The 72089-nt window shown below is 48.4% G+C and overlaps 1 protein-coding gene across 1 annotated transcript; it reads left to right on the forward strand.

Annotated features, from left to right (window-relative positions):
- The first annotated feature begins 19675 nt into the window (after positions 1–19675).
- On the forward strand, positions 19676–49653 carry LOC137420697 (uncharacterized). The gene is made up of 5 exons (XM_078770116.1): positions 19676–19705; positions 19850–19967; positions 30722–30999; positions 31332–31922; positions 49591–49653. Exons 1-5 carry the CDS (start codon positions 19676–19678, stop codon positions 49651–49653), a joined length of 1080 nt encoding a protein of 359 aa, XP_078626242.1.
- Positions 49654–72089: the final 22436 nt, after the last annotated feature.

Here is a 72089-nt window from a genome sequence, read left to right on the forward strand (position 1 = left end):
CCGTGTCGCGATTTCTACCCCCGTCATTGTCCCCGTGCTTTCCTTCGCTTCGCTCAATCAGCGCTTCTCGACCCGCGTTACCTCCTCGTGCACCCCTGGGACCCTTTCGCCCAACTTGCGGTCTCTGTCCCTCTGCTCCCTTTTCTCTCTATCGGCCCTCATTCCGTTCGTTGTTGCTTCCATTTGGTTTCCCCATTGTTCCATTCTGGGTTCCAGCCTCTCCATAAGGGCCCTCATTTGTATCATCATAAAAAGGTTCGAATCCACCAGCGGCGCTGCGACGGTCGCGGGCGCCGTGGCCATGTGCGAGGCACCATTTTGCGCGCCCGTAACCTCGTGCGCGAGAGCGCCATTTTGTGCGTCTAATACTCCCTCAACCACCTCATTGCTCTCCTCCTCCCTTTCTTCCCCTAAGTCCTGGGTTACCCCTAACCCATCTATCTCCCCCACCGACATCCGATCGCCTTGATTGTCCATGGCGCGATCTCAAAATTCGGGTTTTTATTTTAAAACAAAACAAATTTCACAGTTAATAATTTCGAGCGCGTGAAGCGCGCTTCGGGTCCAATCTCACTTCCTGACACCAAATGTTACGGACACGGCTAAAGATGTTGCTTGACCGAGCGGAATGGCCGCCATGTTCGTACAGTTTACCCGATTACCCCGTACATTGGCCAAATCGCGTCACAGATATTCAATTGGGGAAAACTCTAAAGCGATCGAATGGAAAGAGGAAGAAGAGGACGCAGACATACAGAAGAGGAACAGGTTTTATTATTTATACCACACAAACGAAAAGGAGCAGTCAAGGTTATTTACAGCAGGTGACACAGTGCAAAGATTAGCTTATCTAACTGGCTTACTTAATCCCAGACAGACCACGGACAAACGGACAAGGCTGACTCACACAGGGATTGATGGCAGGTAGACCGATGGCACAAGGTGCACCTTGGCTCGGGGACAGGATACAGCTCAGTCTTTGGGAGGTCTTTCTTAATGGCAGAGGTCTCTCGGCGCTCGGAGGGTGCGTCCTTTCTCCTTCAGCTCTGCGCGCATCTGACGTCACCACTCCCTCTGCTGCGCATGCTCAACGGGGAGTGACACGCCCTCGGCTGGTTGGCTCCGTCCCACTGGGCCCGGTCCGACGCTTCCATTGGGTGCAGGGGTTACCGGACTCCGCCCTTGACGAGGAGCTGACAGGGAGCCCCTATTTGGTAACCCCGTCGAGCACATGTTCGATGGCGGCTCGTTGGGAAGGCCTAGTGCCCTCCCAACACCCCCTACCAACCAAGCCGGAGTGAGGACGCGCACTTCCCGTGCCCGCCGCTGCTGTTGTTGTTGTTGTTGTTGTTACTGAGAACTGTGAGGAAGAGCTGTGGGGAGGTATTGGGAGGTCCTAAACTTCCTAACGGTGCCATACAATCACATTCTGGTGCAACGAAGGGTCAGAATAAATGGAAACGAATCCTTAACTGACATAGACTAAGAATAACTAGCAAGATGTCCTATAGTTGTCTACGTGAGATGCGGTGGACCTGGATGCGACATTTAATGGGGGAAATAGGGGGAGGTCGGGTCTACAGAGTGTTGTTTACAGAAAATGGGACTAGGGAATGGGGGATTGGGGATAGTTGGGAAGTATTGAGGAAATAGGGGAATATTTACAAGCGGATATGGATGGATGTAAATCCCATATCCGCAACAATATATATATATGTATGTATATATATATATATATATATATATATATATATATATATATATATATATATATATTTGTTACGGTTCTTCACCACCCTTCTTCCCCTTAACAAGGGGGGATTAATCCCCTTGTTCTTTCTGGGCTTGGTGGAACCAAGGCTTGCCACGTCCCTTCCTGGCAAACGCAGAGTAGGCTCTCGGGACCAATTCTCGCTCATACCTAATTCCCTGCACCGCCACGGAAGTGAGGAGGCAAGCCTCGCATGAGCCACGTGTGGTTTGAGTATGCCGAGCGGATTGAGTAGCACATGGTCCGTGCAGTCTTAGTTAGTGGAACCTGATTTGAGCGGTTCTATTCGTACCATACTTAGCCAATGAAGAAACCACAGGAACGATCGAATGTAAGAAAGGAAAATGATCGGGGACGCAGAGACACAGAGCAGCCTTAGTCAATCTTATCTTATCCCCTGGACTCGGGCCCGTCACACTCACACAGGGAATTGCAGATGGGTTGATGGTCAGCCAACGCGTCGACATGGTCGTCCAGAGACGGCCCCCGTTCGGCTCTCCACGTTCCCAGCACGTCCCGCGAAGATGGCAGCAGGCGATGGCAGGAACCTCGTAGCCCATCTCCCGAACAAAGGCAGATGATGAGGTGGCACGGCAAATGCGGGACTTTCAGCGTGGCTTGCGATTACACAGCCGTTCTTACTCGCGCAGCTTAATGCACCGTATATGGATCAGCCTCAAACTCAACCAAGCGTCACGTATTAATAGCGCGTCTTTTGGTTCATGCGCCCCTGGCTTCGCCTGCGTATCTTGCACAGTTCTCGGACGCCCACAACTCCTCTCCCTCGGTCCTCTAAGCTGGTTCGTGCCCGCGAGTTCTCCCTGGGCAAGCCCTTCTTTAATGCTGCGTGCGCGCAAGTCCTCCAGCCCTTTCACCAATCCTTTTCATGTGAGTCCTAGTGCAAGTCCTTTGTTCATCAGCTTCCCCGCGCTAGTCCTCCGCTTCATTCCTTTCACCAATCCTTTTCGCGCGAGTCCTTCTCTGTCATCTGCGAGTCCTTTCGAGGGCTTTGTGCAGCGGGTTATATAGCTACGCCCCCGAACCTTCTGGAACCCTCTCAAGCCTTCTCACCACGCCCTGTGATGCCACGCCGCCGCCACCACCACTGAGCCCTGATTGGCGGCCTGTGCTTACCGTCAGCGCTTCTGCCGCTCCGCCTTCGACTCCGCCCCGACCCTCGTAGCCTGCCTCGTGTTAATTCGCCCAAAATGAACCAAAGTTAGCGCAAAGGGGCATGAGGCTTAGGGAAGCTGGAAAGTCGGTAGAGGTAGAGCCTATTCTCCTGACTCTACTCAATGCAGAACTAACAATGTAAAAGAACTATGCTCACAAATACTAAGACATAACTACACTATCGCGAGGCTACATGTTGCTTGTGTGACTAACTATGAGAGGGAAATTTTATCCTTTATTAGACTCAATGTACAAACTCAAAACCGCAACACTGCCCCTCTCCCTCGTCAGACTCGTCCCCGAGTCGAACCTACAAAAACTGGAACGACCGGTTTTAAGAAAGATCTGGGACAACTTTTACATACATGTGACATATAGATGTGGTTCCCCCTATCATTTACTCTAACCCGTGTATGCGACAGTTTTACAACACTAAATATGTCCCACCTACTGCGTTGAGTAGCTAACTAACAGAATCATGCCCACAATTAACCGAATCCGGAATGGTTTTCAAACAAAACATAAAGCCGGTGGGCAGCATTTTTATATACAAGCACAAAACCTAACCTTATTTACAGTTCTATGACCCAGGACCTGTCCTTTTTGGAAAGAAGATTGGAGGGGAAGAAAATGCACAGCAAAGCACAAATACACATTTCAAAAGTCAATTCACATTTTTGCTGCTGGTGTCTTGCATCTTCTATCTTCTGTGTGCACATATCGAACCGGCAAGCCCCCGGACTGACATACAGGCCATTCCTGCTCTTCGAGGTGAGATAAACGTATAAGTCTTCTCGGCCCTAGCACCCAAAAATTAAAAAAATGCACAACAAGTGTGTTCGTTTATTTGCCAGCAGGGCCAACCCTATGTGGTCCAACTGCGTGACATTGATGCCACTCAAAACAAGTGGTCCGAAGATGCAAGGTGAGTTTGCAGCTAAGTGCTGCACAGCAGAAGTGTAAGGCCACAAAACTTGTGGTCCATAAGTGTAATGTGATAATGTGCAGCAAAGTGTTTGTGGCAGCAGGGTGCTGCACATGTGCAGCAAAGTTATAACAAACAAAAAGGATACGGCAGCAAAGTGCCGTGCAGTTCAGCCGCACAGATGTAGCAAAGTGCAGCAGGGGTTCTGCACTGGTGCAGCAATGTGCAGCTGCACCGTTCCACCTCCAAGTTGGTCCTGGGGTGGGGGGAGAGACACAGCACCTCCAGAAACGCGGAAAGGGCACAGAGGTACACAGCAATACAAGGTAATGCAGCATGAGGGGCGCGGAAGAGCAAGCAGAGCAAGCTCGTCCCTAACCGTCAGTACCCCCCAACGTCAGCTTACACTACCCTTGCCCTTCATGGTATATACAAATTCAAATTCGTCTTTACGTCTTGTCTCCCATATCCCCCTCTAATACCAAATTCGTCTCCCAATCCCTCCCAGGAAGGAAGGAATGGAACAAACACAATGTGCCATTACGTCATGATGCGTCTTACTCACTCAACAGTTCACTTGAACTTGGTGTGGAGCTTTGTCATCCTTGGTGAATGGAAGTGGATGGCATGAAGGGAATTTCTCTCATCCTAACTACTCTAATGACATTTACTCATTTACACTACCCGGGGTCGTACCCTGCCAATCGGCCTCTTTAAACTATGTGGTTCTAAAAACCGAATCCCCATTGACCACCTGGTGCCTTCCAAAATTTGGGTCACTCCCACTGAATTTTTCACAATGTGCCCTTGCACAATTTCGGGGCTGGGTCGTGTGGCTCCACTAGCAGGTCCAACTACCTGCGCACTTCCGCCACTGAAGTCGCCACCCAAGCTTACCTGCTCCTGCGACTACCTAAACTGGGGAAGGCCCCTCCTGGCTCTTTACCCCCTGATGCCCTCCTTGGCATTGGGCAACCTGGGTCCTTCCCTTGGATCCTCGGGCCCCTCTCACAACTACTCACAACTACCATAACTGGCTCCCAGAGCCTACCTGCCGCCTCACCTGGCCGACAAACTATCAGAGGCGGAGTGCCCCAATAACCATATGTAGGCCTACCAATTAAGCCACACGCCCAGCCATGTCACTGACTCATGCACGCAACCAAAGCACAACATTTCAACTACCTGCACCACAGGTGTCAATATCCATACAATTTACCTAAGCCCTCTACCTGACTTTACACTACCTCCCCCCCCCCCCCCGGGCTTAGGTGAATGGGTTCCACCTCCACCCATTCACTCCTTCGCACCATGCATTCCACACCATTTATTTGCACACCAATTATTTCACACACCACTTTTCTTGCACACCTTATGTGCTTACACACCTTTTTTCATACACTCCAAGACAACTCCATTTGTTTCAACTCGCAAATCCTCACACACTCAGCATCATCTATCTAGCTGCTTTTCCCCTAACACTCGTGCTTCCCTGTCATCCCATTAAACTATGCACTCCCTCGTCATTAACATCCACCTAATCTCTCTACGTCCCCTCTACAGTACAAATGTCACTACCTAACTCTCGTGTCCTCTGCAGTCAGATAATTCCCTAACAATTATCCTAGCCCTCCCTCGGCTAGCTTCGGTGCCCCATAGAGGTAACCATTCCTGGCCCCTCCATGTGCCTATCACTGTCATCCCCCTAATCTAATGCTCATGAGCCCAGAGTGAGGAATGGTGAAACTACCATTCCCCCATGCAGGGTACCATTCCCCAACACTATTGCTCTTCGTCCACTACACTGGAGCCTCTTCGTGCAGAAATACATCGTCCCAGCTCGGCTTCGAAAAGCCGAGTGATCCATGCGGTTGGTCAGTCTTCTGTAGGTTGTGTCCGTCTGGCATTTTCGATCCAGGGGAGGAGGCATTGATGGGCCGAGGTTCAGAGCACCATCTCTGTGCAGGGCCTCGCGGTCCCATGCACGATGGCCCAACCGCCCACGGTCGGAGCACCGCACCCACCAGGGGGCGCGGCTCCGAACTCTCCTACCTCCCCTTGAACCTTGCCGATCGCCTTTCCTGCCACGGCGCGGCACCAACAATACAGGGTGGGGGCCGGCACGAATCGTGCACAGTGGTCCTTGTGAAACCGCCGCGGCATCGATCCCTGCCGGTCCCTGCCACACACAACTCACCGAGGGCTCACGTCGGCTATCCGTCGCGCTAAATGCTACCCTGGTCTGCGTCGTTGCTTGAGCCGTGTTCTCACACCTCGCGACCCACTCCACACTCGCACGCCGAGGCACCCCCATACACTCAATTACCGCACACTCCTGTGCACACTCTTCTCTTACACACTCAGGTGCACACCACACAGGCGCTCTCCTAACTCTCCTACCTCCCCTTGAACCTTGCCGATCGCCTTTCCCGCCACGGCGCGGCACCAACAATACAGGGTGGGGGCCGGCACGAATCGTGCACAGTGGTCCTTGTGAAACCGCCGCGGCATCGATCCCTGCCGGTCCCTGCCACACACAACTCACCGAGGGCTCATGTCGGCTATCCGTCGCGCTAAACGCTACCCTGGTCTGCGTCGTTGCTTGAGCCGTGTTCTCACACCTCGCGACCCACTCCACACTCGCACGCCGAGGCACCCCCATACACTCAATTACCGCACTCTCCTGTGCACACTCTTCTCTTACACACTCAGGTGCACACCACACAGGCGCAGTCATGCTGTTCGCACACTCCATTGCACACGTTTCCTCCACATACTCCTTTACCGCACACTTTTCTGTTACACACTCCGTAACACAATCGGCCATCGCACACCCTCGCGCACTCCCTGGTGCACACTCTTCCGTTACATACTCCGTAACGTCCACGGGTGTGCACTCCTGGTACACACCCAATAACACGCTCTGGTGTGCACTCCTTTGCAAATTCTCCTGTAACACACTCTCCCGTTACGTACTCCATAACGTCCATGGGTGTGCACTCTCCTGTTGGGTGTGCACCCAATCCTCATAAACTTTTCCTCCATGCACTTTGGTGTGCACTCTTTCGCACACTCTGAAACACACTCTCCTGTTACACACTCATGCTCCAGTGCACATTTCTCTCGCACACGCGCACCAGTCACCCTCATACACCGAACACTGGACCTTCCACGACCGCCCGGGTTTCATCCATGTCCCAAGCACGCCAAAAACCTTTTCCCGCCAAACACACTCCTACTCACCTTGGGGACCTTCTTCTCCAGCAACAGCACCTGCAAACTTTTATTGGGGTTAGCAAGCCCGACATCACGGTGCAAACACAGACTTTGAGTGCAGTCCATTTCCTTCTCCCGTGATTCATTTTCTAACTCTGCCATCTCTTCGGCCCCAATTTCAACTATAATCATTTATTCGATGACCGCCGGCGCCGGCGCGCATAAAAGCTCTTTTACACCCCGAGTCGCGATTTCTATTCCCTCGGTCAATTCAGCCACGCTCTGCTCTACCTCGCTCCCCACACGCTCTTCACATTGCGTTAACTCGTTGCGTCCCAATGCGACCTCTTCGCTCAGCTTGCGCCTTATGTCCTTCCCCATTTCTTTTATTTCTTTCTTCGACGCCACCCTCATTTTTTCCAGTTGATTATTTTGGGCCTCCATTTTGTTTCCAACCCATTTTTCACCTCTTCCAATTCCCGCGTGGATTTGTCCCCCAATTCTTTCATTTGATTACTTTGAGCATCTATTTTGTCTTCCAATTTACCGCCCAATTGCATCCATTTTATGCTCCGTCTTTATCATATAGGCCCTCATTTGTGCCGTAAGTAATTGGAAGTCCCCTGATGTCCTCGGTCCACACTCACAACTCACAACTCCTCGGCTTGGCTTCAGCCACCACATGCGAGGCGCCGCCATTTTCTACCCCTGCTGCCGGCCCTTCTTCTGCTTCCTCCTCTTCTACCAATTCTTCCCGTGGGTCCTGGGTCATTAATTCCTCCTCATCTACCTCATCTTCTACCCCCACCGGCATTCGACCGTCTTGGCTAGCCATGGTTTCGAATTTAATTTGGCTTTTAATACTAAATTTTGGTCGCTCGCAATTTTGGGGCCAATTCGTCCAAAAAAATCTTACAGGGTTCCAAATCCCACTCCCGGACACCAATTGTTACTGCCAATATGTAAAATTGGTGTCCAAAATTTTGTTGAAAAATTTTGTCCCAGGTTCCAAATCCCACTCCTGACTCCAAATGTTACGGTTCTTTGCCGCCCTTCTTCCCCTTACCAAGGGGGGATTAATCCCCTTGTTCTTTCTGGGCTTGGCGGAACCGAGGCTTGACACATCCTTTCCGGACAAATGCAGAGTAGGGTCTCGGGACCAATTCTCGCTCGTACCTAATTCCCTACGCCACCACGGAAGCGAGGAAGCAAGCCTCGAACGAGCCAAGTGTGGTTTGAGTACGCCGAGTGGATTGAGTACCACGTGTTCCGTGCGGTCTTAGTCAGTGGAACCCGATTCGAGCGGTTCTATTCGTACCATGCTTAGCCAATGAAGAAACCACAGGAACGATCAAATGGAAGAAAGGAAGAACACAGGTTTAATTATTCCCACACGTATGTACAATGATCAGGGACGCAGAGACACAGAGCAGCCTTAGTCAATCTTATATTATCCCCTGGATTCGGGCCCGTCACACTCACACAGGGAATTGCAGATGGGTTGATGTTCAGCCAACGCGTCGACGTGGTCATCCAGATACGGCCCCCGTTCGGCTCTCCATGGTCCCAGCACGTCCCGTGAAGACGGCAGCAGGCGATGGCAGGAGCCTCGTAGTGCGTCTCCCGAACAAAGGCAGATGATGAGGTGGCACAGCAAATGCGGGACTTTCAGCGCGGCTGGCGATTACACAGTAGTTCTTACTCGCGCGGCTTAATGCACCGCATATGGATCGGCCACAAACTCAACCGAGCATCACGTATTAATAGCTCGTCTTTTGGCTCATGCGCGTCTGGCTTCGCCCGCGTATCTTGCACAGTTCTCGGACACTCACAACTCCTCTTCCTCGGTCCTCAAAGCTGGTTAGTGCCCACGAGTTCTCCCTGGGCAAGGCCTTCTTCACTGCTGCGTGCGCGCGAGTCCTCCAGTCCTTTCACCAATCCTTTTCACGCGAGTCCTCGTGCAAGTCCTTTGTTCATCAGCTTACCCGCGCTAATCCCTCCGCTTCAGTCCTTTCACCAATCCTTTTCGCGAGCCCTTCTCTCTCATCAGCGATTCCTTTTGAGGGCTTTGTGCAGCGGGTTATATAGCTAAGCCCCCGAACCTTCTGGAACCCTCTCGGACCTTCTCACCCCGCCCTGTGATGCAACAACGCCGCCACCACCTCTGAGCCCTGATTTGCGGCTCGTGATTACCGTCAGCGCTTCTGCTGCTCCGCCTTCGACTCCATCCCGACCCTCCTAGCCTGCCTCGTGTTAATTCGCCCAAAATGAACCAAAGTTAGTGCAAAGAGGCATGAGGCTTAGGGAAGCTGGAAAGTCAGTAGAAGTAGGGCCTATTCTCCTGACTCTACTCAACGCAGAACTAACAATCTAAAAGGACTAAGCTCACAAAAACTAAGACTTAACTACATGATCGTGAGACTAACTATGAGTGGGAAATTTTAACCTATGTTAGACTCACTGTACAAACTCAAAACCGCAACACTATATATATATATACTGTATATAGTTTTTTTTTTAAGAAACAGGAATCAAATTCCTGTGAGGGGCTAAGTATGAAGGAATTCTGACTCAATGCGGGGCTTGAACCACGGACCTCCGTTGAAAGCGCGTCAACAGCCACTGCGCTATTGAGCCAGCCACAATCTCCTCAGAACTTTTCCACACTTAATACTGCGAGCTTTATCATGGCCGATGTCTTACGAGCCTGCTAAGCAGACCCCGAATGTTGGCGTAAGTATATGCATGCGTATGTATGTGTGAATAAGTAGAAATGCACTGAAGAAATGAAATGTGTGAATAAGTAGAATAAGTAGAAATATATATATATAATATACACACTTGCTTCATTACCTGCGCCACCAAAGGTGGATGGAAGTTATGTTTTCGCCCCTGTCTGTCCGTTTGCCTGTCTGTCTGTCTGTCGATGGATGGCCCGCTAGTCGATGGATTTGGACGAAATTTGACAGAGGTATTCTAAAAAGGACGAAATGATTCGATTTTGGTGAAGATCCGGATTTGGATCCGGATAGTATTCGTTTTTTAAAGTAATTCTTCACAATTGGGAGATTGGGCCAAAAACGATGAAAAGCAGGATATCTCAAAAAGTTGTGGATGGATTTGGACGAAACTTGGTGGACCAGTTGTGTGTGTGACAAGGACGAATCAATTAGATTTTGGTGAAGATCTGAATGTGGATTCGGATACGAGTATTATTTACTTTTTAAGTGATTCTTCACCATTGACATAAACTGTTCAGCCTGGTTATATATAGATTTGTCGGGCATCGCTAGCGGGTGAGTGGCTGTAATTTTTGTTTTTCTGGGATTACCCCATGGACCGGTAGCTTTCCTTCCATGGACCGGCAGCAGTCCCCGGCCCAGCGGCTAAAAATCTGTGCTATAGATAGACACTGATGACCCTTTACACCTTTTAGAACTTTAATAACAATAAGACCCTTAATAACGCAAAAGCCCCGAAGGACCCTTTCGACCTTATTGCCCCCCCCTCCGCCCCCCCTAATATCCCAGAACTCGTTACACCTCATGTCTGACGGCCTTCTGCAATAACACTCGAGATTTACCAGTCATAATCAAAAGGCTCCCCATTCGTAAACCACCTCAGTACCAAAGTAAGAGGGTGCAAAATCTTCCTTTTTAAAATTGTATCGCCCTTTTTTCAGATATCTTCATCTTGGTTCGTGGATTAGAAAAAGAAAATCCCACATGAATTAGAAAAAAAAATTCACGTGGTTTAAAAATTATTTTTCACGTGGATTAGAAAAATAAACCCCACATGGATTAGAAAAAGTCCTGCATGGATTAGTAAAATAAATCCCATGTGGATTAGGGAAAAAATCTCACATGGATTGGAAAATAAATCCCACGTTGTTGAGAAAAATAAATCCCATGTGGATTAGAAAAATAAATCCCACGTGAATTAGAAAAAAATCCTACATGGATTAGTAAAATAAATCCCGTGTGGTTTAGAAAAAAGTAACACATGGATTAGAAAAATAAATCCCACGTGGATGAGAAAAAAAACATCCTACGTGAATTACGAAAAACCCACATGGATTAGAAAAATAAATCCCACGTGGATTACAAAAAACACCCCCACGTGAATTAGAAAAAAACCCACGTGAATTGGGAAAAAACCCACGTGGATTAGGAAAAATGTTCCATGTGGATTTGAAAAAAATCCCACGTGGATTAGAAAATAATCCCACGTGGATTACAAAAAACATCCCACGTGAATTAGAAAAAAACCCACGTGGATTAGAAAAAAGTTCCACATGGGTTAGAAAAAAAATCCCACGTGGTTTAAAAAAACTCACATTGATTAGAAATAGTCCTACACGGATTTGTAAAATAAATCCTATGTGCATTAGGAAAAGGTCCCACATGGTTTGAAAAGAAATCCCACGTGGATAAGATAAATAAATTACACGTGAATTAGAAAAAAAATCCCACATGGATTAGTAAAATAAATCCCATGAGGTTTAGGAAAAAAAGTAACACATGGAATCAGAAAAATAAATCCCATGTGGATTAGAAAAAAATCCCACATGGATTAGTAAGATAAATCCCATGTGGTTTCAGAAAAAAGTAACACATGGATTAGAAAAATAAATCCCACGTAGATTATAAAGAAATCCCACATGGATGAGAATAAAAACATTCCACGTGAATTACAAAAAAAACCCACATGGATTCGAAAAAAAATTCCACGTGAATTACAAAAAACATCCCACGTGAATTAGAAAAAAAACCCACGTGGATTAGAAAAGTTCCACGTGGATTAGGAAAAAAATCCCACATGGATTAGAAAAAACCCAATATGGATTAGAAAAAAAATCCCACGTGGATTAAAAAAAACCCACATGGATTAGAAAAAGTCCTACATGGATTAGTAAAATAAATCCCATGTGGATTCGAAAATAAAGTCCCATGTGGATTAGAAAAAAACCCCACGTGGATTAGAAAAAAATGCACGTGGATTAGAGGGAAAAGTCTTCCGTTGAACAGCGGGAAAAGACTCATAATATTATTGAAACGTGCATTTCATACTTTTATTTTTAATCTACTTTCCATCAAAATTCTTCAAGATCTCAAAACATGGAAACCACCTCCCCGAAAAGCACCGACGTAGGTAGGTATATAAATAAGCTTGGCAGGGCATTCCTCCCTCTGATTCCCTGTTTATAAATCTTTCCTTTCCCTCTTCCTCGTAATTCGTGGCCATAAGGAACGAATTTCCCCAAAGTAACAACAAATGAGTTTGGGGAAATTGTTAAATTAGAGAATGGAGTTAAACTGAAAACGACGGCCTGGACAGCATTTGTTCGAGTTCCACGCCAGCATTGTTTATACCAGCAACGATACCCGCTCGACGGGCGGGGATTCAATTGGGAAGCCGAAATGAAAAGGCAAAATATCATAAATTGAAGGCAGAAGTATTTTTTTTAAACGATTCATATAAACATCCGTCAAATCATATCACACGTAAATCATCAAAATCAAAACAGTATCTTTAGAATTTCAATAAAAACCACATCACTGTTCATATCGGTAAATATTATTCCATCGTGTTTCAAATCGTGATATCATCTGTACGCTTTTCTTTTGGGAAAAAATGGAATGATTTTGTACCTCTTCTTCAGCTTAGAACTTCAGGATAGACGTCATTGCTGATAAAAGTTCCTTTTCTCTCTTTGAAGTTCTTGGCAAACATTTTTATATTGTCACTGCTGCCAACGCGACTCATGGCGACATAAAGCTGTCCATGGCTGAAGAAATCTGTCTTTAGGTAGATGCCTACCTTTCCTAATGTCTGACCTTGAGCCTTGTTACTGGTCATTGCAAAGCAGAGTCGGACAGGGAATTGTTTTCGCTGCATCTGGAAGGGGAACAGGTTTTCGGATGGAATGATTGGAATCCTCGGTATGAAGATCTTGTTTCCAGCATGAGGCCCAGGAGCTAGTGTCGCATCGATGAGATTCGGCATCAGGTTGTCCATGCTGTTACGACTCCCATTGCAGTGGCCATTTTTAGGGTCAATGTTTCACAACAGCATGATCGGAGCTCCCTTCTTGAGGCAGAGTTTGTGAGGAGGCATTCCTGATGCGCATATCGAGTTAAGGAATTCTACTGGATATTGGTGTCTGTTCTCTACTTCCATTATCTTGTCGCTGCTCAAGTAGACAGATTCCTTCCCAGGGTATTGCCGCTATACGATCGCATTCACTTCATCAACCGCCTCATTCGTAGGACAGAGGATGGTTCGGCTTCAAAGCCAGTTCCTGTCAGCATGCAAGGTGCTCAGGTTGCTGAATATGATGTCAGTGAGGCTCTTGACGTTTTCTCATTGGGTCAGGTAGTCCTCCTTGACTTGAACTTTAAGCTCGCCGATTTCTGCATCGAAGAGTAGCCTTCCCTCTCCAATTCGCAAAAGTTCATTGGCAAACTCTTCATCTCCACTTCCCGTGTTATGCACCCGCATGTTCTTTGTCAGCCGATGCACCTGGACTTGACTCCAGAGGGAGGCGGACTGCTTCAGGGTTGCAGCAACCGTGTCAGCGTGGCCTCCTCTTCGGATGACAGGCAGGATCTGTCTCCAGTCTCCAGAGAAGATGACGGTGATACCTCCAAAGGACCGATCTGTCTCACGGATATCACGGATTGTCCGGTCCAACGCTTCGATGATACGCCTGTCACACATGGAGACTTCGTCAATGACCAAGAGATGACATTGCTTAATCAATTGCCCTGTACTGTCTCTCTTGGTGATGTTGCACACAGAGTCCTCCTTGATTGATAGTCTTACTTTGCAGTGAGAGTGAAGCGTACGACCATTTGGAAGAAGGGTTGCTGCTATTCCACTCATAGCTGTGGCGAACGCAACTTTCTTCTCAGAGCGAACTTGAGCCAGCAGTATACAGATGAGAAAGGTTATTCCAGAACCTCCAGTAGCATCCAAGCTGAACAACTGACCCTTCTCATTCCTCACCGAGTCGATGACTGCTCCATAGAACAGTTGCTGCTCCTCATTCAGCTTTGGCTGATTCTCAGTGACGTACCCTTCCAGTTCTTGCACATTGTAGTTGGTCTCTTCTTCGATGATTCTCGCCTGCTCAAGTTGCTCCGCAAGGGCCCTGTTCAGTTTAGGAAGCTGGAAGTCTTTCTCCAGATCAAGCCCATGTCGCTGAACAATCATTTAAATCTCCAGTAGGGTGGTATGCACTGCAGCTTCTTTTGGTTCCGGCAGGTTGTGCTTGTGAAGGAGATTTCCAATCAGTATCCCCTTGTGGTGGTTCCAGAAATCTAATGGATTCGCAGGTCGCACGAAGATCAGGATGTGAGCGAAGACCTCACGCAGTGATGGAGGCAGCTTCTTCCATCGCTCGGTCGATTTCGGAGTCATCATCGAGGAGGCCCATCGCAAGGCAGGCAGCTTGGTAGGTGGGACGCTCCACTCCATTGTAGGCTCTCAGGTCTCTGTGGGACTTTGGTCCGGCCACCGTGTGAAGCAACATCCGCATGTAGAAAAGCTCGCTCTGCTTTGCAGTCAGGTTTATGACTGGAATCCTTCCAATCATGTCTGAGCAGGCTTGGTTGGCATCCTCATCACTGCGATTCAGTTTCGTCACATGAGCCCGCTTCTTCCAGGTATTCTGCACCCACCTGAAGTGCTTAAATACATCAGGGTGGGTGATCTTCACTTCAGTATTCTGGTTCAGCTTGAAGATTCTGTGAGCTTTTTTTCGGTGGACCATTGTTGACGATGTCTTGCAGATCTTCTGGTTGGAACAGGATGAGTTGCTCATCTTCCAAGTGGATTGGAAGCTTCTGCACGGGAGGCTTCATCTGCTGGATAGGGAGCTCGTAAAGGCCCCAGTAAGCTGCAGAGGCATTGATGTATCTCGCATCCACAAAGCACTGTATTTCGTCATTGGTGATATATCTTTCTTCTCCATTGGTCAGCTTTATGGTAACACGGTCGCTGCCCTTGGTCACACATTTATATATGTATTTGACACTGGATACTGAGTTCACAACCTCGACGTTTATGTGGGCGTTGTATTTCAAAGACAGCAGCGGGTTGAATGGCACAATCCATTGGTTGTTGATCACGACATCCTGTCCTCGCACCTTCTTCTTGTGTGTCTGACCACCTTGGGCTGGTGAATGGCGCCGATAGATTGGGTACGTAGAGTCCGTCACCATGGTATGCTCTACCAAGCGTTTTGGGAAGTTTTTCTCGCAGTCCCGTTGTGGAGACATGCATGTTGAACTTTGGTTCAGAGCACCGCACGGCCCATGGATGTTGTTGCATGTGATTATATCATGTAGTTTTGGGTTGATATGAGGATCAGGAATCTCGGGTGACACGATGCGATCAATGTCCTTGGGCTCACGTGGCTTGTCTTCATCAGCAAGTATCAGCAGGATGTGGCAGTGTGGGAGTCCACGTTTCTGATCCTCCTTCATGCCGAAGTAGCCCACCACTTCTCCAAGCATTCCGCTCTTCAGATCCGCCATGAGAGATTTAAGCTTGATACTGAAGACGCGTGCAGTTAGGTTAGGCCGGTCGCAGGGCTGCTCTTCTGGGAAAAGTGAATTTCTGATCTCTGGCCACTGTAGGTTGCAGGTAAACGTCACAAACAGATCAGGTTTCCCAAGAGATCGGGCAATGGCCATGGCATCTTGAAAGGCTTCAGTGTACCATCGAGGAGAGCCATAGATGGATGGTGGTCGGTTAGTCTTTGTTCCAGCCTGCATCCCTTCGTGGTGATCTGTAGCATCCATCAGGCCTTGGTACTTGAGTGCACGGATCGTCTTCTGGTTGTTCCTTGCCCACCGAAGTCTTGACGCTTAAGCCTTGGCATACTGATCGCATGCGTACTGCTGAGTAAGTCGTCGACATCTCATGACCTGATTGAAATTTTGATCTCTGATCTGAAGGCGGAACCTTGCGAACTCACTTGGGGATATAGTGCCTCGGCCTTTTGCATGAGGGATGTTGACATGAATCCTTCTTCACCATGCGGGAACATCAGCACATAGTGAAGAGGATCGTAACTCCGGTGCAGCTCCGTGATGGTTTGAAGTCTACCTTCATGCTTATAGAGGATGACGTTCAAATGGTCCACATGCTCGCCGGTTATGAAGATGGATACCTCGCTTGCCTGCGGGAGGTGGTAACGTCGAGCATGCTCACCTGAAGGCCGCTTTCTTGTATCCAGAACCATGGTGATGTTGTTGTCTGCTTCCATCAACTCAAGGGAAGATTTCAGAGACTGGATGTAGGGATTGTTCTGACGCAGCCAGTCTTGGAGAATCTTCAGAATGTCAATATTTCCGTTGAGCTGTTCATTAAATCGCAGTCGGTTTTCCAGTTCGTCACTGTCATGGAACCATATTTGAGTGAACGTTGGATGCGATTGATCACTTTCTGGCTGGAGTGGTCCAATGCGATGGTAGACTTTACCTTGAAGCTTCACCATGGGGCTGAATCCTGGCATGAAGTGCTCCTTGATTCCGATCGATGCCATGGCCAAGGCATTGTTGAACTGGCATATCTTCTCAATAAACTCCTTTCGGTCGAACAGAACTTTGAAATCTTCAGGGTAGGTCTCGAGCAGATTGATTGCAATTTTGCCCTTCTCGCAGCAGAATCCAGGTCGTTCGTCATTCCAGCAGTGGGCCTTGCAGAAGGGGCACTTACGTCCTGTATCATGCAGACTTGGGAGCTTGTGACCTTGCTGCTTTGCTGGATAGTCAGCTTCTTCAACGAGCTGGACATCAAACACTGCTCCAATCCTCCCCTTTTGTGTTAGAGCCACTTTAAGCTGGACTTTCCTAGCGCTCTGGTGTGCAGCTGTGTCACGATCTTGTTCACCAGATCTGTATTCCTCGGACTGGCTCCGAGACTGGTGTGCAGCTGTGTCACGTCCTAGATCACCAGATCTGTATTCCTCGGACTGCCTCCGAGACTGGTGTGCAGCTGTGTTACGTACTTGTTGCTGTCTCCGATGGTCCTCGTCTCGGCGAGCCTTCTTTCTTGCAACAGCTTCCTTGGACGTTTTCGTTGATGAGGCTTTCCGTTTGGTAGGCATTTTACTGGTTTATCTAAAACAGTACCCACCCAGAAACACATACCAGAGAAAACAAATCGTTTTGGCAATGGCCTCTCCAATATTGTACCCGTTTGCGACGTTTGTCACATTGTCTCCAGTACCCGTTTGTGACGACGTTTTCATTGTGACGAAAATATTCGAATTTCACGAATATGTGAATTGTGATTGTGTTTCATTGTGATGTTGGTACAAAATCATTCCATTTTTTTTTCCTAAAGAAAAGTGTACAGTTGATATCACGATTTGAAACACGATGGAATAATATAACAATAAAATAAAATAAAAGGTCTTTAATTAAAAAAATTAATAAAAGGTTTAAAGGAATATTAAAATTTTTAAATTTAAATTTAAATTTAATAAAAGGTTTAAAGGAATAATAAAAGGTCTATGTCCGAGGTAACCGAGTTCGATAGGTGCAGCTGTGCAGCTTTCGGTGCAGCCATTTGTGCAGCACCTGGGAAAACAACATCGTCACAATGAGAACAATGGCATTACAAATGTCAATGTTATGCGGGAGTCCAAACCTGAGAATGCTGGAGACTAAAGCTGAAATTGGGAAAACTAAATAGCCTATTTTACTCCTGGAGATCCCAGGATTACCCACCGAAAATATAATTTCGATCGGTTCAGCAGTTTTTGCAGTACCTTCGAACAGACAGACAGACGGACATTTGGTGAATTATAGTAAGACGTCACAATGAGAACAATGAACGTCATGCAAACGAGAATGTTATGCAGGAGTCAAAACCCGAGAATGCTGGAGACTAAAGCTGAAATTGGGAAAACTAAATAGCCCATTTTACTCCCATGGGTCCCAGGATTACCCACCCAAAATATCTTTGCGATCGGTTCAGCAGTTTTTGCAGTACCTTCAAACGGACAGACAGACAGACATTTGGAGAATTATAGTAAGATGGAGACCGCCATATTGTTAAGCGGTGCCGGCGCTCCGTTCCGTTGGAGTGCTCGCTTGAGCGCTTGGATGAAGCAAGCGGTTTCGTGAGCAATAGCAAGCTGCTTGCTAACGGAACACATCCCGGTGTGTGGTTCCCGTTTTTAAATTTATAAACTGAGAAATCGATCTATTAAAGTAATCCGAGTCGCCCATCGATCGGCGAAATGTCCTCAGGCCATTCATTCGTACGCGGGGAGAGGATCGATATTCTGAGGAAACGCCGAAGCCCGCCATCATGTTTCAACTGCGCTTCCTAACGGGCGCGGTTTCCATGGTGACGAATCTTTCTCCTGGGATTGAGATAAACCCTTTCACGTCATCCAGGAGATTGGAAGGTATTTTGATTATTCTTTTTATTAAACCTGCGTGTAATATGATGAGATAAATACCTACCTGTGTGTAATTTGATTCTACTCTTGTATCCACAGGGAAAAGGCGCGATTTAAAAAATAATCACACACAGTGGCATTGTGATGTCACAGACGGACAACGCCTTATTATCCGAGGGTTCCTCCCGTCAAACTGTCATTTGTTTGAATCCACGATGGAGAACGGACGTTTTTTCGTGACTTCCTTACTCATAATCAATTTCATCCTTTTTTACATCCATTGGTTCTCTCCTCAACACGTGAGTTTTTGTTTGATTTACTTCCCACTTTATTTTACTTCCAAGATACTTCCAACTGATTTACTTTCAATTCCAACAACCAGGAATTGATTGTTTAATAATTACTGTGTCGTCGGAAATTTCGAGTCGGGGAATACGTTTGTAATTTGGACAGGTACCGGCACACAAGGACCTGCCCACTCCGTGTGTTTGAGGAAATGAGAATTCCCGACCTGGTGCTTCCCATGTCGGATCAATCCCGCTCTTGGAAGAGCACGTATGTAACTTGTTCGTGTTCATCATCCTGTTCTGTATCTTTAGAAAAGGGTTCGTCATTGTGTGCCGGTACCTTGGGTCTGCAATTCGCTCCGTGATTGCAGTGACGTCACTATTTCCATGCTAATGCCCTCAGGGCAACTCGGGATATGAAAAGACTGAGACGTCCGAAATGTCCGGAAATGTCTGCGAATCCTCCACCTTGTCTAACGCTGTGTATTTACTGTCTTGGTGTTTATCACACAGAAACAAGGATATGCCGATTACTTTTGGGAAAGCGTATTTAACCTCCTCCCAAACACCTTTCGTCCTCCTCAGGTATGATGACATTCCCCATCAACGTAGTTGCGATGAATCCGAAGATAAGTCGATTAGTTTTGAAACTGCATGGAATTGTCTCCATGGAAACGTGGTTACATTTACTTGGCTTGATCCTGTTCTTTGAGTGGATTCCCTAAATCTTAATCAGATATTAAGAAGAACTAACTCAGGTTATTTAAATCGGATTAATTATTTTAAACTCGAACTTGTCGTTAAAACTTCCACCTTCGGATCCATGATTGAAAACTTTCCACCACGTGACGTGTTTTTTTGTGTTTTGTTTCAGGTCCGTCATGGTTACTGGTTCTCCAGCTTCCACGAAGGTAAGTACCTTGTATTGTTCTTGTTCACCTATGTTGTTCAATCTGCATATTATTAGTATGCAGCTATTTTATCGAGTGAGAACATCCCAGAAATGGGAATCATTCTCCATTGGGATTCCTTGGGTAAATCAATCTTTCTCAAAGATTGAAACAGAGATACATCAGCCTGCTCATCGCATGTTCGTTCGTCATTCATCTCGTAATGGGCCTCCACAACCATCCTCGACCATGTTGTGGAAAAGCGGTCGAGGTCCTTGTGCGAGTGAGATGAAAACGGACTCCACCGAAAGTCCAGGACAACACAAGGTTGAGGATAATGGCCTGGTTGCATGAAGCAACTTTGAGGACAAATTTGAGGGTTTCCTTAACTTTTACCCTGACTTTTCCCTTCAGGAAATCCTAAAGTTGATGGTTGCATATACGAATATCCTTGTGTTCTTCCTTAAAAAAAACACCTCCCCCCCCCCCCTGTCCCTGTCATCGGCTCTTCTCCACCAATTAGAAGCAAGCTTTCAGAAGTCACCTGGGTATTAAATATTGTAAGAGAGGTCATCATGCTCCTTCTTTGGGTTGTCGTTGGTACCATAGAGGTGCCGTGTGTATGGCCCTCCATTGTGAGGTCTTGCTGTGACATTCACCAATCCAATCCCAGGGTACGTGGAGCTCTTTCGCCTTCGTAGGCAGTCCACCTGGGAGGAGGATACTCCCTTAGGTTAAGAAAATGGGTTAAGGAAAGATTTACCTTCAGGTTTCCCTAAGCGAAGCATTTCCTTAAGTTCTGTTGCATAAACATCTTTTAGGAAATCCTAAAGTTAAGGAAATCCTTCGGACCTGCTGAGATGCCAGGCAACCAATCAGATTAGAGATAGGACGCTGTCCGGAAACAAGAACACGTAATGAACATGAGATTTAAAATGACACTTGTTATATGTTGCATGTGGAACACGTGATTTTAAATGACACTTTTTATATGTTGCATTTGGAACACGTGATTTTAATGACTTGTTATATGTTGCATGTGGAACACGTGATTTTAAATGACACTTGTTATATGTTGCATGTGGAAGGAAGATCAGCATAGGCCAAAAGGTCAACATAGGCCAAAGGTCAACAACCATTTCATATTTCTAAAATCCTCAATTTTCATCAGATTGACTTGAAATGTGAATTGGATTTTCATATAACCGAAATGAATTCAACCACCAACTATTTTTGAGATCAGCATAGGCCAAAAGGTCAACATAGGCCAAAGGTCAACCACTTGTTTCCAAATTTCTTAACTCCTCAATTTTCATCCGATTGACTTGAAATTTGAGTGGGATTTTCATATCAGCGAACTGAATTCAACCACCAACTAGTTTGGAGATCAACATAGACCAAAAGGTCAACATAGGCCATAGGTCAACTACTTTTTTTCAAATGCCCAATCTTTTTAGCTCTTTCACGAGCCTCGATCTTGTAGACAAAAAAAAAAAAAAAAAAAAAAGGTCTAAAATCCTCAATTTTCATCAGATTTACTTGAAATTTGAATAGGATTTTCATATCAGCTAATTGGATTCAACCACCAACTATTTTCGAGGTCAACATCGGCCAAATTAGCCAAAATAGCCAAAAGGTCGAATTTCTAAAATTGTCAATTTTCATTCAATTAACTTAAACCTTTAAGACGATTTGCATTTCAGCGAACTGAATTCAACCACTAATTATTTTTGAGGTCAAAAGGATGCTCTACTGAGTGCCATTCTACTTTGTTCTGTTTTGCCAAGTGTCGCTCTATGAGTAATTTTTCATCTGTTTGTCTGTTTGTTTGTTTGTTTGTCTGTGTTTGTTTGTTGGTCCGCACAGAATAAATATGATTTTCTCAGCAACCATTGGTCCGATTGAAAGCAAATTTTCACCATATGTGCTACTCCACCTGTAGAATATTTTTAATGATAATTATGACGTTTTAGGTCACGTGGTACAGGCGCCATCTTGGAAAAACCGAAAAACATTGCATCTCCATATCTCCGAAAGCGTTGCATAGAAAAAATTGAGACATGGCTCATTGTAAAGAACTGTCCATGTGGAATAACATATGTGTCATGGATGCCTCCATTATGACTTCTTAATTCGACAGGTACAAAACTTCATCCGATCAAGATGAAATTTATTGAGCATCATCTAGGGATAAATTGGTGTAGAAAAAAGAATGATGACGTTATCGGTCACGTGCTTCAGGCACCATATTTGTTGTTGTTTTTTACACAAGAACCTTAAAAACCACTGAAAACTCGTCCTGGCGAGGGTCTGCAATCTCTGATTGCTCTTTCTAGTTATATGTTGCATGTGGAACACATGATTTTAAATGACGCTTGCTATTTTCCTGTATGTGGAACACGTGATTTTAAATAACACTTGTTATGTGTTGCATGTGAAACACGAGATTTTGAATGACACGTGTGTTATGTTGCATGAGGATTACATGCTTTCAAATGAATAGAGCCCAAGCTAGTGATTCTTCCCAGTAAATAGTTTCCTGGGAATTCCGACAAAATTGTGGAATTGTTTCGAGATTCCTGCATTTTCCCCATTTTTTTCGGCTTTGGGCTCGGAAAATTTGCCTTTTTCCATCTCTAGTGGCAAGTGTACTTGTGTTTGCCCTCGTGCAAGTGTGCTCTGTGCATCTCCTTTCCCAACCCGAAGGGGAATCTCTTCTACTCCTACTTTATGGCCCTATAAGCCATCCCAATAAGAAATGCATGCAATGGTAAAAGCTCGGTTCATACAAAGTTACATGATGATTGGATGGAAAATGCAACCGTGTATCAAATTTTCTGTCGACTTGGATTGCAGGGTACTTCACGTATCAGGAATAAAATACCTTATTAATCTATCGGTTATCTTGAACCAACCTTCCGAACACATGTTTGTCATCGTCTTTGCCATGTGTGAAACGTGCTGTGATGTTCTCAATAATTTCACCATTGTTTTCATGATATTTGATTCCAAAACAATGCTGTTCGATTGAATAGCAATTTGAAAGAGAAGAGTTCGGTGAAAGTCCATAAATCTTTGGGGTCCCAAACGAATGGCCGTGGAACCACTGGAGTGACCACCGATGATGTGGAGTTGCACTGGGACGGTGTTTGCTTTTTTGGAACGCGTTCATTTCGATCGGAGGGGACGCGTAGTGAACGCAATACTTCCACTTCAGATAGATTTTAACCTTGTGGTCCTTATCTTTACCGCCGTCCAACCGGTGGAGGCCAACTAGTGACGTCTTACTGTCAGTAGGTACTCAGGGCGTGTCGGTGTGGGAAGTTTGCACAAGGAAACAACTGATTGGAAAGGCAGTGCAATGTAATTTTGTTCAGGGTATATTTACACATTGCAGAAGCATTGGGAAGTGTGAATTATTATTATTATTTTTTGTATACAAGATCGAGGCTCGTGAAAGAGCCAACAGTAATCACACAAAAATACAAACGGACACGTAAAACATATAATAAGGGGAGCGGTAGACAAGATGGGGAGAGAGGGGGAAGCACACAAGCACAACATTTGAAAGCAGGGACATCAGGAGATCTGTGGGAGGGAGAGGGCTTGGGGGGAGGAGGCGTGGGAAAGGGGGGGGGAGGGTGGGAGAAGTATAAAACACAAGGACACTGCGAGGACTTCCAGGAAAGAACTCGGTATTTCAAAAACGTGGATCTGGAGTGAATTACCGGGGGTAGAAAAGATCAAGGATTTGGATGGTTGAAATGACAAACAGTGTAAAACAACCTAAACGACTGTTAAAAGGATCATCAAATATCTAAAGCTTGGAGCTGAGAAACGTCATGGGCCTTGTGAAGGTGACTGTGTATACGCCTTAGGTTTTAGGCCTCTGGTGTAAACCTATGGTCCATTGCAATTGTAATTATTTGAGCTACATAACCACGATATACAGTATTATTTATGCAAATAAGCAGTCGGCATGTTTTTAATTCATGCACATAACCAGGATTATAATTATTATTTTTGGAAGTCATAGAGGCAGCAGTCTGTTTCACCACCCAAAATTTTGAGTCTTCAGGGTATTTGTGGTCTTTTGGGTCTTTCAGGGTATTGGGGTTTTTTGGCTGTTCAGGGTCTTTATGGGTCTTTGGGGATTTTTTTGTCTTTTGGGTTTTTTTGGATCTTTAAGGGTCTTGGTGTCTTGGCAGTATTTTGGGTTTTCAGGGACTTGTCGGTCTTTTAAGTCCTCTGGGTCATTTTGGGTCTGTGGGGTCTTCAGGGTTTTGAAGGGTCTTTGGCGTATTTTCGGTTTTCAGGGTTTTTAAGGGTCATTGGGGTATTTTGGGTCTTTGGGGTATTTTGGGTGTTTAACAGTCTTCAGGGGGTTTTTTGCATCTTCGGGGTATTTAAGGTTCTTAGGGGCATTTTTGGCCTTTGGGGTGTTAATGGGTTTTCAGGGCCTTTAGAGTCTTTGTGGTCTTTTAGATCTTTAAGGATCTTGGGGCCTTTTGGAGTATTTTGGTTCTTTGGAGTATTTTGGGTATTTAACAGTCTTCAGTGTCTTTGGGATCTTCAGGGTATTTTGGGTGTTTGGGGCCCATTGGGTCTTCAGAATCTTGTGTCTTTTTTTTTTTTTTAATACAAGATCGAGGCTCGTGAAAGAACTAACATTAATCACACAGAAAGTCAAATCGACACATAAAACATATAATGAACATATGTCACCCACAGGGTGAACCGTATCTTGCCAAAATGTGAACATGAGTGACTTGCTTCAGGTCACAGTGAGGTGAACAGAACTGCTATCCACTAGAAGCGCAAAGTGACCTTGACCTTTGACCTTGACCTTAATAATTTCGTATGGGGAATAGTATGTCTTCATGACCAACGCACATGAAATATTGAAAGATTTTGATGAGAACTGAGGAAATAATTTTTTCATGAAAATTCCGTTTTTTCGTCATGACGTCATCAAATGACGTCATAGCGTCAAACTGTTTACAGATCTGGGAAGCACTCATCAAGGGCATTCATATGAGGTATTACTCGATATGGTACCTACGATTTCAAAATTTGACCTTGGGGTCAATAATTTTCGACCTCCAGCGCTAACCATGAAGGTCAAGGCCGATCGCCACCAAAAAATAATCAGCTGAGCGCCGGACCATATAATAGATTCCCATGAAGTTTGGAGACGATCCGATCAAAGTTACTCAAAAAATAAGGATTTCAACATTTGACCTTGGGGTCAATAATTTTCGACCTCCAGCGCTAACCATGAAGGTCAAGGCCGATCGCCACCAAAAACTAATCAGCTGAGCGCCGGACCATATACTAGATTCCCATGAAGTTTGGAGACGATCCGATCAAAGTTACTCAAAAAATAAGGGTTTCGTCGACCTCCATGATTGACCACAAAGTGACCTTGACCTTTGACCTTGACCTTCAAAATTTTGTGTGCTGAAGGGTATCTCTATAGGACTCTGATATGCGAAGTTACATGCGAAGATATGCGAAGATATGGTACCTACGATTTCAACATTTGACCTTGGGGTCAATAATTTTCGACCTCCAGCGCTAACCATGAAGGTCAAGGCCGATCGCCACCAAAAACTAATCAGCTGAGCGCCGGACCATATACTAGAATCCCTTGAAGTTTGGAGACGATCCGATCAAAGTTACTCAAAAAATAAGGGTTTCAACATTTGACCTTGGGGTCAATAATTTTCGACCTCCAGCGCTAACCATGAAGGTCAAGGCCGATCGCCACCAAAAACTAATCAGCTGAGCGCCGGACCATATACTAGATTCCCATGAAGTTTGGAGACGACCCGATCAAAGTTACTCAAAAAATAAGGGTTTCGTCGACCTCCATGATTGACCACAAAGTGACCTTGACCTTTGACCTTGACCTTCAAAATTTTGTGTGCTGAAGGGTATCTCTATAGGACTTTGATATGCGAAGTTACAGGAGTTTCCAATAATAACTGTGGTCTACAGAGTGATCTAAACGTGAAAAAAAATGATTAACCACAAACAAAAAAACAAAAAAACAAACAAAATAAACATATGTCACCCACAGGGTGAACCGTATCTTGCCAAGTGACCTTGACCTTTGACCTTGACCTTCATAATTTTGTGTGCTAAAGGGTATCTCTAAAAGACTCTGATATGCGAACTTACAAGAGTTTCCAAAGGGAACTGTGCTCTACAGAGTGACCTAAACAATGCGAACTAAAGCAATACAATATACATGAAAAGTGCAGTTTTTTCGTCATAACGCCGTCAAATGACGTCACATTGTCAAACTAGTTATATGTTTGGAAAGCACTCAACAAGGGCTTCAATTTGAGGTACTACTCGATATGGTAACTGAAACTTGAAAATTTTACCTTTTGGTCAAAATTGAATGACCTTCAAAATGACCTTGAAGGTCAAGGCTGATCGACACCAAAAACTGATCAGCTGAGCGCCATACCACACCCTATATACCCACCAAGTTTGGAGATCATAAGATCAAAGTTACTCAAAAAATAAGGGTTTCGTTGACCTCCATGATTGACCCAATTGAATGACCTTCAAAATGACCTTGAAGGTCAAGGCCGATCGACACCAAAAACTAATCAGCTGAGCGCCATACCACACCCTATATACCCACCAAGTTTGGAGATCATAAGATCAAAGTTACTCAAAAAATAAGGGTTTCGTTGACCTCCATGATTGACCGCAAAGTGACCTTGACCTTTGACCTTGACCTTCAAAATGTTGTGTGCTGAAGGGTATCTCTATAGGACTCTGATATGCGAAGTTACAGGAGTTTCCAATAATAACTGTGGTAAATATGGTAACTGAAACTTGAAAATTTTACCTTTTGGTCAAAATTGAATGACCTTCAAAATGACCTTGAAGGTCAAGGCCGATCGACACCAAAAACTAATCAGCTGAGCGCCATACCACACCCTATATACCCACCAAGTTTGGAGATCATAAGATCAAAGTTACTCAAAAAATAAGGGTTTCGTTGACCTCCATGATTGACCCAATTGAATGACCTTCAAAATGACCTTGAAGGTCAAGGCCGATCGCCACCAAAAACTAATCAGCTGAGCGCCGGACCATATACTAGATTCCCATGAAGTTTGGAGACGATCCGATCAAAGTTACTCAAAAAATAAGGGTTTCGTTGACCTCCATGATTGACCGCAAAGTGACCTTGACCTTTGACCTTGACCTTCAAAATTTTGTGTGCTGAAGGGTATCTCTATAGGACTCTGATATGCGAAGTTACAGGAGTTTCCAATAATAACTGTGGTCTACAGAGTGATCTAAACGTGAAAAAAAAATGATTAACCACAAACAAAAAAACAAACAAACAAACAAACATACAAGCTGACTGATACATCTAGCAAAAACTTCGTTTTGGCAAGATAAAAAACAAACAAATAAACATATGTCACCCACAGGGTGAACCGTATCTTGCCATTTGACCTTGACCTTAATAATTTCGTATGGTGAATAGTATGTCTTCATGACCAACGCACATGAAATATTGAAAGATTTTGATGAGAACTGAGGAAATAATTTTTTCATGAAAATTCCGTTTTTTCGTCATGACGTCATCAAATGACGTCATAGCGTCAAACTGTTTACAGATCTGGGAAGCACTCATCAAGGGCTTCAATTTGAGGTACTACTCGATATGGTAACTGAAACTTGAAAATTTTACCTTTTGGTCAAAATTGAATGACCTTCAAAATGACCTTGAAGGTCAAGGCCGATCGACACCAAAAACTAATCAACTGAGCGCCATACCACACCCTATATACCCACCAAGTTTGGAGATCATAAGATCAAAGTTACTCAAAAAATAAGGGTTTCGTAATTTGACCTTGGGGTCAATAATTTTCGACCTCCAGCGCTAACCATGAAGGTCAAGGCCGATCGCCACCAAAAACTAATCAGCTGAGCGCCGGACCATATACTAGATTCCCATGAAGTTTGGAGACGATCCGATCAAAGTTACTCAAAAAATAAGGGTTTCGTTGACCTCCATGATTGACCGCAAAGTGACCTTGACCTTTGACCTTGACCTTCAAAATTTTGTGTGCTGAAGGGTATCTCTATAGGACTCTGATATGCGAAGTTACAGGAGTTTCCAATAATAACTGTGGTCTACAGAGTGATCTAAACGTGAAAAAAAAATGATTAACCACAAACAAAAAAACAAACAAACAAACAAACATACAAGCTGACTGATACATCTAGCAAAAACTTCGTTTTGGCAAGATAAAAACAAACATACAAGCTGACTAATACATCTTGCAAAAACTTCGTTTTGGCAAGATAATAAGGGGTGCGGTAGACAAGATGGGGAGAGAGGAGGAAGGACACAAACACAACATTTGAGAGCAGGGACATCGAGAGATTTGTGGGAGGGAGAGGGCTTTGGGGGAGTTGGGAGAGGTATAAAACATATGGACTCTGCAAGGACTTCCAGGAAAGAAGTTGGAATTTCAAAAAAGGTGGATCTGGGGTGAATTAACGGGGGTAGAAAAGATCAAGGTTTTGGATGGGGGAAGATAAGAGATGATGGTGAACAGCTGTTTGAAAGACCTGGAGGGAGGAGTGGGATTGAAGGGAGTGGGGGAGTTTGTTCCAGAGGCGGGAGAAAAGAGGAATGAAAGAGTGAAGGTGAGCAGAGAGCTTATATTTTGGCAGTTTAACCATAAGAGGGTTGCTGGGAGTTCTTGTGCGACCTGTAGAAATATTTGGGGGACAGAGCACAGAGAGAGCTGGGGGAGCAAGGCCGGAGAGGAGTCTGTAGAAGACAGAAAGGCCACCAACCTGCCTGCGGTGAGTGAGTGAAAGGCCCTCAGATTTAACTTCATCGCAGGAGATTCCAATGATTCTGAAAGCTTTGGTTTCAACATCGTGAAGCCGAGCTAGGTGTGAGGCAGGAGCACCGGCCCAGAGGGGAGAATAGTAATCCATTGAGCTGCGGATGAAAGCCTTGTATGTGGTGAGGAGCTCAGGTGTGCCAAGGAAGGACTTCGCACGACGGAGGATGCCCAGTCGGCGTCTGGCTTTGGAGGCCAGCTTGGAAATGTGGTTTTCCCAGGAAAGATCATGGCAGATAGTGAGACCCAAAACCTTGAGCGACAGAACTTCTTGGAGAAGATTGTTGAGAAAGTAGATGGGAGGGTTGTCCAGTCGGTCTTTTCGGACAGACATAGTAAGAGTGTGAGATTTATCAGGTTTGAAAGACATGTTCTACTTGTTTGACAAGTCTGTAATTTTGTCCAGGTCTGCAGAGAGTGAGGTGGCTGCAGACTGCTGATCTGAGGGATGAGGAATGGAGCGGCAGAGAGTGGAGTCATCAGCAAAGAGATAGAGAGGATTTTCCAGAGAGTCGGAGAGATCATTGATGAAGACCAGAAAAAGCACAGGGCCAAGAACACTGCCTTGGGGAACTCCAGCCTGAACAGGAAGGGGAGATGAGAGAAATCCATTCAGGGCCACACGTTGACTATGACCAGAGAGGAAGTCCGCAAGCCATGCGTGGAGATTTCCATGGATACCATCGGAGGAGTGTTTCGTGATCAGAGCTGGGTGCCAGACTGTATCGAAGGCACGTGATATGTCAAGGGAGACAGCTCTAATTTCCTGTTTGGCATTGAGGACCTCCATCCATTGTTGAGACAGCAGAAGCAGCAAGTCCAGAGTAGAATGACCTGGTCTGAATCCAATTTGATGATCGGAGATCAAGCCATTGGAGAAGAGGAAGGATTTGATCTCCGAAGCAATGTTGGATTCCATGACTTTGCTGATAATTGGGAGCAGGCTTCTTGGTCTGTCGTTGCAAGTATCTGTTTTTGCAAATTGTTTGTGTAAAGCGGTAATGTTTGCTCATTTCCAAGATGCTGGCAGATGACCTTGAGCAAAACAGAGGGTGAAAAGAACAGAGAGAGGGTGAGATAGAGTGGAAGAGCAGGATTTTAGGACCCGTGGGCTGATGCTGTCTGGTCTAGTTGCAGAATCACAGTCGAGGTTTGACAAAAACTTCTCCACCTTGTCAGGAGAGAAGGACACAGAGTCCAGGAGCAGTTGGGTTCGACTGGGAAAGGTGGGAACAGAGAGAGATGGGTTTGGGACACAAGATTTTGAGGCAAACACAGAGGTATTTTGGGGTCTTTTGGGGTATTTTGGGTCTTCAGGGTATTTTGGGTCTTCCAGGTATTTTGTGTTTGGGGTTGATTGGGTCTTCAGGGTCTTTTGGGTCTTTGGGATATTTTAGGACTTTGGGGTCCATTGGGTTTTCAGGGTCTTTTCAGTCTTTGGGGTCCTCATGGTGTTTTGGGTCTTTTGGGTCTTCATTGTCTTTTGGGTCTTTGGGGTATTTTGGTTGTTTGGGGTCCATTGGGTCTTCTGGGTTTTTTCGGTCTTCGGGGTATTTTGGATCTTCAGAGTCCTTGGGGGTCTTCTGAGTCCTTGGTGTCTTTTGGGTCCTCTGTCATTTGGGTTCTTGCGGTTGTTTGGATCTTTTGGATCCTTGGGGTCTTTGGGGTCCATCGGGCTTTTCAGTTTTTTGGGGTCTTTGGGGTATTTTGGATCTTCAGAGTCCTTGGGTTCTTCTGGGTCCTTGGGGTCTTCTGGGTCTTCGTGGTCTTTTGTGTATTTAACAGTCTACACTCTACAGGGTGGTTTGGGTGTTTGGGGTCCATTGGGTCTTTGGGATCTTCTGGGTCCTTGGGGTTTTTTGGGTCCTCAGAGTCTCTAACTCTTTTAACCGGTTGTCACACAGTATGTGTTCAAAGATTGCCCCAGAAACCCTCGCACTCAAATCCCTCCTAATGCACTACTGAAAGCCTTTAAAACCTAGCCTGATGTTGGGGGACAGACGCACACACACACACACACACTCACACACACACACACACACACACACACACACACACACACACACACACACACACACTGTGTTTTATTTTGGTAGATAATCATCACATTGCTTGTTCTCACGTTGTTTTTATCACTCAGACTGCTGTGACTTCGTGCGGGAATTGGAAAACATCAGTGAATATCACATCAAAGAGCAAAGAGTGAAGCCAACCTCCAATGATGGCGGCATTGTGTCGGGAACAAATCCATCACACTTTGGCCTGGTGAGAACGACATCCCATTTGAACGATCGTCGATCTATGGATAGAGATGTGGGTGTTTACAACAACGAATATGGAGCGACGGGAGAAAAGAAGGTTGATCCAGATATCGATCTGCATCACCTGGGACAGTATTGTAGCGCAAACATGATCCAGGTAAATGACATCAAGCTGAGAATGAAGAAGGAAATTATCGTATTTTTTCTCTTCACAATGTTTGCTTTTAATTATTTTATTTTAATGTCTAAAGATCATTCAAAATTCCATCCTCACAACGCCTTCCAGGATATTGAATACCACTTCGTGTGAAAGGTTGAAAAATGTGTAAATTTACTTTCCCAATGAATCATTCATTACAATTTGTTATTTTATTATTTGATGCAAATTTCATCAGCTCAATATTGTTCTTTTATTCTCAAATCCTCATTCATTGTGCAAGTTTTCCAGAGGCATGTGCCATCAAATTAATTCCTTTCTTTTCTCTGCAGGCAAACTACCCTGACTACCGGACTATGAAACACGATGCACACCCCCTGGTTCTTCGGGGCAACCAAACAAAACCAACATCTGAGTTCCAACCACGATCACCTCAAGGACCAGCAACACAATCTCAGAAAGATCAACCTTATGGGTCAAGTCAGTCACAGGGAACAGTGGCATTCATCAAAATGATCATCCAGAAGACCCTCAGACTTGTATTTGGCTTACTGTCGCTAGTACATGAGTCGTACAATAGAATCTGTGCAAAACGGGAGAAATCTTCACTGAAGCTGATCCCACCAGGACAAGGGTTCCTCAAACATTGCCCATCATCTATCCCTTTTGTGGATGGAAAGACTGTGCAGGTGCTGGAGAATAATATTCAAGAGAATATAATTGAACATCAGGGGGGTCTCCCTGGTCTCGTCCAAAGTCCTCTCAATGATATTCAGCTTCCTGCACAAACACTTATCCAGAATTGTTCCCAAACGAAACCTACAAGAAATGTGATCGCCAAGACCAGTCCACTTCTTTTCATTACTGGCGAAACCAGGGAATATTTCGAGTGGCACATCGATGATAAATTTAACAAACTATTGGTTTGAATGTTTCGGCTCGGGTTGGGTTGGGGTTTTAATTTGAGGGTTAGGATGGAGATATGGATTTGGTTTCAATGTGAGTGTTTCGCTTGGGTTTGAATGTGAGGTTCAGGGATGTGGTTATAATTTCCAAAACCTCAACAGATGCCTCCTCTTATATTGCTAGTGGGGTCACCCATGGGAATCCCATGGGCAAGGACGTGTGTGACAATTCGACATATTGAGTTAGATGCTGCACCTGCACATTCAGTTTCACAAAATGGTTACTGCCAATTTATCAGCTGCACAAATGATGTAATCTACACAATGTATTTACTTCTGATAACATGTGAATGCATGTGCGTACACATTCACAACCACACCCACACACACATATACACATACACACATATGTACACACACACACACACACACACACACACACACACACACACACACACACACACACACACATCTTGGGTTTGAGTTTGAATGTGAGGTTCAGGGATGTGGTTATAATTTCCAAAACCTCAACAGCTGCCTCCTATTATATTATCCCGAAATTCGCTCTCGATTTCTCACACCAATATTTGACAAAGTGTGAAGCGGATTTGATGGAAAGCTTCAAACCACCTGCTCACCAGATCACTGAAGACCCGATTTGGTGACGTCTGTTGCTTTATGGGAACAATTTGCAATTGGCTGTTGATTTATTTTTCCTTATTTCTCTTCTATATCCTCTTTCTATTTCACTTTATTTGAGCAATCTCTGCACCAATAAACTGCACCCTTTCCCTTATTCTCTGAATAAAAGCAACAGAAAACAGACTGATTTTAAATCCTCCTCTTTATCTCTGTCTTTGAGAATGGAGTTTGCTGAACTGACTTGGAATGACTTTAAATTCCCTTGGATAAAGTGTTCCTCCCTCCTACCTGTGCTGATCTCCACATTCAAATGTATGTTTTGGAATCGAACATCAAATCTATGGAGGTAAGTTTAAAATATGTACATTTACAGAGCCTGATTTGTGCATATGTTACGTATTACCTCCCCAAACCCCGGTTACGGTGCACCTCAGAGTCTGGAGCGAGAACACGGCAGAAATATTTGTTATTTTGAGTGTTCTAATAAACCATGGTAAACCCACACCAATGCAATTGTAGAACAAAACAAGTAATTGTATTCAGAACTCTCACATACACAATAATAACGCTATTAAAGAAAGTACAATGAAAATATCACTTGCATCAAATGAACAATACCTATGATGGTACCATCATTCCCCAATGCTCTCAAAGCAATAAACTCACGATGCGCCAAACGTAAGTAGAATGTAACATTTCCCAAAGTCCATGCACGAATCTCCACACGGGGTGAAGGTCGAGGTTGTGCAGAATGGCAAAACAACAGGCAGGTATTAGCGCGGCTGTGGATGAGGAGTTTTAAGGTGAGTTTAAGGTGTTTAAGGTGTCCTTTAAGGTGTCCTTCCCCCTCTCTCCCCATCTTGTCTACCGCTCCCCTTGTTTTTTGTGTTTTGTGTGTCGGTTTGTCTTTTTGTGTGATTAATGTTAGCTCTTTCACGAGCCTCGATCTTGTATACAAAAAAAAAAAAAAAAAAAAAAAAAAAAGAGGTCGAAATGGGAATTGAGCCGATAGGTAAACCAACGGCAATCAACACGATGAGGTCGATATGGAAATCCCAACGGCAAAACAAGATGCAACAAGCGGACAGCCTCTTCTTTTTCGAGGACAAAATGGCATATAGGCCCATAATGGCGGCGCTTGATTTCTCCAACGACGACTCACACTTGGTGATAAAACCTGAGACTCAGGTTTAATTGCACTCGCAATATATGGCGATGTCGCACAATCCCTTTCACAGGAAGCCTCAACTCATTCGCGACCAAACAAGTCTGCTCATAAAAACAAGTCCGCTCGCAGCCTCAACGTGACTCAGCTCTCTCCTCCTCTCTCTGCCCATATCAATCTCTCTTCTTCCGGTCTCTTTGCCGCGTTTTCCTTTTTCATTCACAAACATTTACGTTTAGCTTTTACGAAAGTCATCTCCATTTCACACAAAAATCTTAACAACAATATTACCTGAAACTAAAATCCTACAAGTACATAATAACAACAAAGGTGGAAGTGATGGATCTGTAACACATATAATAATCTTGTATTAAATTAATTAAAACTTTATTATTTTCTTTAAAAGGGAAATTGTATGAGAAATACAAGCTGAAACATCCTTTGTACCAAAACGAGGTGAAATCATTGATTTGTTTGATCACCTTTTGAACGACCTATGCCCACAAAACGAGTTCTGCCTTGGAGACTCACAATGTTCAGGAACAGAGTTCTGCCTTGATGGCTCACAATGTGAGACCTACCTTGGAGACTAAGTAAAAGGGTTCTGCCTTAATGGTTCTAAATAGGAAACCTACCTTGGAGACCCACAAAATAAAAAATATGGGGCAATACCCCTGGGAGTTCAACTGGTAGAAAAAAGTAGTATACTACATGACGAAAGGTATTCTAAACAGTATCACGGTATTTTAAACCAATTTCAATAGTTGTTAGAAGACGACAGCATGTAGAACAATACTACCGTCATCATAAGACTTTAAACAAACAAACAAAAATACCTATTTTGGGGGGGGGGGAGTGGGAACAAGCCGCCTTAGACCACAATTTTTTTAATGCCGGGAACAAACGTTGGTAGTTCATGGGTGATGAATGGAATGTTGTGGTCAGGTTTCATTGGAATTGTATGTGTAGTTTCTGAGAAGAAAGCAAATACCTTTTTGGGGGGTCAGCCAACCGCCCGCCCCCCCCCCCCCAGAGTGAGCCCACTCAGGGCACGATTTATTTTAATGTCGTGAACAAACGTTGGTACATCACGGGTGATGAATGGAATGTTGTGGTTTCATTGGAATTGTATGTGTAGTTTCTGAGAAGAAAACAAATACATAATTTTGGGGGAGGGGCAGCCCATACTTCCCCCCTCCCACCCCTGTTACGTGCTCCTTCCCAAACCCCGGTCACGGTGTACCTCCCACTCCTCCCAGCCCCGATGCCCCTCCCAGCCCCTCCCAGCCACTCCTCCCAGCTCCCAGCCCCGATGTTCAGGAGTCACGGCAGAACGATGTGTTATTCTGTGTGTCAAAGATCAATGGCGAAACCACACCAATTGTTACCAACAAACAAGTATTGTAGTAAGGTCACACAAGAATAACAGTACCAAACAAACAAAAATACCTATTTTGGGGGGGGGGGGAGTGGGAACAAGCCGCCTTAGACCACAATACAAGGACCACATACAACACTACAAAGATGCCCTCTCCCGCGCCCGCTCTGCCTACTACTCTCAAATTATCCACTCTGGCTCCGGAAACCCAAAAGCACTCTTCTCGACAATAAACAAACTCCTCCGCCCCCTGAACACCACCACCCAGTCATTCACAGTAGACAACTGCATCTCCTTCCTCTCTTTCTTCCAACGCAAAATTGACAACATCTACAACAGCTTGACCACCGCCGCACCCGCTCCCCCTCCAACCACCTGCCCCCCCTTGTCCTGCCATCCCCTGTCTCGGTTCTCCCCAATCTCTCCTACTGACCTCTCTGAACTCCTCATAGGAATGAAAACTGCCACCTGCACTCTTGACCCCATCCCCTCCAGCTTTGTCAAAGCCTCCCTCCCTGCTCTCTCTCCACTTATCATTGCAACAATAAACTCCTCCCTGTCTACAGGCATCGTCCCACCTTCCCTCAAAATTGCTGCTGTTACCCCCATTCTAAAAAAACCTGCTCTTCCGGGTTCGGTTGCGAGAGGACGCTGGCGTTGCATATTCGCCGCTTCTCCGACTGGATGGATGTACAGGGTCTGCTTCTACTTTTCTGACCTGACATCCCACACCTGTCCTGCCTTTTCACACCCGCACGTGCCGCGTGTTCTCCGGCTGGATAACGGAATCTGCTTTTGATGGTACGGAATACGGAATCGAAAGGCCCGCTCCCGTTGTTTGTGGCCGTGGCCTTGTTTGCCGGTGGCCTTGTGGTCTTGGTGGCCTTGTGGCCTTGTTTGCCGCTGTGGTCTTGATTAGCGGCTGCAGTCGTTTGCCGCTGCGTTTGCCGCTGCGTTTGCCGCTGCGTTTGCCGCTTTGCCTCCTCGACCTTGGCCTCGTACTCGTCCCTTCGCTCCTGCCTGGCATGGCTCTGAAGTACTCCGCCGCAAGGCTTCTTCTGCTCAATACCCGCTCCACCCCATCATGCATCTCTGCCATCAAATCAAATGGACTCCTCCGACGACCCAGGTACATTCACCGTGGCTCCGGTCGCAAGTTTGTTTATTTGCAATCAGGTCACTCCATCCCCGTCCTCTGGTCGGCTCAGCGCACTCTCACTCTTCGTCCCAGCGCACCTGGTCACAGCAACCCACACGATCGCACCTCTTGCCTACGAACCCTGGCTAAATCACCTGAATTCATCCCTGCTGTTCAAAACAACATCAAGCTCACCCTGTTCAACACCCGGTCCCTCAACAATAAATGCCTCATCCTGAACGAATACATCCTGGATAACAAACTGGACTTTCTCTGTCTCACCGAAACCTGGCAACAACCTCTGGACTACTACACACTCAACCTCACCACACCCAATGGATATTCCTACGTCAATAAACCACGCTCGGAGGGCCGAGGTGGTGGAATTGCCGTTATCCACCGTCAAGACATCAAGACCAACCTCATCTCCATCTCATCTGCTCCATCATTTGAACACCTGGCTTTAAAACTCTCTGGTCACACGCAGTCAGTCATGGCTGTCGTCTACCGCCCTCCCAAACCACACCCATCATTCCTGTCTGACTTCTCCTACTTTCTGACCCAGCTATGTTCCCTCTCCCCCTCAATCCTCCTCATTGGTGATTTCAATATCCACATGGACTCCACTGACTCCACAATAACCACTGACTTCACTGATTTACTCACCTGCTTTAACCTCACTCAACATGTCGACTTTCCTACCCATATCCGTGGTCACATTTTGGACCTTGTCTGCTCCACTGGATTAAATTTGCACCATCTCTATGGCTCCGACCTCACCCTCTCTGACCACTTAGCCATCACTCTGACCATCAACATCCCCGCCCCAACACCAAGGCATTATCGCACAATCAACTTCCGTAAGCTAAACGCTCTTTCACCTACCTCATTCTCATCCACCCTCTCTGAAAAAATGTCCACTTCTCCCTTCATTGACCTCCACACCCCTTCCGACCTCACTGACTACTACAACCACACTCTCTCCTCCTGCCTTGACCAGCTTGCGCCTGTAAAAACCAAAACAGTTTCTTTCACCCATTCTGCTCCCTGGTTTACCCCTGAACTCCACCTGATGAAAACTCGTGCTCGCCAACTTGAAAGACTCCGCAATAAAACGGGTCTCACAGTTCACTCCCAAGCCTACAAGGACCACATACAACACTACAAAGATGCCCTCTCCCGCGCCCGCTCTGCCTACTACTCTCAAATTATCCACTCTGGCTCCGGAAACCCAAAAGCACTCTTCTCGACAATAAACAAACTCCTCCGCCCCCTGAACACCACCACCCAGTCATTCACAGTAGACAACTGCATCTCCTTCCTCTCTTTCTTCCAACGCAAAATTGACAACATCTACAACAGCTTGACCACCGCCGCACCCGCTCCCCCTCCAACCACCTGCCCCCCCTTGTCCTGCCATCCCCTGTCTCGGTTCTCCCCAATCTCTCCTACTGACCTCTCTGAACTCCTCATAGGAATGAAAACTGCCACCTGCACTCTTGACCCCATCCCCTCCAGCTTTGTCAAAGCCTCCCTCCCTGCTCTCTCTCCACTTATCATTGCAACAATAAACTCCTCCCTGTCTACAGGCATCGTCCCACCTTCCCTCAAAATTGCTGCTGTTACCCCCATTCTAAAAAAACCTGCTCTTCCGGGTTCGGTTGCGAGAGGACGCTGGCGTTGCATATTCGCCGCTTCTCCGACTGGATGGATGTACAGGGTCTGCTTCTACTTTTCTGACCTGACATCTCACACCTGTCCTGCCTTTTCACACCCGCACGTGCCGCGTGTTCTCCGGCTGGATAACGGAATCTGCTTTTGATGGTACGGAATACGGAATCGAAAGGCCCGCTCCCGTTGTTTGTGGCCGTGGCCTTGTTTGCCGGTGGCCTTGTGGGCTTGGTGGCCTTGTGGCCTTGTTTGCCGCTGTGGTCTTGATTAGCGGCTGCAGTCGTTTGCCGCTGCGTTTGCCGCTGCGTTTGCCGCTGCGTTTGCCGCTTTGCCTCCTCGACCTTGGCCTCGTACTCGTCCCTTCGCTCCTGCCTGGCATGGCTCTGAAGTACTCCGCCGCAAGGCTTCTTCTGCTCAATACCCGCTCCACCCCATCATGCATCTCTGCCATCAAATCAAATGGACTCCTCCGACGACCCAGGTACATTCACCGTGGCTCCGGTCGCAAGTTTGTTTATTTGCAATCAGGTCACTCCATCCCCGTCCTCTGGTCGGCTCAGCGCACTCTCACTCTTCGTCCCAGCGCACCTGGTCACAGCAACCCACACGATCGCACCTCTTGCCTACGAACCCTGGCTAAATCACCTGAATTCATCCCTGCTGTTCAAAACAACATCAAGCTCACCCTGTTCAACACCCGGTCCCTCAACAATAAATGCCTCATCCTGAACGAATACATCCTGGATAACAAACTGGACTTTCTCTGTCTCACCGAAACCTGGCAACAACCTCTGGACTACTACACACTCAACCTCACCACACCCAATGGATATTCCTACGTCAATAAACCACGCTCGGAGGGCCGAGGTGGTGGAATTGCCGTTACCCACCGTCAAGACATCAAGACCAACCTCATCTCCATCTCATCTGCTCCATCATTTGAACACCTGGCTTTAAAACTCTCTGGTCACACGCAGTCAGTCATGGCTGTCGTCTACCGCCCTCCCAAACCACACCCATCATTCCTGTCTGACTTCTCCTACTTTCTGACCCAGCTATGTTCCCTCTCCCCCTCAATCCTCCTCCTTGGTGATTTCAATATCCACATGGACTCCACTGACTCCACAATAACCACTGACTTCACTGATTTACTCACCTGCTTTAACCTCACTCAACATGTCGACTTTCCTACCCATATCCGTGGTCACATTTTGGACCTTGTCTGCTCCACTGGATTAAATTTGCACCATCTCTATGGCTCCGACCTCACCCTCTCTGACCACTTAGCCATCACTCTGACCATCAACATCCCCGCCCCAACACCAAGGCATTATCGCACAATCAACTTCCGTAAGCTAAACGCTCTTTCACCTACCTCATTCTCATCCACCCTCTCTGAAAAAATGTCCACTTCTCCCTTCATTGACCTCCACACCCCTTCCGACCTCACTGACTACTACAACCACACTCTCTCCTCCTGCCTTGACCAGCTTGCGCCTGTAAAAACCAAAACAGTTTCTTTCACCCATTCTGCTCCCTGGTTTACCCCTGAACTCCACCTGATGAAAACTCGTGCTCGCCAACTTGAAAGACTCCGCAATAAAACGGGTCTCACAGTTCACTCCCAAGCCTACAAGGACCACATACAACACTACAAAGATGCCCTCTCCCGCGCCCGCTCTGCCTACTACTCTCAAATTATCCACTCTGGCTCCGGAAACCCAAAAGCACTCTTCTCGACAATAAACAAACTCCTCCGCCCCCTGAACACCACCACCCAGTCATTCACAGTAGACAACTGCATCTCCTTCCTCTCTTTCTTCCAACGCAAAATTGACAACATCTACAACAGCTTGACCACCGCCGCACCCGCTCCCCCTCCAACCACCTGCCCCCCCTTGTCCTGCCATCCCCTGTCTCGGTTCTCCCCAATCTCTCCTACTGACCTCTCTGAACTCCTCATAGGAATGAAAACTGCCACCTGCACTCTTGACCCCATCCCCTCCAGCTTTGTCAAAGCCTCCCTCCCTGCTCTCTCTCCACTTATCATTGCAACAATAAACTCCTCCCTGTCTACAGGCATCGTCCCACCTTCCCTCAAAATTGCTGCTGTTACCCCCATTCTAAAAAAACCTGGTCTAAACCCTGACACCCTAAACAACTTCAGACCCATCTCCAACCTACCCTTTCTGTCAAAAGTTTTGGAACGCGCTGTAGCCACTCAACTCAAACATCATCTCTCTGCCAATAACTTGTATGAAACATTCCAATCCGGATTCCGCTCCAACCACAGTACTGAAACTGCTCTCCTCAAAATCACCAACGACCTTCTCCTCTCCTCTGACGCTGGCAACCTCAACATTCTCGTCCTCCTCGACCTCAGCGCTGCCTTTGACACCATCGATCACACTATCCTCCTCACCCGACTTGAATCCACCTTTAACGTCACCGGCACTGCCCTCTCTTGGATTAAATCATACCTCTCTGACAGATGCCAGTTCATCTCCATCAATAACTGCAAATCCCCCACTGCTCCCCTCCCCCAAGGTGTCCCCCAAGGTTCAGTTCTTGGCCCCCTCCTCTTCATCCTTTACCTGTCCCCGCTCGGTCACTTAATCCGCCGTCATGGTCTCCAATTCCACTGCTTCGCCGATGACATCCAGCTTTTCATCTCCACCAAGTCCGTCTCCACCGACACCCACTCTATCCTGACAAACTGCATCACTGAAATAAAATCCTGGCTTCAAATCAACTTCCTCAAGCTTAACTGTGATAAATCTGAAATAATCATCATTGGCCCAAAAACGCTCACAAAATCCACCCATAACTTTGCCCTCAACATCGACGGTATCCCAGTATCCACCTCCCCTCACATCCGGAATCTTGGCGTCATCTTTGACCAAACCCTTTCCTTCGACAAATACACTAAACAGATCACAAAGTCAGCCTTCTTTCACCTGAAAAACATTGCCCGTCTCCGCTCATCCCTCTCCTCCACGGCTGCAGAAACCCTCATCCACGCCTTCATCACCTCCCGTCTGGACTACTGCAATAGCCTCCTCTATGGTTCACCCTCAAAAATCACCAATAAACTCCAATACATTCAGAATTCCGCTGCCCGTCTACTCACTCATTCCCGGACCCGTGACCACATCACCCCCGTCCTTTACAAGCTTCACTGGCTCCCCATCCCCCAGAGAATCCAGTACAAAATCCTCCTCTTGACATACAAAGCCCTCCATAACCTGGCCCCATCCTACCTGGCTGACCTCCTCTCCAGACACACTCCCACCCGCAACCTCCGCTCTGCTGGTACCAACCTCCTGACCCCCTCCATCCGGACCAAATTCAGATCCTGGGGGGACAGGGCCTTCTCCATCGCTGCTCCCACCCTCTGGAACTCACTACCTCACACCATCAGAGACTCCTCCTCACTCACCACATTCAAAACATCACTAAAGACCCACCTGTTCAACGCTGCATTCAACATTCAACCCACAGCATTTAACCCCTGACTATCTCTTCTCCTTCTCCCTCCTTTTGCTTTAAATATTTCCCTATTGATTCTTGTCTTGTCTTTTTGATTCTTGTCTTATATATATGCCGTATATCGCTGCTGTTTGTTTTCTTGATTCTTGTCTTTTTGCAATTGTTGTTTTCATGTATTGTTATGCATTATGTTTTCCACTCTGTCAAAGCGCCTTTGGGCTTCTGGAAAAGCGCTATACAAAATAAATGAATTATTATTATTATTATTATAACAATATTAATCAATTGTACAACCAATATATCATTCCTATGATGGCACCATCAGTTTTGTACAATATAACTCACTGTGCTCCAAGTGAGCGAAAATAACATTCCCAATGTCTCGATCCCGGCATCAAGCCAAAGTCGATGTTGAAGCGATCGTCAGAACGACGTTGTATCGAGACCAGAATCCCGCTCGGTTGACAGTCACACTGCCAAAGATAGGCAAAAGTGTCCTCAAGAGGCGACTGGGAAAACACACCTTCGGGTATGGACGTTCAACGGCTCCCATTCGATGAACCACAAATTCCCACTCAAAATCCACGTCACACACACACCAGGTTCCGTCTGGATGCGGTGAAATGGTTGAAGCAAGGAGAAAAGCCTGGAGTGATCCGAAATCAGGCACGAGGCAAAATGGCCAACGCTCTGTTCTCGAGACGTAATGGCATTCTAATGATTCTCTTCGGAATCAACCGCAAAACCTGTCACGCAGGTTTAACTGTCACAGCGATAACAACTCTGTCGCAGGAATCCCTTTCCCAGGAAACACCAAAGTTCACTTGTGACCCTCGTTCGCCAGGGTTTGCTCAAAACCTCAACGCAGCTCGGCTTCTTCTCTGACCTCACTCGCTCCGCCTCCTTTTTCCTCTTCCTCTTCTTCCTCTTCGTCGTCCGGTTCCCGATTCGGTTTCCGGTTTCTTTTAAAACAATAACTTTTTTTACCTTTTGAAAACAGTAATCTCTTATTCACTTAAACGATAACAATGATAGTACATGCAACCAAAAATGTTTACAGTGGATGAGAACCACAACAACGGAAGTGACAAATCCGTAACACTCCCCCCCCCCCCCCCCCTCAAGAAAGAAAGTTGGAACCTAGTGAAAAACTTTCTTTGCAAGCAAAAACTCTTATAACAAACAAATTAAAACTCACCCCCAAATGATCAATTCACGTGAGCAACAATAATTATTCCCCAAAATAAAGCAACAAAACTTCCAAACAACCTACAGGAATTTCCAAAGTTAGTTCACTCTGGATAAAGCATCAGCAACGACATTGTCCCTGACCTTTACATGCTCAATTTCCAAGTTGAACTCCTGCAAAGCCAAACTCCATCTCATCAACCTCTGATTTTTATTTTTCATTTTTTGAATGAAGGTCAAGGGGTTGTGATCAGTGAAGACTTTTATAGGAAAGGTAGTAGTTCCTAGATACACCTCATAATGCTGAAGCGCTAGCAGGAGAGCAAGGGTCTCTTTTTCCACGGTGGCATAATTTGCCTGGTGTTTGTTAAACTTTTTGGAATAGTAGCACACCGGGTGATCCACTCCAACCTCATCTTCCTGTAATAGAACTGCCCCAGCCCCCACATCACTTGCATCAATGGCCAACTTGCATGGTTCTTGAAAATCCGGGGCTGCTAGGACAGGAGAGCTCATTAATATCGCTTTGACTTGGGCAAAGGCAGCTTGACATTTGTCATCCCAAACAAACTTTGTCTCTTTCCTCAACAAATTCGTTAAAGGGGCTACCACATCAGAAAAAATCCTGCAGAACCGCCGATACCAACCAGCCATACCCAAGAATCTCATAAGCTCCTTCTTCCCTTTTGGAACTTGGAAGCGATCAATGGCTTCGATCTTGGCTGTCACCGGTTGCACCTGACCCTGACCTACTACATGGCCTAGGAACACCACCTGTGCCTTTACAAACTCACTCTTAGATAAGTTTATGGTCAACCCTGCCTCGGTCAGTTTCTTGAAAAATGCATTAATTTGTTTCATATGATCTTCCATGGTCATAGTGTGTATGATGACATCATCCAGATAAGCCTCCACCCCCTCAAGGTCTGCAATGAGCTTATTCATCAGCCGTTGAAATGTAGCAGGCCCGTTTTTCAATCCAAAGGGAAGAACCTTGTACTGATACAACCCATTTGGTGTGACTAAAGCCGAGATTTCCTTGGCTCTATCAGTAAGAGGAATCTGCCAATACCCTTTCAGCAAGTCAAATTTAGTTACAAATTTAGCTGGGCCTATTCTATCAATACAGTCATCAATCCTCGGGATGGGATATGAGTCGGTCTTGGTCACTGCATTAACCCGTTTTAAATCCGTACAACAGTGAAAACTGCCATCGGGTTTTTGAACCAACACACATGGTGAGCTCCATTCACTGCTGCTTGGTTCGATGATGTCATTTTCCAATATATACTGAACCTCCTTCCGAAGATACTCCATCTTCACAAGGTTCATCCGAGAGGGGTGTTGTTTCACAGGAGTGGCTTCCCCCACCTCAATATCATGATATACCAAGTCAGTACGACCAGGTACATCTGTGAACAAATGTGCAAACTCAAAAATTAGTCTGGATAGTTGTCCTTGTTGTTCCCTCGTCAAATGACCTAATTTCTCATCTAAATGACTCAACACATCCGTGTTCGTCAATTTGGGACAAGCCTGGTCATCAAAGTTATCAAACTTCACACCGGCCTCAACCTCTGGATTCTCTTGCACCCCGACTGCAGGTGAGACAGGTGAGACAGGAACCATTTTTCCCACAGGCTTCCTCTCATAATATTTCTTCAGTCGGTTGACATGACACAGCTGACGCTTTTTCCATCGGTCGGGAGTTGTCACCACGTAATCTGTTTCATTAACCCTCCTTTCGATTGCATAGGGACCAAAATACCTAGCCTGTAGCGGCTGACCTGGAACAGGAAGCAACACTAACACTCGGTCCCCAGGACTGAAATTTCTTATCTGAGATTTATTGTCATGTCTCACTTTCATTTTATCCTGTGTCACTTTCCAGTTTCTTCTCGCAACTTCACAAGCCTTTGCCAATCTGTGCCTAACCGTTGACACATACTCTACCACTGTTGACTGTGACTCCTCCTGTAGCCACTGTTCTTTCACCAATTTCAATGGTCCTCGCACTGCGTGTCCAAACACAAGTTCAAAAGGACTGAATCCCAATGACTCCTGAACGGATTCCCTCGTAGCAAACAACAATAAGGGTATTCCTTCATCCCAATCCTTATCACATTCAAAACAGTACGTTCTGATCATATTCTTCAATGTCTGGTGAAACTTTTCCAAGGCCCCTTGGCTCTCGGGATGGTAAGTACTTGATCTTACTTGCTCCACTCCCAACAGGTATACCACTTGCTGAAAAAGTGTTGACATAAAATTGGAACCCTGATCAGACTGGATGACCTTAGGTAGGCCAGCCAAAGTGAAAAATTTAATCAAGGCCTTCGCAATAACTGCCGCAGTAATTTTTTTCTAAGACGCAATGCCTCTGGGAACCTTGTGGAAGCGCACATGATGGTCAGCAAATACTGATGTCCAGCCTTAGTTTTAGGTAAAGGGCCTACACAGTCAATAATGACTCGGCTGAATGGCTCTTCAAAAGCTGGAATTGGTTTTAAAGGTGCGGATGGGACTTTCTGATTAGGTTTTCCAACCAGCTGGCAAGAATGGCAAGATTTACAGAACTCCGCCACAGCACGTCGCAATCCTGGCCAGAAAAAATGTACCAATATTCTGTCACATGTCTTGTTCACTCCAATGTGTCCGGCCAAAGGTGTCTCATGTGCCAAATTCAATATCTCCTTCCGGTATGGTGGTGGCACCACAATTTGGTAATGATCCTTCAACTCATCGTTTGCTGGCACATCCGGTGGTCTCCATTTTCTCATGAGTATTTCCCCTTTCATGAAGTAACCAACAGGTATCTTCACAGCCTCTTCCTCTGTAATGGCTTTATCAATCAAACTCCGGAGCTCCGAATCTCTGTGTTGTTCTTCAACAAGTCTCTTTCGGACTTTCACCGTTTGTTCAACCTCGTTCCCAGATGTCTCCGATGGACAGTCCATTTCCTCTTTGGTTCCAGATGCCACCTTTTCCTTAAGTTCCTTGATGTCACTACCTTTCCTATTACCTCTTTCAGAATTTTCCTCCAATACCTCTAAGGAACCCAAATCCACATCGCCTTCCTTCTCCTTCTCTTCAGAGCACTTCCTACCCATAGCACGAGTCACTGCACAGGATGGAAAAATACCCGGAATCTTCTGCTCTCACTGTGCGGTGTTATTTTCCATACTGGGCTTTTCAACCAACATCGGATTACCAGAAACTCGACCACCGGCCAAATCATTCCCGATAATAAAAGAGATTCCCTCTACAGGAAGAGTGGCTTGTAAACCTACGGTGACCGGTCTTGACACCAAATCAGACTTCAAATGGATGACATGAAGTGGAGCTTTAACATAGCCACCAACCCCATGTAAAAGAACACGAACACCAGTTGCCGTCTTCTCTGACAATGGCAAAATGCCCTCAAGCATCAAAGATTGATGTGCTCCTGTGTCCCTCAATACCCTAACAGGTCTCTGGTTAGTCAAGTCTCCATCCAGTGACACAAACCCCTCTGAAATAAAAGGTTTGTAACCCTCTTGAATAAGGTCGTTCTGTGAATCCGTAACTTTGACATGGGAACCTTCACAAGGCACTGTCCTCCAAGTACGATTTCTCGCATTGGCCAATGCATTCGGAGTTGTACTAGTCTGACTCCGCTCCTGATTTTTCCTTTTCAGGGCGTAACATTGGGACATCAAATGCCAAGGTTTCTTGCAAAAAGCGCAAGTAGGCCTGGAGGAAAAACTCGTGGTTTGCCTCTGTCCCCCTGGAAGCTAGGTATGTCTTGGAACTGCAGTCTTCTGATCCCTAAAAGTCGCGGTATCAGATTTGTCCCCATTGTCCTCTCGAGGCCGCCTCCATGAAAATCTGTTCTCCGAACCTGATTTACCATAACTCCCCTGGCTAACTCTAGGCGGGAAGTTAGGTTTGTGGAACCCCATCCTGTGTGTCAAGGCATAATCATCTGCCATGGTTGCTGCCTCATACAACTCTGGTACTTTATTTTCATCCAGATGTACTTTAATGTCCACGTGGACACACTGTTTGAATTCCTCCACCAAGATCAATTGTCGTAACAGTTTGAAGTCTTTCCCAAGTCCTTCGAATCACACCACCTATCAAACATGGTTTCCTTCATTCTGGCAAACTCCACATGGGTCTCACTTTCCCTCTTCCTGGCATTCCTGAATTTTTTCCGGTAAGCTTCAGTCACCAATTCATAGGCTTTGAGAATGGCTTTCTTCACTATCTCATAATCTGCACATTGGTCAATCGGTAAAGCCGAAAATATATCTTGAGCTTTACCCACCAGAACACTTTGCACTAACATAGTCTAGGACCCCACAGGCCAATTTAGCATTTGAGCCACCTTCTCAAAATGTAAAAAAAACTTGGCTACCACCTTTTCATTGAAGGGTGGAACCAGCCTCACATGCCTACCAACATCCCAAGAGTTCTCACTCATTGTCGAACTAGCCGGCTTGGATACTACTTCTCTCCGTTCTCCCAGTAATTCCAGCTTCCAGCTCCTTGAGTTTAAGTTCCTTCTGATACTCCATGTCCCGTTCCTTTAACTCCCTTTCGGCTCTCCTTTCCTCTGCTCTTTCCTCTGCTCTTCTTTTTTCCTCAGCTCTCCTTTCCTCTGCTCTTCTCTCCTCGAGTTCTAGTTCCTGTTCTGCTCTTTCCTTTGCTCTTCTTTCCTCGGCTTTCCATTCCAACTCTTTTAACCTTTCCTGGCTCTGCAGTTGCATCTCCATTTTTCGGAGCTCCACATTTCCTTTTTCCTCGGGTAACCAATCCAAGGCCACCTCTTCCCATGTTCCTTGTCCCACTAGAGACTCTACCAGCAATGTCTGCATCTCTGCTTTCTTCATACTAACTCGGACCTCCAAGTTAAAATATTTGGCCAATATCATGAGTTCCGATCTTTTTAACACCTGGAACTGTGCCTCATTAGGGGACGCCGCTAACTTTTCTGCGTCAAACACCATGGTGACTATCAGTTAGCACCTGTTAACCTTCACACAAAAAAAATCCAATTTTTTGAAAAATTTGGGAATGTTAGAAAATTCCAAATTTGGGAATTTTGGGAATGGTAGGGAATTCTATCCCGGACGAGTGTTAGGGAATTTTATCCCAGATGAGCCCCCAATTTCTGTTACATGCTCCTCCCCAAACCCTTGTCATGGTGTACCTCCGAGCCTCGAGAGAAGTCACGGCAGAAAGATGTGTTATTCTGCGTGTCAAAGATCAATGGTGAAACCACACCAATTGTTACCAACAAACAAGTATTGTATTAAGGTCACACAAGAATAACAGTACAATAACAATATTAATCAATTGTACAACCAATATATCATTCCTATGATGGTACCATCAGTTTTGTACAATATAACTCACTGTGCTCCAAGTGAGCTAAAATAACATTCCCAATGTCTCTATCCCGGCATCAAGCCAAAGTCGATGTTGAAGCGATCGTCATAACGATGTTGTATCGAGACCAGAATCCCACTCGGTTGACAGTCACACTGCCAAATATAGGCAAAAGTGTCCTCAAGAGGCGACTGGGAAAACACACCTTCGGGTATGACGTTCAACGGCTCCCAATCGATGAACCGCAAATTCCCACTCAAAATCCACGTTACACACACACACCAGGTTACGTCTGGATGCGGTGAAATGGTTGAAGCGAGGTGAAAAGCCTGGAGCGATCCGAAATCAGGTGCGAGGCAAAATGGCCAACGGTCAATTCTCGAGACGTAACGGCATTCCAATGATTCTCTTCGGAATCAACCGCAAAACCTGTCACACACAACTGTCACAACTGTCACTGTCACAACTGTCACTGTCTTAACTGTCACAGCGATAACAACTCTGTCGCAGGAATCCCTTTCCCAGGAAACCCCAAAGTTCACTTGTGACCCTCGATCGCCAGCGTTTGCTCAAAACCTCAACGCCGCTCAGCTTATTCTCCGACCTCACTCGCTCCGCCTCCTTTTTCCTCTTCCTCTTCTTCCTCTTCGTCGTCGGGTTCCCAATCCGGTTTCCAGTTTCTTTTAAAACACTAACTTTTTTTACCTTTTGAAAACAGTAATCTCTTATTCACTTAAACGATAACAATAATAGTACATGCAACCAAAAATGTTTACATTGGATGAGAACCACAACAACGGAAGTGACGAATCTGTAACACCCCCCACTCCTCCCTCACCCAGAGTAGACCCATCAGGGTCCGATTTCTTTTTAATGTCGTGAACAACTTGAGTTGCAACATACCAAGTTTGGTCACAATCCCATCAGCAGATTCAGAGAAAAAATTTCAAATGTGTATGGACTGACAGAAGACACCACATATCCTCCCGGAACTACGTTCCAGGTGAGCTAAAAAAAGAAACATATTGAACTGTTTTCAAAAAAAGCAACTGTAAAAATGATTTATGGTGTTTGGGATATTAACTTGAATGTGAGTGTTTAGGTTTGGTTTGAGTGCAAAGGTCAGGGATGGGGTTATAATAACCAGTACCTCAACATATGCCTCCAGGTATATGTATTGTCCTGAGCTTCACTTTTGTGTGCTCACAGCGATATAAAACAAAGTGTGAAGCGTCACCCTATTACCTTTAAAGGATACATATCTCGCCAGGGGAACCCAATTCTTTGATTTGAGGAAAAACCACGGGGCAACCCTGGGTCGGTTGGTGATGGTGCTGAAGTGTCCTCCACCAGATGGCAGCTTCCTCAGGTTAACCTGAGGCGGTCCCTTTAGATGGGTGTCTGGAATGTCCTCACTCCAAAAGAGATTGATCACCCATCTTGGTGAGGTCATGGTGGGTGGTTATTTCTACTACTGGTCTAGTCTGATGGTTACCATACCTAGAGAGTTGCTGCAGCTGTATCCAACAAGCTGTCTCCTATGATAATCAAGGTAACACCAGTGAACGATTGTATTATGAGACGGAGGAATCGTTAGTCTCTGGGTGTCATTTCCGTGGTCTCTGTATATGCTCTGACTAAGGTGAGTGATCTCCCTGAGAAGGAGACATTCTATGCCGCACTCGAGTCTGTGGTTGATCGTTGAACCAGAATAGCACTAAGTTCCATGACTTTGCAAGATGTCGTGGTCTTCTGGTGGCTGGTTCATGGTTTCAGTGACCACAGCCACATCACTGGACTTTAGTATTCCATCGCTGTTGATGTGGCAAAGATTGTCCATGTCCTTGTCGATGGTCGCTGGAGGTTGCTCCCGAACTGCAGGGCCGACCAGATTGCTCAGTTCCTCAACAATGACCACAGGCTTGTTGGAGCAACTCTGAAGCTGTGGCTCAAATCCAGGAGAATGGTGCCATCCAAGCCTCGGCTGGATGTTGGAAAGCTCAAGGATTAAAGGGTAGCTTCGGAGTTTGTGACTGGTTGAGTGGGGGTTTCGGGCATCTGGGTGTTTCAGGTGATCCTGAAGAGTTGTAGAGCGATTTCAAGACTATCATCTTTGATGTTGCTGGTGGGTGTCTTGGAACCCACCGTCAAGCGAAGAGGAACTTTGTCTCCAAAGGGGCATTGGATACCATTGACGAGAGTTGCAGGGCCAAGCTTAATGGCAGAACTGAGCTGAGGCTAAAAACTGTACATTCGCTGACGGCGGACAAAGAGGCCTATGTGTGAGGAATCTGTAAGGGCAGAGCATCACCTGTGGTAAAGTGATTCTCGTCCTGCTTAGAGGAATCTGTGCATTCCGTTCCTCCATGCCTGCCTCTATGTGTACTGCAGTTAGAGCAGATGGTGGTTGGCTCTTGACAGAGGAGTTTGAGATGAAGGCTCGCTCGACCGGTTACTTTGGCCGGCTGTACCAGGCTGAGTTGCTGTTGTGCTAACCACTATTTGTTGAGTTGTATGTCAGGAGTTGTATGTCAGTTGTACCCTGATTTCTGACCCTCCAATCAACTTCATTTGTGGAAGCATAAGCTGAGGTGAACAGGTTGAAAGGGGGCAAAGCTCTTGGGATTTATTGTATCCATGCTGAAATTCTCAAGTTTGGTGGGAATGCTGCACTCGTGTTGTTGCATGCAACTTGCAAGTTCTGTGCTCTGTTTGGAGCACAGGCATCAGCCCAACTGACTGGAAGAGGGGCCTTGTTTGTCCCTCTATGTCTATGGAAAGAGAAGGGTGATCGCCAAGAATGCAACAACTACCAAAGGGTAAGCCTGGTGTTGGCTTAACGGTTAAGGTGGCTGCCTTGAGATATTAGGGTCCTGAGTTTGAGCCCCTGGCATGTTCTTTAATTAACACCAGGTGGGTTCACTCAGCTGAGGTTCAATTCACTCAGCCAGGTGGGTTCAATACCCAAAATACTCCAAAGACCCTAAAAAACCCAAAAGGCCAAAAGACCACGAAGACTCTAAAGACCCCGATGACCCTTAAAGACCCCAAAAACCCATAAACACCCCAAAGGCCCACCAGGTGGGTTCTTTCCGGGGTCGGCAAAATGAGTACCAACTTACTGGAAACAGGGAACACTGCATCAGCGGCACAGCTGCTATCAGTGCCGGGCAAGGTCCTTGGTCAGATAATTATTGATAGGGTTTGCCATCAACTGTTTGAGCACCACCACCCAGAGCAGTCTAGATTTACACCAAATAGATCAATAATTTACCATACACTTGCTCTTCGGGTCCTCGCCGAACACAGGTGGGAGTTGCAGCCAATAATGATCTCTGTAAAGTGTTTGATTCATTTAATCGGGATGCCCTCTGGAGGACCCTTAGTCTTTGCGGGGTGCCACCAAAGCTGATCGATCTGTTTTCTGAACTATAGCCTACTGAGAGTGCTGTGAGGTGTGGTGGTTCCATCTCTGACTTATTTGCAGATGTTACTGGAGTTCATCAGGGGTGTGTACTGGCTCCTACACTTTTCAGCACTTGTATGGACTGGATTCTGGGGAGAATGTTGGAGAGATCTAGCGGTGGTGCATCCTTTTGGAATGTCAAGATCTCCGACCTTGATTTCTCAGATGATGCAGTTGTGGCGGACACGAAAGCCCACTGGCGTGGTGACATCATTCCGCGCACCAAGTGGGCGGCGGCCACGCCCGAGGGGTAGGCGTGGCCTGAGGATATACACGGGGCACGCAGCCCGGAGCACGCTAGTGTTACAGTGAGCTCCTGAAATAAAGACGCTTATAAGTTACCGCTTGTCCGCTTCCTCCTTGCTCGCAAGCAGCGCGCGTAACGCCGCGCTTTACTGGTGACCCTCGACGTTGGATCTGCCGGAGCGATCCTTCCACACACGACGCCATTGCCATGGCCAACTTCATCAAACTTCCCGAATTTTGGGAGGCCCAGGCCGAAGTCTGGTTCGTCCAAGCCGAAGCCCAGTTTCAGCTTCGGCGCCTCACCGGCGACGACACACGCTACTGCCACGTCGTCGCCTCCCTCGGGCCCGGCACGGCCGCTCGAGTTGTGTCCGTCCTTCGCCACCCACCGGACGGCCACAAGTACGAGGCACTCAAGCGGCTACTCCTAGCCACGTTCCGCCTCACGGACGACGCACAGGCCGACCGCCTCCTGGATCTCCCCGAGCTCGGTGACACGCGCCCGTCGGTCCGAATGGACCATATGCTGTCACTGTTGGGCGACGAAGCCCCCGGTTCTCTATTCCGGGCGCTTTTCCGTCGCCAACTTCCAGCGCAGGTTCGCCTCGCGTTGGCCGGGACCGTGCTAACGGAACCCCGAGCATTGGCAGCCGAGGCGGACAGGTACTTTGCGGCCGTCACGGACCTCGAGGCTGATGCTGCTGATGATGCTGATCCACAGCATCAGCTTACACAGCATACGCAGCATGCTGATATGCACCTCGTGACCGCCGCCACGCCCCGCCCACCGCCGTGGCGAAAACCGCCACCGCGGGGAAACCCGCCAACTCCACCGGCCTGGCAGAGCCAGCCACGCTCCTCCAGCTCCACCACCTGGTGCTGGTTCCACGCCAAGTTCGGCCACGAGGCTCGGCAGTGTCATCCGCCATGCTCCTTCAACAGGTCGGGAAACGCCCGGGCTGGCGCTCAATAGTGGCGATGAGCGCCGGCCGTTCGAGCAGCCTGCTGTTCATAACGGACACCTTATCCGGGCGCCGTTACCTGTGCGACACGGGAGCGCAGGTGAGAGTCGTTCCCGCCGGTACGTCAGACAAGCACGCCGTGGGCGGGGGCCCCGCACTGCTTGCCGCGAACGGGACGCCCATCCGTACGTACGGAAAACGCTGCCTCTCTCTGCGGTTCGGAGGGCAGGTTTTCCGATGGACGTTCGTCACCGCCGACATGCCCATGGCACTGCTTGGCGCGGACTTCCTGTGCGCTAATGGGCTCCTGGTCGACATAAAGCGCAGACGTCTTGTCCAGGCCGAGACGATCAGCTCGCTCGCTTGTGCGCTGCCCAGCTCGTCGAGCAGCTCAACGAGCGGCTCGCCGAGCGGCTTGCCAAGCAGCTTGCCGAACGGTTCGGTTCCGGCCACGTTGATCTGTACGCTTCCGGCAGCGGACGCATTCACCCGCCTCCTCGCCGGCTTCCCGGCCCTCATGTGGCCCACCTTCTCGGCGGGGGCCGTCAAGCACGGGGTGGCCCATCACATCCCCACCGTCGGGCCACCGGTCTATGCCCGGGCACGCCGCCTCGAGCCGACGAAGCTGGCGGTGGCAAAAGCGGCGATCGCTACCCTGGAGCGACTCGGCATCGTTCGGCGCTCGGAGAGTGCTTGGGCATCGCCGCTGCACATCGTGCCGACGCCCGGCGGGGGATAGCGACCGTGCGGGGACTATCGCCGTCTCAATGACGCCACCACTCCCGGCCGCTACCCCGTCCCCCACATTCAGGTCTTTTCTGCCCGTTTGGCGGGCATGTCCTTCTTCTCAAAGGTGGACCTCATACGCGGCTACCATCAGGTCCCCGTCAGGCCGGAGGACGTCCCGAAGACGGCGGTCATCACGCCATTCGGACTCTTCGAGTTCCTGCGGATGCCCTTTGGTCTGAAGAATGCGGCTCAGGCTTTCCAGTGACTGATGGACAGCGTCCTGCGTGACTTGGATTTTGTCTACGTCTACCTGGACGATATCCTCGTCACCAGCGCGTCCCGCGAAGAGCACCTACGCCACCTCCGCACGCTCTTCGAACGCCTGGGCCAGCATGGCCTGATTGTGAACCCCGCAAAGTGCCGGTTCGGCGTCGCCGTAATCGATTTTCTGGGGCACCGTGTCACCAGTCACGGAGCCGTCCCCCTGCCGGCCAAGGTGGAGGCGGTGAAGGGGTTTCCGTGCCCCCACACCATCAGAGGGCTGCAGGAGTTCCTGGGCATGGTGAACTTTTACCATCGGTTCCTGCCCCGTATCGCCCAGCTCCTGCGCCCCCTGCACGAAGCTCTCCGAGGTAAGCCGGGCAAAGGCGACATTACCTGGACCGAGCAGATGGACACGGCGTTCACGGGCGCGAAGCTCGCCTTGGCTAACGCCACCATGCTCGCGCACCGGCGCCCGATGCACCGATCGCCCTTACCACCGACGCCTCGGACTACGCGGTGGGCGCGGTGCACGAGCAATGGGTGCGTGGAGCTTGGCAACCGCTGGCGTTCTTTAGCCGGCAGCTTCGCCCGCCCGAACGCCGTTACAGTACCTTCGACCGCGAGTTGCTCGGGCTTCACTTGGCGGTCAGGCACTTCCGCCATCTGCTCGAGGGCCGTGCGTTCACGGCCTTCGTCGACCACAAGCCGCTGATCTTCGCGATGGGCAAGGTCACCGAGCCGTGGTCGGCCCGGCAGCAGCGTCACCTCTCGGCCGTGTCCGAGTACACGACGGACATCCGGCACGTCGCGGGGAAGGACAACCCGGTGGCGGATTGCCTTTCCCGGGCCGTCGCCCACGCAGTCCACCTCGGCATCGACTATGCCCGGATGGCAGCGGACCAGGCCGCTGACCCCGACGTCCAGGCCTTGTGGACCGCCGTCACGGGCCTCCGCGTCACCGAGGTGCCGTTCGACGGCCCGGGCGCGGCCCTCTTGTGCGACGTCTCCCTCGGGCGGCCTCGCCCCATCGTGCCCGCGGGCTGGCAGCACCAGATGTTTGACGCCATCCACGGCCTGTCCCACCCGGGCGCGAGGGCCTCCCAAAGGTTGATCGCCGACAAGTTCGTCTGGCATGGCCTCCGGAAGGCCGTCCGCGGCTGGGCCAGGACGTGCCTCGCGTGCCAGCGCGCCAAGGTGCACCGGCACACCCAGGCCCCATTGGCCCCGTTCACGGTGCCGGAACGCCGGTTTGACCACGTCCACGTGGACCTGGTGGGACCTCTGCCCCCCTCGCGGGGTTTCACCCACATCCTCACCATGGTGGACCGCACCACCCGGTGGCCGGAGGCCGTGCCCTTGGCGTCGACGACGGCGGCGGACGTCGCGCAGGCTTTCATCGCCACCTGGGTCGCCCGGTTCGGCGCCCTCTCAGACATCTCGTCCGACCGCGGCCCCCAGTTCACCTCGGAGCTCTGAGGGGCGGTCACGCAGGGGCTCGGGGTCCGGCTGCACCGAACCACGGCCTACCACCCCCAGGCTAATGGCCTGTGTGAGCGATTTCACCGCTCGTTGAAAGCCGCGCTCCGGGCCACCCTCCGCGATGGCGGCTGGGTCGACAGGCTCCCCTGGGTCCTGCTGGGCCTCCGGACGGCGCCCAAGGAGGACCTGCGCGCATCCCCGGCGGAGTTGGTCTTCGGGCAACCGCTGCGGGTGCCGGGCGAGTTCCTCCCCGACTCCACGGCACCATGGTCCGCGGCACAGCAGCGCTCCGCTCTGCAAGAGACCGCCCAGAGGTTCGCCCCGGTGCCAACAGCATGCCACGGGCACCCACCGACGCACGTCGCCCCGGAGCTTCGCACGGCAGAGTACGTCTTCTTCGTCCGCCACGATGTCCACCGGACACCACTGCGGCCCCCGTACGATGGGCCTTTCCGTGTGCTGGAGACCGGGGCGAAGCACTTTATTTTTTATTTTTTTTATTTTTTTTGTATACAAGATCGAGGCTCGTGAAAGAGCGAACATTAATCACACAGAAAGACAAACAGACACACAAAACAAATAACATCGGGAGCGGTAGACAAGATGGGGAGAGAGGGGGAAGGACACAAACACAACATTTGAGAGCAGGGACCGAGAGACATGGAGACATCGAGAGAACTGTTGGAGAGAGAGGGCTTTGGGGGGAAGGCATGGGAAGGGGGGGGGGGGAGAGGTATAAAACATATGGACACTGCCAAGACTTCCAGGAAAGAAGTTGGAATTTAATGGTCCGCGGCACAGCAGCTTCAACCTGGACATCGGCGGTACTCCTGACCGCGTTTCTGTAGACCGCCTCAAGCCGGCCCACCTTGACGTGGACCATCCACCGCCAGTGGCCCGACCCCCACGTCGGGGCCGCCCTCCTGCGGGCGGACCCCCAGCACCGCCCAGCCCCGCCGCCACGCCACCCCCCGGTCCTGCACCCATCCCAGGGGCAGCCAGGGGCATCCCACCTGGCATCCCTGCACCCCGGACGCCGCCGATCGCCAGGGGGCGCTTCGGCCAGGTCATCCGTCTGCCCCACAAACTGGCCCTCCAGGTGCGCGGGAATTCTGGGGGGGCGCGTGTGGCGGACACGAAAGTCCACTGGCGTGGTGACATCATTCCGCGCACCAAGTGGGCGGCGGCCACGCCCGAGGGGTAGGCGTGGCCTGAGGATATACACGGGGCGCGCAGCCCGGAGCGCGCTAGTGTTACAGTGAGCTCCTGAAATAAAGACGCTTGCAAGTTACCGCTTGTCCGCTTCCTCCTTGCTCGCAAGCAGCGCGTGTAACGCCGCGCTTTACAGTCATCTTTGACTTTGGCAGCAACCAGATAATTGTTTAGTTAAAATACTGGATGATATTTTTAAGGGAACTGATAAACTCGAAAATTCTTCAGTCCTGGTAGCTACTGACTTCTCTAAAGCATTTGATCGTGTAAGTCACCAGATTGTTGTTGATAAATTCATTCATCTTGGTGTTAGACCATCTAGGATTTGTAGTTTTTTTAATGTAATAGAAGTCAGGCTGAACGGTACAAAGGGGAAGTTTCCATGTGGGAAATAACCAATGCTGGGGTTCCTCAAGGCACAAAAATTGGTCCGGTTGCTTTCTTAGCCATGATAAATGACTGTTTCCGGTTATCCTGAAGCTTCACACTCCAAGTATGAGGTGCCTAGTTTAAATATCGGAGACTCAGCTATTAACATATTGTAAATATACTGTTATTAAGTCAGGAACAGGGATATTACGTTTCAGTTGCCGCATAAAGTAGAGTTTTCTGTTGAAGGATTTACACGTGGCCTGAACTTGAGTGTCCCATTTCAGGTTTTCTTGCACATGGATGCCTCACAGTTTAACACAATCCGTTTGATTAAACCCACTTGGGAATATGCGTCACCGCATGGTTTTGTGGCTTAACGAAAGCACAGAAGTAATGTTTGGAGAAATTGCAACGGAAAGCGATTCGTATAATTCTCTCCAGTGACTTTTGTGAAACCAAATCTTATGGAGACATTTGTCAGGTACTTAATAATCCTGTTCTTTCTGAGAGGCTCGAACAGCTCTCCCTCAATTTTGGTAATGTACTTTTGAAATCAAACATACACAGAGAACGGCAACCCCCCCACCCCCCCCCCCCCCCACCCCCTCCCACCTCGGAACAATAACTTAAGGATCTCTGACATGTTTTCTACTATTAGATGTCGAACCAACCGCTACGAGTGCAGCCCCATCCCCTTTTTAACCTCCATTTTGAATAAGAATTGGATGAGGTCCTTGTGTTGATAAGTCTGACGCCGATTGTGCTTTGTTAGATATTGGTGGGTTTTTTTTTTTGTTTGACGGAAATTTTATCTTATTTATTTACCATTTTATGTTTGAGCCATTTTTCTTTTTTTTGTTCCTGTCCCTGCAATATTTGTAAATTGACGAATTCAACCTATGGCTGTGAAAGAAAGACTTTATAAAAAAAACTTACTTAATTCGGTTATCAAAAATGAGTATCTTTTATTCAAGATATTGCAGTAGATTATAATAATTCAGTTCATTTCTCAACAAAATCAAAAACATCAAAACATCTACAAAATTAGAATATCTAAAAGGGAATAACTCGAGAAAGGCAAAGTTTAAAGTTGGTGACATTGTAATAATTTGCAAGTGGAAATCACATTTTGAAAACTACAATTAGAAGGGCACTCGGTAGAGTGCAAACCTCCGCCAGACTGAACAGTTTATGTTTTGTATCCCACTGATAGGCCGGATCTGGATCCAGATCTTCACCAAAATTGAATCGATTTTTCCTTGTCACACACACAACTTGTCCACCAAGTTTCATTCAAATCTGTCCAAAACTTTTTGAGACATCCCGCAATGTATAGTTTTTGGCCCTATCTCCCAATGGTGAAGAATCACTGAAGAAATTTAATAATTCTCATATCTGAATCCATATTTAGATCTTCACCAAAATAGAATTGATTATTCTGTGTCGCACACATAACCTGAAAACTTCACCTCCATCCACCTTTGGTGGTGGAGGTAATAAAAACGAAAAGTAAAGTAAAACTAAATTTCTATATTGAGACGTCTCCATTCAGACTCATATACAAACAAGGGAATGATAAAAGAAAATAAATGTTTGAAGTCGGGTGGTACTCAGCTTTGCATCTCAACGATGACTTTGAGGAGCTCGGTGGTCGTCGAATCTGAGTAACCGCGTGTCGAAGCGCCCGGACAATGGCGCAGGTCAAGCGCGCCCACACAACGAGCCAGCAGCTTGCAGCCAAATGTCTCCCCCTCTCCCCTTCGATCCCAGAGCCGGCACAAGAGAGAGAGCAAGTCCGCTTCTTCCTCTTCCTCTCCACGATCACACACGAGCCAGGAACAGCCAATCCAGGGACAAAGAACAAAAGCAACTGCCCGATCCGATTGCCAGGACCATGGAGAGTCAAAAGAGAAGTGACCGTTTGCCGTGCATGCCAGGACCAGAGATAGAGATAACGGATTCTTCCTCTTCTCGAACCTTCCAGCTCTCTATGGCATATGACCAATCCTGACATCCCATTACATCATTCCATGGCCACAGCCAATCGTTGTCTTCAGGGAGGGGTTTCATGGCCTTGCTTCACGCCCAATGATGAAGGTCGAGGCGTGGCCTCCCTGTCATGAGTCATCGGGGGGGGGGGGGGTGGCCGTGGGAGAAGGGGCAGAGTCTAATCTCTGTTCGTGAATGTTCGGATGATGTCAGGGTTTACTTGCCGATTGACAAATGTGCTAGGTTTCTGTCGGGCTTGTCGGTGTGGTTGTGGCAATGTGCCGATTGCATGGCTGGCGGAGTGAGTTTTATAAGAACAAAGGGAAAATTACAGGAGGCGTTACACACTGGGGATCATTAACCATAAGCCCTATTTAGCAAGTACAAAACCACCCTCCTTAAGGTGACATGCAAACACTCTTACCCGCATAGTCGGCCTACTTAATACAGAGATTATTCTTCTTCGCGGCATACGGTGCATTCTAAACTATACATTCCTGACTTCACTAAAGTATTTTATCTCCTACCCCCACAAACGTAACAATATCTCGGGCTTGAAGTGAGGAAACGGTGTAAAGTCTCCTGTGTAATCCCCTGGGTGGGGAGTAAGGCTTTAGAAAAGGAAGGGAGGAGGTAGGTTTCCCCGAGTAGGGCGAAGCCATCAACGCCTCTGAGGGTGGAGTGTTGGCCGGAAAGCACGGGGAGAAGCCAGTGCATCTGGCGTCCGGTGTGTTCTAAGGAGAGGGTGGAAAAAGTGTGCTCTGAGGCGAGTATTTTGAGGAGAATTGGCTTCGTGCCAAAGAGGGAGCGGAAATATTTGCCTCACCTAAGGAGAAGTGCTTGTCTGCTGCCTGCTCGTGTCCTGCTTTCGCCCTGCTCCCCGTTTTGTCTGCCTGCTGCTTCGTTGTCTACCTGTTTGAGACTGCTCGTTCATTTGTCTCCACAGCAGCCTAAATCCCATCCACGTTTTGTTTCCCTGTTCCCATCTGTGATTGAATCTGGCGTGAGGAACCTTAGATTTATTTAAAGTTGTTTTTACCGCATTGTATAAAGTTATTTATTGATTACTTGTTACATGTTTCCCAATTTTCTCTCCTTCCCCCCCCCCCCCATCTCCCCCCCCCCCCATTCCAACGTCGTACCTCCACCAGGTCAATCTTCTCTGGTTTGTTGTTTGGAAATTAAACCCCATTTTTTTAAAGGAGCTAAGGAGCCTTGTGTCTCTCCTCACATTCCCACACTCGCGTAAGGCTGCCCATCCAATAACTGACGTGTCCAGGGCGTAATAGCCAGTTTGGTCCATCCGTTCAGTTCAGTGGTCCGTGTTAACGGACAGCTGGATCACGACAATATTAAGAGGGTTGAAGGCGAATTTAGCAGGGCTGTGGAATATGAAAGTCTCCGAGTCTCACAGTTAGAGCTGAAAAACCAAAAGCTAGAATAAAGGATGAAGGACATGGAGAAAGAAATTGATAAATTGAAAAAAGGAGCACACGATCCAAGATTCACTTCAGATTGTGAAGAAATAAATAAGGCAGAGATATTCTCACGATGTAACAACTTTCGGTTTATGGGAATCAAGCTGATGATTGCATCGGAATTGCCGAGGGAATTCTTCATAACAAGTTCGGCGTTACAGTGGGTGTCAAACGTGCGGTATCAAGAGAGTGGAAAGGGGAGAGACCTAACCATGTCCTCGGGAAAAATTTTTTCCTACTGGCACAAAGTAGAAATCATGCCATGAGCACGAAGGGTTCTCATTGGAGAGCCAATTAACATCGTTGATGACCTCTCGAAGACTGGCCTGGAGGAAATGGCCAAGGAAGTACAAGCACTATACAACGATGGGACTAAACTTCCTTTTTTCGCTGGAAAGTGGAGGGGAAGTGGTGGTCAACCTCGTATATATTTACATAGATCGTGATGTTAGTCTTTGCCTATTGCCCACTGTGAAAAACTAGACCAGGAAGTAGAGAATCAACATCCGGGACTCGTTAACATCAATGCACCACCAGTAGTAAAGAAATGGCGTTCTCAAATGGAAATCATCGCTTAAAAGATGGGGAAGAATGAAGTTCAATCCATCAAATTCTGGCTTACAGGCACCGAGCTTCCAAAACAAACTGAAGGGAGCAGGTCATAGGACTCCTGGAAAACTTGTACAAACCAAAGTGTTTTCACTTCCAGTGGTTATTACCCTCGCCGAAGGTGAGAGTATTGCATTTGAGTCCGTTTGTTTGTTTGCCTGTTTGTTTGTCTGTTTCGCTGCACAGAATAAATATGATTTTATCTGTAACCGCTGCACCAATTGACAGGAAATTTTCACCATAGGTACGCCTCCCCCTGTATAATTTTAATGATAATTATGACGTCATAGGTTACGTGGTATGGGCGCCATCTTGGAAAACCGAAAAATGTTGCACCTCTGTATCTCCAAAAGTGCTGCATTAAAAAAATTGAGTGGGGGAGGACGTTTTGACGATTCCTGATGAGATTCAAGAGCAGCTCAGAGATAAGTGCCCACAAAATAACACATTTATTTTCCAGTTATTTTTTTACCCTTGTGTTGTTTTCGAGTCTGTATGGGGGTGCTCCAATTATGAATTTAGTTTTGCCGTGTTTTATTTTGTTACCTGCATTTTTTTAAATAAAGCCGGTATTTTTGTGCATTTAAATTCTGTGTCGGGTTTGAGTTGATTATTGCAGGGTCGAAGAAGTCGGGTGGAAGCTGTCCAGGTATGTTCGTCATCCTCCTTTCCCTCGTGTGTAATGAAGGTCCACCATTGAATTGAACGCCTTGGAGTTAAAGCTTGTTTTGTCATCCGTGTCACCATGCGGTGTTCACTACAGGGTAGTCATCCATCGTGGAGCATTTAAATGATCACTTTATTAATAGTGATCAAAATTTAGCAAAAAATATTCCCACTGCAAATAGATGGTTGCTAACGTTTTGGGGTATCCTAATTTGAATTCATAATGTTTTTCAAAAGGTTATGGATGGATTTGCCCGAAACTTGGTGGAAAGTTTGGGTGTGTGACACGGTCGACATGACTGCGGTGGCTCAAGTCTTCCCATTGTGTGTGCATAATAAATGGTCCCCTACGTACCCACCTGACCCTGAAATAGTGCAATATTAAGCCACCAGTATAAAGGCCCATCAAATATGATGGGTTGGAAGAGTTTATTCGACGGTGCAGCCTCGTAAGAATGCCAAAGTCTGAAGCCTCGGCCTAGTGTCAGGTGTGCTTGTATCTTTATTTTTTATTTTTTAGACATCACACGAACGTAAGTGAACACTCTGTTTACTCTGTGCGTGTTGCACATCATGTGCAGTGAATTTCACCTCCCCGCGCCTTGTATTTATTGTTATTTTTATAAATGCTTCTGTACACCGCCATTGCGGCTCGGTTTTCAAGCTACCGTCTACAATTCCAATTAAAGAGACAGAATTACTCTTTTATTGAAAATGTTTTTTCGAGTTCGTTGTATCCTCAAAATTATACCGTAGTGAATACACAAACATGTTAAAAGATTGGCCTTTAAAACTTACCCTGATGAAGGGGGACAGACATCTGCACAAACACACAAACGAAAATTGTGTTTTATATGGTAGATCATTTGTGGGAACATCCTCATGAAGTCTGTGAGCAACTCATTGTGGTCTGTACGAATAAAAAACATACCGCGTATGGAGCACGTACGAGCCAAATCAAGCTTTTCGTATTCAATCCCCATGTTTTTATCATTTTTCTTTGAGTACGAATTGATTCAGTGGCGGAACATTTGTCGATGCCAAAGTATAACCGATGTGGATGATAAATCCAGATTTTGTGAAGTTGAATGAGTTTATCAGAAAATATGAATGAAAACAATGGTGGAGACCGGGCCGTGAACCCTTGAAGATGGTCGAAGTGTTTTATCGATCCCCGTCAGAAACTGTGTATGAATAAATATCTCAACATCATGAGCAACACTTTTTTGAAATAGCAACTTCTTTCCTGGAAGTCCTTGCAGTGTCCATGTGTTTTATACTTATGCCACCCCCCCCCCCCCCCATTCCCACGCCTTCTCCCCCCATCCCTCTCCCTCCCACAGATCTCTCGATGTCCCTGCTCTCAAATGTTGTGTCTGTTTGCTTCCCCCTCTCTCCCCATCTTGTCTACCGCTCCCCTTATTATATGTTTTATGTGTCGGTTTGACTTTTTGTGTGATTAATGTTAGCTCTTTCACGAGCCTCGATCTTATATACAAAAAAAACAAACATATGCCTACATCTGTATTTAATTATTAATTTTTGAAACATGAATATTCCATATGTCAGAACATATTTAGTTTTGAATGTCGATAAATAATGAGCTTTATGATTTTTTTTTTAACCTTTCCAAATTAGAAATCGTCACCTTCGACCTCAGACAGTCCTTCAGAAATAGACATTGTGTGTTGTTTGAAAGGTGAGTGCTAAAGATTGAATAACATCTTTAGTTGGAGTCTCCCTTTGAAGGTGAACGAGGTCGGATGCTCCAATTCTGAAATCTCTGCACGAATTGAGCTCCCGAGAATGCTCCGTTTGATCATCAATCTCGTAGAGATCTAATGCGGTGATCCGTGAAGCTCCCCTGAAAGGTAAGCCTCCATCATGAAATCAGAATAGGTAAATACCTGACCCATGAGATATTTGTATTAGGTTATATCTTCCTCCAAGCTGTAGGTTTCCGTTTAAACATCACATTTGGTTTATGACCACTTCGGACTTTTTAACAATGATCAAAGGCTCATGGAGGAGCTTGTACAAAAAGCACATGCAAGACAAAGACGTCAGTATGGACAAACACACACCGTGTACAAGGTTGTAAACTTGGGTTTCCCCAAATCATGAAATGGACGTGCAGATGGGAATACTAAACAGGTTTGAACCAAGGTTCGTTGTAACTTGCAACTGCAACGCAGAAAAACACTCATGTACCCTACGTCATCACATCCGCCACCGAAGGTGGACAAAGGTTGTTTTCACCCCTGTATGTTTGATAACTGCGAAATCGAAGATTTCTTAACTTACCTGGAACGTAGTTCCGGGGAGTTTATGGGATGGCGTGTCCGTAAACACTTGTAACTTCTTCTCTGAAACTGCTGATGGGATTGTGACCAAACTTGGCACAAATGATATTTGGTATGTTGCAACTCAAGTTTGTTCACGGAATTTAGAAAATTATGGTCTAAGGGGGTCTACCGGGGGTCAAAGTGGATCCAGGTTTGCCCCCAAAAAGAGGTATTTGCTTTCTTCTCAGAAATTACATATGCAATTCTGATGAAACTTAACCACAACATTAATCACCTGTGTTGTACCAAAGTTTGTTCCTGGCATTTAAAAAATCGGGGTCAAAGGTGGTCTATGGGGGTGGGGGGGCTTGCTCCCCAAAATAGGTATTTGCTTTTTTCTCAGAAACTACACACACGATTTCAATGAAACTTGACAACAACCTTCATCACCCGTGATGCATCAACGTTTGTTCACGCATAAAGGATCGGAGTTTATGGGGATGTGTGGGGGGTTTGACCCCCTAAAATAGATATTTGCTCACTAATCTGAAACTACATACACAATTTTGATGAAACTAGATCACAACCTTCATTACCCGTGGTGTACCAAAGTTTGTTCACGCATAAAGGATCGGAGTTTATGGGGATGTGTGGGGGGTTTGACCCCCTAAAATAGGTATTTGCTCACTAATCTGAAAATACACACACAATTTTGATGAAACTTGATCACAACCTTCATTACCCGTGGTGTACCAATGTTTGTTCAAGGCATTAGAAAATCGGGGTCTCACTGTTTATTGGGGACTACAGGTGGGTGGTTGCCCCCAAAACAGGTATTTTTTCTTTGTTTGTTTCGTCTTATGATTACGTTATTATGAATCCACTTGCTGCCCTGCCGATTGCCATTCGTTCAGTCGCAAAAGCCTGGTGTTGGCTTCGCGGTTGGGGTGCAGGCTTGGGATCCGAGGATCCTGAGTTCGAATCCCGGTAGATCGTTGAATTAACGCCAGGGGGGTTGACTCAGCCTGTCATCCTTCTGAGGTGGGCAAATTGAGTACCAGCTTGCTGAGCTGAATGTACAGGTGTGTGCCCCGGTTTAGAATAGGTACAGTGTCCCTGCATGTTGTGAGAGGTAACTAAAGGGCTGGCGTCAGGAAGGGTATCCAGCCATAAAAACATTGCCTCAAAAAGGGAACCATGATGATTGTCATGGGGCCCGCAAGAATACCCCCCCCCCCCCCCTCTAACAGGGAAAATGGCCTTAAAAATTGGGTATTTGTTTACGCGCAATTGAGAACACATTCATGACGTTCCTGTCATTTGATGACATTGTCGAGGAATTCTCCATCAGCAAGACACGACGGAGTCTCCTGCGATCTACTGTTAAACCAGGCAATAAATTATTAATTATAATTCATTAATCAATAATAATTAATAATTATAATTAATTCAGTAGTTTAACGTCACTCTGTGCGTGCTCCGTTCTGATTCACCAGCTCTCTGGGTTGTATTGCATTTAGGATAGGAATGATTGTGTGTGTGTGTGTGTGTGTGTGTGTGTGTATGTGTGTGTGTGTGTGTGTGTGTGTGTGTGTGTGTGTGTGTGTGTGTGTGTGTGTGTGTGTGTGTGTGTGAGGTATTACCTGATTTATTATATTGTGGTGTTGTGCACACACGACTCGATTGCCAGAGAGGTAGGCCACAACGCGTTGATACAACAAGAGTCTTTATTCAGAGCTCGCACTTCAGCACTGGGCGGGCTCGAGCTTAGAGCCCGCATATATGTCCCGAGGCCACGCCTTGCCCCCGGGCATGGCCGATCGGCCGATAGGCGGGGCATGCATTTCACTTCCCGCCTGGACGCTCGTGCCACCCACTGGTGTGCAGAATTATTGTCCCTTGTGCCCGCCACACGCGCCCCCCCCAGAATTTCCACGCACCTGAAGGGTGAGCTTGCAGGGAAGCCGGATGACCCGACTGAAACGCCCCCTGGTGATGCGTGCAGGGCTGGGGGGTAGCGGGACGACGGGGCTGGGGGATGCCGGGGGTCTGACCGCCGGGGGGCGGCCTCGACGCGGAGGCAGAGCTGCTTGCGGGGGGTGGTCCAGATCGAGGTGGGCCGGCTTGAGGCGGTCCACGGAGATATGATCCGGGGCACCGCCGATGTCGACGGTGAAATATTTGTCCCCGGTCTCCAGCACGTGGAAGGGCCCGTCGTACGGGGGCCGTAGCGGTGCCCGGTGGGCGTCGTGCCGGACGAAGACGTACTCCGCCATGCGAAGCTCCGGGGCGACGTGGGAGGACGGGCAACCGTGGTGTGCCCTCAGCACCGGGGTGAACCTCCGGGCGGTCTCCTGCAGGGTGGAGCGCTGTTGCGCCGCGGACCAATGAGCCTTGGAGTCGGGGATAAATTCGCCCGGTACCCGCAGTGGTTGCCCGAAGACCAGCTCCACCGAGGACGCATGCAGGTCGTCCTTGGGTGCCGTCCTGAGGCCCAGCAGGACCCAGGGGAGCCTGTCGGCCCAGCTGCCACCACGGAGGCTGGCCCAGAGCGCGGCCTTCATCGAGCGATGAAAGCGCTCACACAGGCCATTGGCCTGGGTGTGGTAGGCCATGGTACAGTGCAGTTTGACGCCGAGCCCTTGCGCCACCATGCCCCAGAGCTCCGAGGTGAACTGGGGGCCGCGGTCGGACGAGATGTCCGAGGGGGCGCCGAACCGGGCAACCCAAGTGGCGATGAAGGCTTGTGCCACATCCGCCTCAGACGTCGCCGCCAATGGCACGGCCTCCGGCCACCGTGTGGTGCGGTCCACCATGGTGAGGAGGTGGGTGAACCCCCGCGAGGGGGGCAGAGGTCCCACCAAGTCGACGTGGACGTGGTCGAACCGACGCTCGGGCACCGTAAACGGGGCCAACGGGGCCTGGGTGTGGTGGTGGACCTTTGCGCGCTGGCACGCGAGGCACGTCCTGGCCCAGTCACGGACGTCCTTCCTGAGGCCATGCCAGACGAACTTCCCCGCAACGAGCTTCTGGGAGGCCTTCATGCCCAGGTGGGACAGGCTGTGGATGGCGTCGAAAACCGGGTGCTGCCAGCCAGTGGGCACGATGGGGCGAGGCCGGCCGAGGGAGACGTCGCACAGGAGGGCCGCGCCCGCGACGTCGAACGGCACCTCGGTGACGCGGAGGCCCGTGACGGCGGTCCGCAAGGCCTGGACGCCGGGGTCGGCGGTCTGGTCCTCCGCCATCCGGGCATAGTCGATCTCGAGATGGACCGCGTGCGCGACGGACAGGGAAAGACAATCCGCCACCGGGTTGTCTTTACCCACGACGTGACGGATGTCCGTCGTGTACTCGGACATGGCAGAGAGGTGACGCTGCTGCCGTGCCGACCATGGCTCGGCGACCTTGGCCATCGCGAACACACGGGGCTTGTGGTCGATGAAAGCCGTGAACGGGCGGCCTGCGAGCAGATGTCGGAAGTGTCGGACCGCCAGGTGGAGCCCGAGCAGCTCGCGGTCGAAGGTGCTGTAGCGGCGTTCATGCGGGCGAAGCTGCCGGCTAAAAAACGCCAGCGGCTGCCAAGCACCACGCACCCACTGCTCGTGCACCACGCCCACCGCGTAGTCTGACGCGTCGGTGGTGAGGGCAATCGGTGCATCGGGCGCCTGGTGCGCCAGCATGGTGGCGTTGGCCAGGGCCAGCTTTGTGCCCGCAAACGCCGCGGCCATCGGCTCCGACCAGGTGATGTCACCTTTGCCCGGCTTGCCCCAGAGGGCCTCGTGCAGGGGGCGGAGGAGCTGGGCGACGTGGGGCACGAAGCGGTGGTAAAAATTTACCATGCCCAGGAATGCTCTTAAATGTTGTGTGCCCTCAAGTGTTTGTGTGCTTCCCCTTCTCTTGTCTTCCGCTCCCTCTTTTTATATATTTTGTTTGTCTGGTTGATTTGATTGTGAAGTAAATGTCAGCTCTTTCACGAGCCTCGATTCAGTATACAAAAAAAAAACAGAAAAAAAACTCCTGGAGCCCCTTGATCGTGCGGGGGCGCGGGAAATCCCTGACCGCCTCCACCTTGGCCGGTAAAGGGACGGCCCCGTGCCTGGTGATGCGGTGCCCCAAGAAGTCGATGGCGGCGACGCCGAAACGGCACTTTGCGGGGTTGATGATCAGGACATGCTGGCCCAGGCATTCGAAAAGTGTGCGGAGGTGGAGCAGGTGCTCCTCCCGGGACGCGCTCACGACTAGGATGTCGTCCAGGTTGACATAGATGAAAGGTAAGTCGCACAAGACACTGTCCATGAGCCGTTGGAACGCCTGGGCCGCATTCTTCAACCCAAAAGGCATTCGCAGGAACTCAAAGAGGCCGAAAGGGGTGATGACGGCCGTCTTTGGGACATCGTCTGGTTGGACGGGGACCTGGTGGTAGCCCCGGATGAGGTCCACCTTGGAGAACACGGTCATGTTTGCCAAACCAGGCGGAAAAGTCCTGGATATGCGGGACCGGGTAGCGGTCCGGGGTGGTGGCATCATTGAGCCGGCGGTAGTCACCGCACGGCCGCCATCCTCTGCCGGGCTTAGGCACAATGTGCAGAGGAGAAGCCCAAGCGCTGTTGGAGCGCCGTACGATCCCCAGCCGCTCCAGCGTGGCGAACTCCGCTTTCGCCACCGCGAGCTTTGTGGGGTCGAGTCGGCGTGCCCGGGCATAGACCGGCGGCCCAACCGTGGGGATATGGTGCTCCACCCCGTGTTTGACGGCCACCGCTGAGAAGGTGGGCCGCGTGAGGGCCGGGAAACTGGCGAGGAGGCGGGTAAACTCGTCCGCTGCCGGAAGCGTGCAGACTAACTTCGCCGGGACGGAACCTTTCAGCAAGCCGCTTGGCAAGCCGCTCGGTGAGCCGCTCAGCAATCTGCTCAACGAGCCACTCAGCGAACAAGCGAGCGAGCTGAAGGTTTCGGCCTGGACGAGACGTCTGCGCTTAACGTCGACCAACAGCCCATGCGCACATAGGAAGTCCCCGCCGAGCAGGGCCATTGGCACGCTGGCAGTGACGAACGACCATTGAAAGCGCTGCCCTCCGAACCGCAGTGAGAGGCAACGCTTCCCAAATGTGCGGATGGGTGTACCGTTGGCGGCAAGCAAAGCGGGGCCCCGGCCCGCGGCTTGCTTGTTGGACACGGAGGCAGGGAGGACGCTTACCTGCGCTCCCGTGTCGCAAATAAAACGGTGCCTGGACAAGGTGTCCGTGATGAACAGGAGGCTCCCAGAATGGCCGACGCTCAGGGCCGCAAGTGAGCGCCGGTCCGGTCGTTTCCCGACCCGTCAAAAGAACACGGCGGACGGCACGTTTTAGCCTTGCGGCCGAACCTGGCATGGTAGTAGCACCAGGTTTGCGGCGGTGGCGGCCGCAGCGGCCGTGCCGGCGGCGGTGGTGGTGGCGGCGGCGGTAGTGGTGGCGGCGGCGGTAGTGGGCGGGGCGCATCAGCGGCCACGAGGGAAGCCGGGGGCGCTGGAGCCTCCGCACCGGGAGCCACTACGGCAGCACCATACACCGACCGCGTGTCGCAGACCGCGAAAAATTTGTCGGCCTCTCCGGCCAGGGCGCGGGATTCCATTATGTTGGAACCGGCCAGCGTGAGGCGCACCTGCATCGGTAGCTGGTGGAGGAAAAGTGCGCAGAATAAGAAATCCGGGCGCTGGTCCCCAAGCAGAGACAGCATAAAATCCATCCGGACGGATGGTCGTGTGTCGCCGAGGGAAGGTCCAGGAGGCGGTCGGCACGTTCGACCTCTGTGAGCCCGAACGTGGCGAGGAGGAGACGTTTGAGCGCCTCGTACTTGTGGTCACCCGGCGGGCGCCGAAGGATGGACACGATGCGGGCGGCCGTGCCGGGCCCGAGGGCGGCGACCACGTGGTAGTACCGGGTCTCATCCGCCGTGATGCCCCGGAGTTGGAACTGAGCTTCGGCTTGCACAAACCAAACGTCGGCTTGCGCTTCCCAAAACTCCGGGAGTTAGATTGCGACGGCGTTGATAGCCATGGCGCGTTCGGGGGTCAGCAACGGCTGAACCAATCGGGGTCACCAGTGTGGTGCTGTGCACACACGACTCGATTGCCAGAGAGGTAAGCCACAACGCGTTGATACAACAAGAGTCTTTATTCAGAGCTCGCACTTCAGCACTGGGGGGCTCGAGCTTAGAGCCCGCATATATCTCCCGAGGCCACGCCTTGCCCCCGGGCGTAGCCGATTGGCCGAAAGGCGGGGCATGCATTTCAGTTCCCCGCCTGGACGCTCGCGCCACCCACTGGTGCGTGGAATTATTGTCCCTTGTGCCCGCCACAATATAATAGTTATGTATGAATCATGAATAATTTATCATCTTTCATTCACACCAGAATGCTTGGTGAGCCTCGAGAGATTAATTTTCAAAAACACAATCAAGCAATCAAAGGCATGAATCGTCATCAAGTTGCTTCCAAGAAGTTTTGCATTTTCGGTGCAGTCATGGCACGAGCCAGATGATGTTTTTGCTTTTCCCGTGACGGGTAGCAGATGTAATCGCCATCTGTACAAAGAATGCTCCTCATTCCACATTTGAGGGAGACAATTTCCAGCATCGTTTCAGGATGCTCTCAATGCATCAAGTAATCACAATTGCATCAATGAAAATCGATAAAAGCTTTTGATATAATTTTGTCATTTTCGCTTCATTACCCGAGGCACTGAAAGCGAAAAGCGTGTTCAAGCAATTGGTTCACTTTGTCTGTCTGTCTGTCTGTCTGCGAACAAACGTCAGTTTATAATCGATGAACGCCTGAATTTAAATTTGATGTTGTGGCGGACACAAAAGCCCACTGGCGTGGTGACATCATTCCACGCACGAAGTGGGCGGTGGCCACGCCCGAGGGGTAGGCGTGGCCTCATGATATACACCGGGCGACCAGCCCGGAGGAGTTCAGTGTTACAGTGTAGTCTTACAATAAAGACATTTATATGTTACCGCTTGTCCGCTTCCTCCTTGCTCACAAGCAGCGCGCGTAACGCCGCGCTTTACTGGTGACCCTCGACGTTGGATCTGCCGGAGCGATCCTTCCACACGCGACGCCATCGCCATGGCCGCCTTCGTCAAACTTCCGGAATTTTGGGAGGCTCAGGCCGAAGTCTGGTTCGTCCAGGCCGAAGCCCAATTTCAGCTTCGGCGCCTCACCAACGACGACCTGCGCTACTGCCATGTCGTCGCCTCCCTCGGGCCCGGCACGGCCGCTCGAGTTGTGTCCGTCCTTCGCCACCCACCGGACGGCCACAAGTACGAGGCACTCAAGCGGCTACTCCTAGCCACGTTCGGCCTCACGGACGACGCACGGGCCGATCGCCTCCTGGATCTCCCCGAGCTCGGTGAGACGCGCCCGTCGGTCTGAATGGACCATATGCTGTCACTGTTGGGCGACGAAGCCCCCGGTTCGCTATTCCGGGCGCTTTTCCGTCGCCAACTTCCAGCGCAGGTTCGCCTCGCGTTGGTCGGGACCGGGCTAACGGAACCCCGAGCATTGGCGGCCGAGGCGGACAAGTACTTCGCCGCTTCGGACACGCGGGCGAGCGTTGGCGTGGCCGTCACGGCCTTCGACGCTGATGTTCCACAGCATCATCTTCTACAGCACGCTGATGTTCCACAGCATCATCTTCTACAGCACGCTGATGTTCCACAGCATCATCTTCTACAGCACGCTGATGTTCCACAGCATCATCTTCTACAGCACGCTGTGGTTCAGCAGCATGCTGATACGCACCTCGTGAACGCCGCCACGCCCCGCCCACCGCCGCGGCGAAAACCGCCACCGCGGGGAAACCCGTCGACTCCACCGGCCTGGCGGAGCCAGCCGCGCTCCTCCAGCTCCACCACCTGGTGCTGGTTCCACGCCAAGTTCGGCCACGAAGCTCGGCGGTGTCATCCGCCGTGCTCCTTCAACGGGTCGGGAAACGCCCGGGCCGGCGCTCAATTGTGGCGATGAGTGCCGGCCGTTCGAGCAGCCTGCTGTTCATAACGGACACCTTCTCCGGGCGCCGTTACCTGTGCGACACGGGAGCACAGGTGAGTGTCATTCCCGCCGGCACGTCAGACAAGCACGCCGCGGGTGGGGGCCCCGCGCTGCTTGCCGCGAACGGGACGCCCATCCGTACGTACGGAAAACGCTGCCTCTCTCTGCGGTTTGGAGGGCAGGTTTTCCGATGGACGTTCGTCACCGCCGACGTGCCCATGGCACTGCTTGGGGCGGACTTCCTGTGCGCTAATGGGCTCCTGGTCGACGTCAAGCGCAGACGGCTTGTCCAGGCCGAGACGTTCAGCTCGCTCGCATGTGCGTTGCCCAGCTCAACGAGCGGCTTGCCAAG

Source organism: Myxine glutinosa, chromosome 1 (assembly GCF_964187855.1).
Source record: "Myxine glutinosa chromosome 1, kmMyxGlut1.1, whole genome shotgun sequence".
Classification (NCBI taxonomy): domain Eukaryota; kingdom Metazoa; phylum Chordata; class Myxini; order Myxiniformes; family Myxinidae; genus Myxine; species Myxine glutinosa.

What these genes read in the sequence shown, in the direction of transcription:
- LOC137420697 (XM_078770116.1), top strand. Translation starts at nt 19,676, where the DNA reads ATGGTTACTGGTTCTCCAGCTTCCACGAAG. An exon ending in GTTCTCCAGCTTCCACGAAG is followed by an intron (nt 19,706 to 19,849) that starts GTAAGTACCTTG and finishes TCTTTCTCAAAG; the next exon opens with ATTGAAACAGAGATACATCA. An exon ending in CGGTCGAGGTCCTTGTGCGA is followed by an intron (nt 19,968 to 30,721) that starts GTGAGATGAAAA and finishes TTTATCACTCAG; the next exon opens with ACTGCTGTGACTTCGTGCGG.